At 30.9% G+C, this 72,089-nt stretch overlaps 6 protein-coding genes and 1 pseudogene across 6 annotated transcripts; 6 read left to right on the top strand and 1 right to left on the bottom strand.

Moving 5' to 3' along the window:
• Positions 1-7,835: 7,835 nt before the first annotated feature.
• Positions 7,836-13,548, top strand: LOC123892313 (two-component response regulator ORR26-like). The gene is made up of 11 exons (XM_045942107.1): positions 7,836-7,935; positions 9,530-9,682; positions 10,071-10,121; positions 10,778-11,122; positions 11,468-11,544; positions 12,000-12,293; positions 12,476-12,556; positions 12,644-12,736; positions 13,052-13,150; positions 13,262-13,354; positions 13,477-13,548. Exons 1-11 carry the CDS (start codon positions 7,836-7,838, stop codon positions 13,546-13,548), a joined length of 1,458 nt encoding a protein of 485 aa, XP_045798063.1.
• Positions 13,549-14,316: 768 nt separating this feature from the next.
• On the top strand, positions 14,317-17,231 carry LOC123901758 (annotated as a pseudogene).
• A 1,479-nt stretch (positions 17,232-18,710) lies between these two features.
• Positions 18,711-19,655, top strand: LOC123901774 (3-ketoacyl-CoA synthase 11-like). Its single transcript, XM_045951700.1, has one exon. The coding sequence runs from the start codon at positions 18,728-18,730 to the stop codon at positions 19,460-19,462; it is 735 nt and encodes a 244-aa protein (XP_045807656.1). The 5' UTR covers positions 18,711-18,727; the 3' UTR covers positions 19,463-19,655.
• A 7,427-nt stretch (positions 19,656-27,082) lies between these two features.
• On the top strand, positions 27,083-28,896 carry LOC123881492 (3-ketoacyl-CoA synthase 11-like). The gene is made up of 2 exons (XM_045930193.1): positions 27,083-27,938; positions 28,081-28,896. The coding sequence occupies exons 1-2, from the start codon at positions 27,216-27,218 to the stop codon at positions 28,858-28,860; spliced, it is 1,503 nt and encodes a 500-aa protein (XP_045786149.1). The 5' UTR covers positions 27,083-27,215; the 3' UTR covers positions 28,861-28,896.
• Positions 28,897-30,220: 1,324 nt separating this feature from the next.
• Positions 30,221-33,995, top strand: LOC123892306. The gene is made up of 2 exons (XM_045942101.1): positions 30,221-30,396; positions 33,731-33,995. The coding sequence occupies exons 1-2, from the start codon at positions 30,221-30,223 to the stop codon at positions 33,993-33,995; spliced, it is 441 nt and encodes a 146-aa protein (XP_045798057.1).
• A 6,628-nt stretch (positions 33,996-40,623) lies between these two features.
• On the top strand, positions 40,624-45,175 carry LOC123907227 (3-ketoacyl-CoA synthase 11-like). The gene is made up of 2 exons (XM_045957412.1): positions 40,624-41,610; positions 44,073-45,175. Exons 1-2 carry the CDS (start codon positions 40,831-40,833, stop codon positions 44,856-44,858), a joined length of 1,566 nt encoding a protein of 521 aa, XP_045813368.1. The 5' UTR covers positions 40,624-40,830; the 3' UTR covers positions 44,859-45,175.
• A 3,858-nt stretch (positions 45,176-49,033) lies between these two features.
• LOC123907219 (armadillo repeat-containing protein LFR) lies at positions 49,034-56,929 on the bottom strand. Its single transcript, XM_045957400.1, has 8 exons — positions 56,367-56,929; positions 54,822-54,991; positions 51,829-51,971; positions 51,444-51,700; positions 50,577-50,682; positions 50,344-50,482; positions 49,826-49,953; positions 49,034-49,673 (listed from the first exon to the last, which is right to left on the bottom strand). Exons 1-8 carry the CDS (start codon positions 56,548-56,550, stop codon positions 49,418-49,420), a joined length of 1,383 nt encoding a protein of 460 aa, XP_045813356.1. The 5' UTR covers positions 56,551-56,929; the 3' UTR covers positions 49,034-49,417.
• Positions 56,930-72,089: the final 15,160 nt, after the last annotated feature.

The following is a 72,089-nucleotide window of genomic DNA, read 5'->3' as shown; positions in this document are numbered from 1 at the left end:
AAATCGAATAGAACTTTGCTAAATTTTTAAAAATAGTTTTGTCATTTAAACAGCTTGTCTTTCTCTTATTTGTAATTATCATATCTTTATTCATAATTAAATAGGAAAAGCTCTTCAATTGATAAAGCACATCAACATTACATAAACTATTTTCTCTAATTTTTAAGTAATTTAAAGACTAGAATTTAACTTTTTAAAGATAAACAAATTAAGAATTTTAGGTTCAATTTGATCCTTACATATTATAATTATAATGTCTCTATCGACTAAATTAAGTTTATGAACACTACATATTCATTTTTTTTTACTTTTATCGAAACCCATTACTACTTTTTTCCCCTAAATATAAAATTTGTTTGAGTAAATTGCGGAAATTAAAAAAAATTGACCGTGATATTAAATTTATTGACAATTGATATGAATTTTACAAGTTTGTCCTTCAAAAAAAAAAATTAATATTAATATATTTATTACAAATTGCAAAAAAATGTAAATTAATTAGAAATTTGTTTAAAAAGAAATAATTAATACAATTTCAAACGAAAAAAATATTATAAAAAAGACAAAGAAAAAGGGTGATGCTAACATGCGCTCTAAGAGCACATGGTATGGTATCCAAGTAGCATTAAAAACTTTTAAAAATTTAATTTCCAAATAATTAATTACACAAAATTTAAAAGAATATATTTATATTTGACTCTTTTAAAATTACCATAAAGACACATTTCCCTCCCGTCACTTTTTCAACTTTTTAGATTCATTGAAAAATTAATGTATTTGACCTATATTTTAGACCGGATACATCACTTTTTCAACTTTTTAGATTCATTGAAAAAGTGATGTATTTGACCTATATTTTAGACCGGATACATCACTTTTTCAACTTTTTAGATTCATTGAAAAAGTGATGTATCTGACCTGTATTTTAGACCGAATACATAACTTTTTCAATGAATCTAAAAAATAGTTTTTTAGGCCTCACTGGTTACAACGTAAGAATTTTTCTACCTCTCATTCTCCATCATCTCCTTGGTCCCTTCATTGATGGCCATGTTCTGTGTGCCCTAACCACCGTCATATCTCACTACGAGGATAGTGGATTTGTCTCCTGTGAATCTGTCTCTAGAGTGTTCCTCTAGATCTAGAGTGTAAACAAAATACTGTATTTTGAAAACCAAATGAAAAAATGAAGATGAGATTTTAATGGTGAGATTTGACACTATCCTCTCTCAAGTGAAAACTCACACTAAACAGAATTCTTTCTCCAATACCAACCCTCTAAATATACTATTTTTGTTTCTAGTCCCTCTAAAAATTTCTCTCAAACTTAGGTCATTTTAAATTTCCGGTTGTCAATTTCGGTCTCTTTTTTTACAAAATAAAAAACACGTAACATGTCCAAAATAATTTTTTTATGTCATATCATTATTAAGACCTTAAAACATGCAACTTGGTGACATGGTTTGCTCATGTTTTAATTTCAGCATTTTGCTACTATTCTAAGAGAAGATTTTTAAAATGAATAAAATTTATTTATAATCTTCTATTGCCGAGGATGTCCTTAGTAGACATTTATATGTTAGTACATATATACATATAAATTTCTCTTGTGGATAGTCCTCGGTACCTTATAAGTGCCATAACATGTTCTTTATATTGATGATGTGATGATTTTTTATATAGGTAATATTTCTAATTTGAGAGCTCTTAAAAAAGCTCTTTTTGGACTATAGAAATGTTTCTAGCCAACTTATCAATCAATTAAAGTCTGCCGGCTCTATCACTCACAGAAAGAAGACTATAATTTACGATTTAATTATAATTAGAATTTAATTTTGGCGAGATTCCTTTTATTTATCTTAGCATTCCTATTTTTAAAGATAAATCTAACTGGGTTGTCTCCAATTATTCAGAGACGCAGCTCGAATATTAAAATTGGCCCCTAATAAAAAATGACATAAAAATAATTTAAAAACCGTTCTCTTACATTGTAAATATCATAAAAACACAAAAAATAATTATCATCGTATATAATATCAAAAAGAGACATCATAATCAATTATTAAAATGACTAGAATTAAAACAATGAAAAAACAAAATTATAGGGATTTGAATCAAGCACCTTGTACTCAAAAATATTAGAGGCAATCTAGTAATACATATCTGATATTTTATAAACATTAAAAATACTATAACTATTATTATATGACCTCAAAATTTTTATGCCCGACGCCGCTGCACACTTGACACATGAGTGTGAGCCGGTCTTGCCTAATGCTATTCACCACATGCTTATTGCAGATAAAATTAAATCTAAATTAGCTACTTGAAAGGTTTCTTAATTGTCTATTGCTGGTAGGGTGCAACTCGTATACAACTTTATATATATATATATTCTATTTGGTCAAATATCAGTAGAAAATTGACATCAATAAAGATATTTGTCAATAGTTGCTTGGACAAGTGAACAAAATTAGTATTTGGAATGATTATTGGCTTAACATTTCTATGGTCAATCATCGTGATATTCCAAAAGAAAAACATCATGTACTTCAAGCCACTGTAAATGATTTCCTTAGGAATAAGAATCGTATTTTCCTCATTCTATTTTTTAAATAATCCTGATATTGCTACTGTTTTGCAGGATGTTCTTATTCCTAATTTTAGGATTAAGGACAAGCTTGTTTGGAAACACACCAATAATGGGGAGTTTAGCTTTCAAGAGGCTTATATTTTTCAATAAGTCACTTCTTATTTGTGTGTAAGAGATTGCAATGTTTTTTCTCAATATAACTTGTGTGGCAATTAAGTGGAGACTAGTCAACATCTTTTATAGGATTTTTCTTTTGCAAAAAACTTTGGACCTGAATTGCTTCTATTTTTAACACTATTATTGACGCTTCTTCTAATTTTACTATTCTGAATTTTTGTAACTGATCTTGGTATCCTCAATGCAAAACTATTATTATTGTTGCTATTATCAACTTATAAATTGATGTGATTTGGTTTTGTATAAACAAAAAGAGGCTTAATAACAAGATTACTTCTCAAAAATCGACATCTTTTTTGTGATCTCAATTACTTCTTTTGTCGGGAACCACTTTTTCTCAACTATATATGCACGAATTTGTAATTCTTAAGGTCTTTTATGTTTTAATTCAAGCTCTCAATGCTCCTCGGATTAAGGAGGTTATATATATATGGAATCTTCCCATTGTTTTCTGAATCAAATACAACATAGATGATACAACAAATGTAGTATTTTTAGAGATAACAATGTTAACGGTGTGGGTTATTTTGCTCCAAATTTAAATATGTATACTGCTTTTCATGCAGAGTCGGGGAAATGTATGCAACTAAGATAGCTTTTAAATAGGGTTGACTATCACTTTGGTTGAAAACAGACTCTCAATCTGTTACTCTTGCTTTCAAGAATCATGATCTTGTTCCTCAGAGATTAATAAATATGTGGTTGAATTGTATTGAGTTAACTAAGAACTTGCATTTCATTTTTTTTTTTTTTTTGAAAAGACCAAAATGAGATATATATATATATATATATATATATATATATATATATATATATATATATATATATATATATATATATATATATATATATATATATATATATATATATATATAAGAAAATAAGTCTTCTCAGCACAAGACGTGCCAAGAGAGACTAAAGTAAGTTACAACCAGAGTCAAAAATACAACCAAAAGAAACTATACAAGGCCCAAACAAAGCATAGGACTAGACCACCAACTATGGCAGTTTAAAGCTAAAGTACTACTCGTTGCTTTCAACCACCTGAATGAAAAAGTCTTGATCTTGTCCAACATGCAATGTAAAGAATTCGCCGAGCCTCTAAACAAACGATGGTTTCTTTCGGTCCACACAACCCACACACAAGCAACCCAAATGAGTTGCATGAAAGAATGTCGTGCTCGAAGACCACCTGCTGAACCAGTGAACTGAACAAAATGATCTGAAAGAGTCTGAGCAGTCACCAAAGAAGAGCCAATCCAGGAACTGACAAGAGACCAAAGTGCACCAAAAGTACTGCAAGAAAGGAACAAGTGCTGAGCTGTCTCGACCTCTCCGCAACCAGAAACACATAGATGAGCCTTCGAAGATAAAATCGCTCGAGTAACCAGGTTTGCTTTGGTAGGTAACCTGTCCCGCAAGAGTCGCCATGCTAAGATAGAAACCTTCAAAGGAACCTGAGGGTGCCAAATAAGCCCTGCCGCTGCATCCAAAGTAACTGCAGCCTGTGCTATCAGAAGCTGATATGCGCCACGCACAGTATAACCATCGTCCGGGTCGGGCTGCCACTGCCACCGATCTGAAACATGATCCTGCAAAGATATGGTAAGAAGTAAAGACTGACACTCCCCCAACAGCTCCTCCTCCCACGCCCTCAACTGACGCCGCCACACCCAAGCCTCCCCTCCAGTCGCCCACCCCCGCACAAACATCTCAGCCACTGAAGCCGATTTGTTTTCTGCCAGGTCAAACAACCGCCCAAATCTCTCCCTCAACGTGGTCCCATCCACCCAAGGGTCAGTCCAGAAGAAAGTGTCAGACCCATCTCCCACCTTTCTAGAAATGTGCCCTCCAAACCAGCCTCCCTCTAACGCACCACCACCATCTCGTAACCTCGCCAACTCCCTCCACCACGTAGACCCACGCGTCCCTCCCACACGCAACCGTCCTCTCTCCACCCCGTAACGACCAGCCAGTACTCGAAACCACAAACCCTCTTTATCCACTAGCATCCTCCAACACCACTTGCCTAAAAGGGCCAAATTAAATTCCTTCAACTGCCTAACCCCCAGACCCCCATACTCCTTACGCAAGCATATTGTTTTCCAGTTGATCCACGAAATTTTCCTAAGATCCTCACATCCCCCCCCAAAAAAATTTAATCAAAATAGCTTCAATAGAAGAGATAGTACCTGAGGGAGCTTTAAAGAAGGAAAGAGAATAGACAGGCAGAGAGGTCAACACAGATTTTAGCAGAACCAAGCGACCACCATAAGAAAGAAAACGACTCCTCCATCCTGATAAACGATTCTTTAAACGATTCACGACCGGTTCCCAAAAACTCAAACGCCGCGGATCACCCCCGATAGGTAGGCCCAGATAAAGGAAAGGTATTTTCCCCACTTTACAACACAAAACTGACGCCGCCTCAACAAGCCAAGAATCAGGGATATTAACCCCTACCAGCAAGCTTTTGTTAAAGTTAACCCGCAGACCCGACATAGACTCGAACAACACAAGGACGGCCCGCAAAGCGCGGACATTTGCCCAACTTTTGGACCCCAACAGCAACGTATCATCAGCGAACTGAAGATGTGACACCGATACCGGGGTTATATCACCAACACTGTACCCCGTAAAAAGGTTGCGCTCCACCATGGCTTCCATCAAAACATGTAAACCCTCAGCAGCCAGCAAAAAGAGGAAAGGGGATAACGGATCCCCCTGTCTTAAACCTCTCTCAAGAGGAAACTCATCAGTCGGACTTCCATTGACTAAAACCGAAGCTGTAGCCGTGCACACACATTCCTTAATCCAATTCCTCCATAGTGTTGGGAAACCCATTTTCTCCATAACAGCATCCAAGTAACCCCAGTCGACAGAATCATAAGCCTTCTCAAAATCGACCTTAAAGAGCAGCAACTCCTTCTTGGACCTCCGAGCCTCATCCACCTCCTCGTTTGCAATAAGAATTCCATCGAGAATTTGCCGACCCTTAACAAAAGCAGTTTGAGACTCAGAAATCACGCTGCCCATCACAAGACGCAACCGGTTTGCTAACACCTTAGCCAATATTTTATAGAGACTACCCACAAGAGAGATAGGCCGAAAATCATTCAACCTTTGAGGACTATCAACTTTGGGGATCAAAGCAATAAAGGTAGCATTCAAACCCTTGGTCAATCTACCATTACGGTGAAACTCTGAACAAAAACGCACGACATCTCCTTTAATATCTGCCCAAAAATCCTTTACAAAGCCAAAATTAATCCCATCAGGGCCCGGACTTTTGTAACTATCACAGTCCCAAACAGCTTCCTTTATCTCGTCCAACGAGAAAGGCTTAATTAAGCTACTGACTTCCGCCACCTGCAACCGTTTAAAAGCTAAATTATCCACCCCAGGCCTCTCCATAGTTACAGCCTTAAAATGAGCAGCAAAATGAGATACAACCGCATTTCATTGTTTCACATATCTTTAGAGAAAGCAACCTTTGTGCAGACAAAATTGCTTCCATTGGACTTCATAGTAATGATTTTGTTTGGTGAGATTATATTCCCTCGCGTGTTTCCGATTTATTTAACTTCAATAAGTTTGGGCTTTGTTAAGAGTCTCACATCAGCTGCGAGATGACCTGAATGTGCGTTTATAAGCAAGAGGCAATCCTCACCTTACAAGCCGGTTTTGTAAAGACGAGTTAGGCACAATACTCAATTCTAAGAGGCTCCTTGATAATAGTTTCAGCTGATGTATTTCAAGGCTTCATTCTATTGTTTCGTCTACACTATTTTTTCCTTCACCGTGATTTTATCCCTTTAAGTTTTCCTGGTAAGATTTTTGACAAGGCATAAGCTGTCTATCTTGGTTGTTTATATTTGGTTTTGGCCTAGTCGGTTTATAATTTTTCTTATTTTTCCTTCAATTAATTTTAAATAGGCATCTTTTTCTTTTATTTATAAAACATATCGTAAGTATATAGACGAAATGGTAAATTCATCATAAACTCACAACCACAAGTGAGGTAGTCGGGGTTCAAACTCCGATCATAGTGCACAACCTAACGATTTTAGCCTATTGTAAATTTTTTTTTTTATACTATTTTCAAAAGATGGATAATCACAATTTGATCTCTATTAAATGAAATTCTTATAACTTTAATAAAGAATAAAATAATCATTATTATTTTCCAAACAAAAAAAAAAAAAAAAATAATCATTATTTTATTGAAAATAAAACAAGGAAACTAATATTTAAATGGTATTGTCAAAATAATAATGATATTTAAATGTGTAAAAAAAGGGAATATTATAGGCAGCGTATATGAAAATAAATATAATAAACAATGAGATTTTTTTTTATCAATGGATTTTTTGAACAAGCCAAAATGAGATATATTAACTAAATCAGTCTCCCTGACACAAGACATACCGAGATAGACTACAAAAATTTACAAGAAGAGACAAACAATCAAAAACATATACAAAAGTCATATAAGGCCCGAACAAAGTAAATGTAAATATAATTAATAAAACCATCATCAAAACTCACTTGGATTGGTCTAGTGGGTGTAGTGATGACTTGGGTCCTTGAATTATGCTTCTCTCAAGGTCTCAAGTTCGATTATATTTTGTGCAAATTTCGATGGGCTAGTCTATACAGAGCAAAAAAAAACTCTAGCTTTAAATGGGATCCCCTCAAATTAGTCGGTATTAAGTCCAGATACAGAGTTTTCAAAAATAAAAATAAAACCATCATCCAATATTCAAATATTTTATTTTCTGCTCATTTTCAAAGAATTGATTAAAAGTGTCAAGAATAAAGAGATTTGAATGATTTGTTACATCTTCTATATAAGGAACACGCCCATAGTTAATTAGAAAAAATTAATAAATGACAATTTACCTTATAATCCTTTTACTTTTCATTTAATAATTTCAAATGAATTTCACCCTTAATCCAATGTGCCTATATATGCTCTCTACTCACACTTCTTAGAGTGCCTAGATAAAAAAAAATCACTATTTTATCACAATTTTGAAAGATCTAATATCACAATTTTGAGAAAATGGATTGTGAAAGATCTAATATCACAATTTTGGTTGTGGACCATGATGAAGAGTCTTTGGCATTTGTTGCTAAGACACTCATGGAACGACAATACAAAGGTACGTGTCTCTTGTTTATTTAACCATTGTATAATTGAAGTGTTTATTTTTTTTTTGACTAAATAATTGAAGTGTTTTTTTTATAGGGATTTTATGAATTTGGACCTTTACTTTTCAATTATAATTTGGTCAAAATTCAAAAATAAAAACCAAAAAAATGTATATCACTGCTTATTGATCGATTATCCTTTGTGTAGGCATTCAAATTCTCGAAAGTTATTCAATATGCATGTTTGTTGAGTAAATGTAGCTATAATAATTATGAGTATTCGTGCAAATAATTGTTTTATTTTCTTTCTCAATTGTGTTATTTTTAATTGTTTTTATTTTAACACTATAATCCTAAGAGAATAGATCTATGATAATTTAAAATTTGATGTGGAGTCAAGTAAATTCTGATCAAAAGTAAGAATTTCAACAAAAGATTGAGTTAGAGTTTTTACTAGATCGATTTCAATGTATATTATGATGCTCAATATTTTTACAAATATTGTGTTAATAATGACACAATTTTATGTTTGATCCTCGTATATGAATTCATTCGATTCATATTAATGTAAATACATACGTAGAATATTTACATAGTTTTATTATTATTTTTTAAAGACTATATATGAATTGAAAAAATTATATATGTTTGATGGGAATTCATAGAAAAATTTTGTGTACATTGTATTTAAGAAAAACATGTTTTTTTCATAAAAAAAATATTTTTCTAATTCATTTTCATTAATCTAGCAGTTGACTCAACCTTTTCGTTGTATTGGTCCTTAATTTTATCTTTTGCCTTATAATTAAATATTTAAATATATTGTCTTCTAATATAATAGTGCGCATCTTTTGCTATAGTACTTTGTTTGAATACATTTTGAGTCAAACAATTTCTAATCCATCATTGACATTTTATTTATTATTACTCCCGCTGTCTTAAAATGAATGTCGCAATTTGACTTTATACACTATTCACATTATATATTTTGACTATATTTATTTTACTATGACAAATATTACCATATAAGATATTATTATATTTGTCGCAATAATTATTTTCTAAATATCAATTTTTTATAGTTTTAATATTATATAATTAAATATATTAACGGTCAAAGTTGTACAGTGGTCGATTGTGACTCTTATTTTGAGACGGAGTGGGTATTTTTTTTATTTAATTGATATGCACCGACGGTGTAAAATAATTTTACACTGTCAACCAATACCAACCATGTTTTCTGCCACATCACCCCACTTTCTTGACATGATGACATGGCAAAACGATGATTATTTATTGGACGATTGTGTAAAACTATTTTACACCGTTAGTGCATATCAATTAATTTTTTTTTTTGAATGGCAATGATTTTATTATATATATAAGATGAGAAAGTACAAGAGGTAGATACTCTACCCACACTGGTAGGAGAAGTACATATAATACTCTATCAAAACAAAAAATCGATCCAATCAACCACAAAACCATAGATCGGATAAAATCACCGATACCCACCCAAAATATATATTTCATATTGGCTAAACATTTAATTGAATTTTACAAATTTCAGTGACCTAATTTCTTCTATTTGGTTTTAAATTTCAGTTGAAACTGCCAAAAATGCTCATGATGCTTTGGTCACTCTTCGAAATAATGAAGGCTTGTTTGACATCATCGTTACAGAGTTCCATGTATTAGGAATGGATGGCTTTGGTTTTCAAAGGCACATTCAAGATCAATTTCAAATTCCTGTAATAAGTAAGTTTCATTCTAACCTATTTAATTAATTAAGCGTAGTTTAGTTATGATTATACTATATAAGTGCTTATGCACGTATAACCTATTTCTATGATAAAAAAAATAAAAAATCAAACTATTTTTATATTAATTATGAAAAAATTTTAACATCTATTTTAAAAAAGCTTATGAATATATGCTGAAAATGGTTATGTACATTATATAAATTATTTTCAATTTATTTTTAAGCAATCTTACAAATATTTATGTCATAAATAAGTTACAACAAATAAATCTAAACAATTCCTTAAGGTTTTGATCAAGATATGATAACTTTTTTTGAATGGCAATCAAGATATCAAAACTATATTTATCATAAATACTATTGACATTGATCACTAAATTGTAGTTTGGCATCAAAAGTTTCCCATTATTCGTCCCCGTGAGCTTAGCTCAATTGGTATGTAGGAGTCGGGGTTGAAAGCTCAGACACTCCACTTATTCACATTTAAAGTGGAATTTTTAGCCATTAGACTACTAGACCAATAAAAAAAAAGTTTCTCATTACTCAATTGCATAAAATTTTACTCAGAGCCGTCCTTGAGATTTTGAGTGCCCTGTACAAGTTATAATTGGGGTGCCCTATTTATTTTATTTTTTTGGTACATTGTGCCCTATTTATTTTATAAGTCATAAAAATAAATAATGTGAAAGAAAAGTTAAAGATTATACTTTCAATTTATTAAAATCTCTCTGATAACTTTTAATTCTTTAATTAGACTTTATTATCAAGATCATAAGAGTCTAAGTTTATTTTAAAATTTAATTTAATATTTATTTATTTTAACACATGCACGCACACACGATTGTACGCACGTACACACATAAACACACTAAGTGGAACAAAAATTGATGCCCCTAAAATTGTAGTGCCCTGTACAATTGCTCCTCTTGAACACCTTCCGGAACCCTTCTGATTTTACTAGTGAACATCTTGGATAAATATTTGTTAAAAATAATTCTTATGCATTAGTTTTTTTGACGAAATTCTTATGCATTAGTTAGAAAGTATAAGTTATAATAATATATTGAATTCTCTCTCTTTGTTTCAAACAGTGATGTCTAAGGATAATCGGCAACACTTAATATCTATGACATTAGAAAAAGGAGCAACACATTTTATTGTGAAACCTGTCTGTGCTGAAGATTTCAAAGACATATCGATGTATGTTGTTGAAGCAAAGAAACATAAATTATTTATTGATAATTTATTTGTACAAAGTGAAGAACAAGAGTCAAGTGAGCAGGCCAAGACAAAGAAAGAAGATTCCAAGAGAAAAAATATTGATGAGTCTCAAGGAGAAGCAAAATGTAAACTTGTTAAGAAATCATCAAGACTTGTTTGGACAGATGATCTTCACAATTTATTTCTTGATGCTATTAAAAAAGTTGGATTGAAAAGTAAGTATTATAATTTTCAAATATTTTCTAAACATAGTTTTTTTTTTTTTCAATCAAATTATTTATAAATGTGTTTTAGTATATATGTACTTCTTCCGATTTAATATATGTTGCACCATTTTTTAAGGTATTATCCGATTTAAATTTTATGTGAGTGAATAACACTTTTGAGTACATACCACTTTAAATAATAATCATAATTGTTTCCCTCTTCCACATATTATTCACAATTTAATCTTAATACACAAATAATGCAAAATGTTCTAGATGTATGATTTTCTGACTTCAAGTTCTTATTTATAGCTAATTACTGATTTTACTTGTTATTTTTTTTTTCTCATTCAGAGGCTGTTCCAGGAAAAATTCTAGAACTCATGAACATACCTAACTTGACAAGGGATAATGTAGCAAGTCACCTGCAGGTTTTTTTCTTCTCAATTTACTTGATATATTTTTATAATATTGTAGAATTTTAACAATTCTCTAACATATATGCTTTTTTTTAATAATCATATTATTATAATTATTGAAAGATATGTTCTGAATTATTAATTATTTATCTTATACCCTTCTTCCCAATCTTTATATATTATATAACTATAAACCATTATATGTTTAATTTTATGGAGCATAAGTCCTCTTCTTTGTCATTGCTTAAAATTGATTCTTTTTAAGAAATCGCACTAACATTTCCTTGGTAATTAGTCCAATAGAATCCTTTTAAGAAAAATAAAACAAAATATTTGTTTTGGTTTTAATATCTCTTTGTATTGTATTTTTTATGAAATATATCTTAGAAGTATAATCCTATAAATGTTAGGGTCGTCAAATTTGGTGACCAAATTCATTTGTTTATAACTTTATAAAATAATTGCAGAAATATCGCCTTTTTTTGGATAAAGTTGCCGAGAAAGAATTGGTTGGAAATGCATCTCAGAGAGCTTTCAGGTCAAGATTTGCATCAAATATTCCAACATCGATAATCGAAGAAATAAAAGAAATGAGAACAAATATATTTGATGTACCAACATTATATCAAATTGGAAATTGTTATTTTAATCATATGAATCATGGTGAGAAAAATTGGAACTGTAAATATTTGAACAGCTCTAATATTGGATCATGTGTGCTGAATGAGTCACCTTTAAGTGTAAATCAAAACTCCATGCAGGTAAGTCTCATTGATTGTCACACACTTTGGCTGAAGCATATTTTTATTTTGTTTCTACCCCTAAAAATTGTTGTGTCAAAAAATGATTTTATCACCAAAAAAAAATATTAAAAAAATTGAACAAATAGATAATATACAATTGTTTTCAATATTACTAACATTTTTTTTTTGTCTTAAATCAGATGAATGAGAACAATGATGCAAGTGCATTTTTGAAATCTGATCTTATTAATTCAATTCAAGATGTGCAATCCCTTGATCAGGTAATGTTGTCTATGTCATTAAAGACCTTACATATATATGTGTACCTTTTTTACAAGTATTTGACTCAAACTTTTTCACTTCACCAGTTATATAAAGGTGGTGATGATACATCTCTAGTTGGAAACACATCATGTGTGCTGAATGAGTCACCTTTAAGTGTAAACCAAACCTCCATGCAGGTAAGTCTCATTGATTGTCACGTACTTTGGTTGAAGTATATTTTTATTTTGTTTCTACCCCTAAAAATTGATAAATTGTCCAAAAAAAATTATGTACAAAATTTGTTTTTAATATTTTATAAATTTAGAGCTAGCTTTATAAAAAAAAAAAAAAAAAGAGAGTATTTTTTATTACTTTTCTACAAGTTATTATAGGAAAAGAATAGATTTATGATTAAGTTTTTTTTTTTTTTTTGAATGCCAAATATAAATTTATGATTAAGTATCTTCTATTATATAACAAGTATTTTGACTAAAACATTATCATTTCAACAGTTTTATAAAGGTGGTGATGTAATAGCTTCTTCTTCTGCTGAAATCAATTCATGTATGTTGAATGAGTCACCAATAAGCTTGGACCAAAATTCTAATCAGGTAAGTCCCATTTTATCATACTTGTTGAAACATGTTTTAATATACTCCAATTTCTTATTATTTACAATTGAAGATAAAATGTTTCTAAAGTGTTTATTATGTGATTTCTAGTTGCAAGGATATGAACAATATTCAAATGAAGAACTATATGATATGTTTGTGGGAGACAAAATGTCTGAAGCAAGTACCTCAGCTACTAATCCGGTAAGTTAATTTGTTAAGATTAATGTTGATTTATTTAAATTAACTTTGGAAATTTTGTCAAAAAAAAAAAAAAATTAACTTTGGAAATATTTCTAATATGAGGTTTTTTAATATTAATGCAGATATCGGATATGGATCTTTTTGAAGCCGTGTTTGGTACTACCAGTCAAAACAATAATTTTAAGTTTATTTAGATCAACTTTTGCTAGAATTGTTTATTTACATTAAGGTTTATTTTAGATTTGCAAAGATTTTGAGATTTTGGTGATTTGCTAAGAAAGACGTGTAAGACCCATATTTTGGTGATTTTGTTGTGTATTAGTCACTTTATTGAATCTAAGTTGAGCGATGACGATATCAATAGGGAATATTATTTTCTTTTGTATTAAATCTTTTATTTTAATTAGAATTTGGTTAATTATCGTGTGGCTTATAAACATGTTATGATTTTGTGCACATGATAAGTATGCTAATAGGTTTTTTTGTTTTGCTATGAAAAAAATTCTTAGAACCTGTATAATCAACATTTTAAGCATTAAACTTTTTGTAACATTTTTAGCATGACCAAAAAATACACTAGTAAAAAATTCTCTGTGTGACTAGCACCCCTTGTGCTGGCCCCACTTTATCAATATAATTTAGCAATTTCAAAAAAAAAAAAAAAAGGTTAATTATATAATCAAAGTCAAACTGTAACATTATCGTAGGAATTTGTATAACCAACTTTTTTAAAATATAAAAAATATTATTTTTCCTTTAAAATAAAATGTTATTTTTAATACAATTTTTTTTTTTTATTTTCTAAGTTTTTTTTTGAAACGCACAATTTACCCGGTTGGCAAAATTATTGAATTAATGTCACAGTATGTGATGAATTAAATGTTCATATGGGTAGTTGCATCAACACCCCTTTAAATTCCTTTTCAAATCTTCCAAAATTTTCACAACTCAATCATATTCTTTCTCCCTTTGTTTCTTTCCTCTTTCATGGAAGAACAAAAAAATCAAAACCATTACCCTTATAGTAGAAGCATTTCTTTTGATAGAAAAAAACTTCCAAATTTTTTAATATCCGTGAAACTTAAATATGTTAAACTTGGTTACCACTATTTAATTTCTAATGCTATGTACCTTATTTTAATACCACTTTTTGGAGTATCTTTAACTCATTTATCAACATTTTCAATCAATGATTTAATCCAATTACATGAAAATCTTAAATTCAACTTTGTATTAATGACACTATGTTCAAGTTTAATAGTATTTCTTGCTACCCTTTTTTTCATGTCACGTCCAAGAGATGTATACTTAATTGATTTTGCATGCTATAAACCACCACAAGAATTATCATGCACAAAAGAAACTTTTGTGGAAAGGTCAATTATAACAAAAGCTTTTACTGAGGAAAATATTTTGTTTCAAAAGAAAATACTTGAAAGGTCAGGTTTAGGACAAAAGACATATTTTCCTCCATCAATTAGGAGGTTCCCACCAAATCCTTGTATGGATGAAGCAAGAAAAGAAGCTGAAGAGGTTATGTTTGGTGCAATTGATGAGGCTTTGGAGAAAACTGGTGTGAAGGCTAAGGATATTGGGATTTTGATTGTCAATTGTAGTTTGTTTAATCCAACACCTTCTCTTTCAGCTATGATTGTGAATCATTATAAATTGAGAGGGAATGTGTTGAGTTATAATCTTGGTGGTATGGGTTGTAGTGCTGGTGTTATCTCTATTGATCTTGCCAAACAGCTTCTACAGGTTCGTATACAAGTCTTTACTTATATAACATTTTCTATTTGACGGTTAAAATTTCAGCTAACGGTTAAAACTGGATTGAATCTGTTTTAAACCGCATATATAATATTAAATTTACATCATCTACAATACAATAGGTAAAAACCTAAAAAACAACAAAAGTGAGTATTTTGAAGTACTTGAAAAAAACAACAAATGCACACCGCTACAAACACCAAAAAAGACTACCACACTACAAGTGTGAAAACGATCAAATGCACCTCGCTACCAAACTTTTGGTAGCCGAGTTTTGGTTTTTGTGGAACATTGTATTTATTTAATCAATTATTTTTGTTTTTTTTTAGTACTTCCTATACTTATTTCGGTGGCATTTGGTTTCTACTTTTTGTATTTTACTCTTGTTGCCCTTTCTATATTAATAATTGTATGTCATTAAAAAAAAAACTACCAAACTTGCACCACAAACATCTGGCCACGGAAAAGTTAAGACAAAAGAAGAAGAAAGACATGGATCAGACGATTCATCAATCAAAGTCAATGGAATCCAACACCAGTCCCCCACCAACCTCTGTCGGCTCTAGCACAAGATAGGTTGCACCTTTCACTCATAGAAGAGTAGAAAGTACCACATGATTTTTTGTACTACTTCCAAGATGAAAGTTTCATATTTTCAACCAAAGAGTCGACGGGAACAATTATCCTAAAAAAATTAAATAATTATGAGAATTCGAAATAACCACACAACATGTCAAACTAACGTTCACCCTAACTTATTCAAAGCTGGTACGTGCATCTGAATTTTTAGATAGCTTCCACTCGTTGGGCAGGTTGTCATGGTTTTAGCTTGTTTTTTTGTTGGCTTCCAAGTTCCAAGTACCAAGCATCACGGTTTCCAATAGTTATGGGCCTTTTTTATGTTGACATGTGGCATTGATATGGAGTCACACATTCCTGTGCAATCAATTACTCTCTCCATTTCAAATTACTTCCTCCGATTTTATATATAAAAAAAAAATTATTTTTAAATTTATTATAAAATTGTATCTAAGATGTACAAAATTGCAGTCTAGTTATATCAATTCTAGAATGAATTTAAAAAGTAAATTATTTCTTTTATATATATAGTTAATAATCATAAGTCATTGACAAGCTTTTCCAATTATATAGGTGCATCCAAACTCATACGCCTTAGTAGTGAGCATGGAGAATATAACACTCAATTGGTATATGGGCAACAACAAATCAATGCTAGTATCGAATTGTCTGTTCAGAATGGGAGGAGCAGCAATCCTTCTCTCCAACAAATCCGCCGACCGCCGTCGAGCTAAATACCAATTAGTCCATACTGTCCGAACACACAAAGGTGCAGATGACAAATCCTATCATTGCGCCTTTCAAGAAGAAGACAACACAAAGATAATTGGTGTCTCACTCTCAAAAGATCTAATGGCTGTCGCCGGAGAAGCACTCAAAACAAACATCACAACATTAGGTCCATTAGTTCTTCCAATGTCAGAACAATTCATATTTTTCGCCACATTGATTGCGCGAAAAATCTTCAAGATGAAAATAAAACCGTACATACCTAATTTTAAATTAGCTTTTGAACATTTTTGTATTCATTCCGGAGGCAAGGCAGTTTTGGATGAAATAGAAAAAAATCTTGAGTTGAGTGAATGGTATATGGAACCATCAAGGATGACACTTTATAGATTTGGCAACCTTTCTAGTAGTTCTTTGTGGTATGAATTGGCTTATACAGAAGCTAAAGGAAGGATTAAAAAAGGTGATAGAACTTGGCAAATTGCATTTGGTTCTGGTTTTAAGTGTAATAGTGCTGTTTGGAAAGCTTTAAAGACTATTAATCCTGCTAAGGAGAAAAATCCTTGGATCGATGAGATTCATGAGTTTCCAATTTCATGTGCCTAAAGTGGAAAAAGTTATTAATTCTTAAATATTAATCTTTTCATATTTCATTTTAATTAATTTATTTATTTTTAAAGAAGGTGTTTGTTTAAATGGAACAAGCTTGTCAATGGTGGGTGTTTGTATTTCTTAGGAAATGTGGAAGAATAACTTTGCCAATTATTTGTATTATGTTCTTGCTATTAATTAGTGTGCATATATTTGTATTATTTGTATTATTTATTGTTTTTACTTGATAAATGTATGCCAATTAATTTTCAAAATTGCTTTACATTTTCAAGCGTATATATAAGTGTATTTCTTCCAAAGCAAATGTATAATGAATGCATTACAAAGATTTTTGTTCAAAATATAAATTTTTTTTAGTAAATTAAGAGCCTTGTAGACATCATAGTGACTTGTAGACATCAGAAAGATATCTAGTAGTACTAATCTTATATCTTCTTGCTCATATATATATATATATAATATAAAAAAAGAGAAACTATACAAAGGGTCCAAACCTTACCCAGATAAAAAGCAAAAGAAAGAGAAATAAAAGAACAAAAATAAGAAAAACAAAAATAATAAGGATCCTATAACTCTATCATGGAGACATAGGCACTTGCTACTATGCATATACTAGAAATTTTTACTTGAGAAACCATATTTTTACTAGAATTTTTTTTTTTTTTGCAATTTAGCAAACGTGTTCAAAGCTATTACGTGCATGTAAGATTTTAGTTAGCTTCCACTTGTGGATATAGTTTAATATGCCACCTAAGGGGAAGAATTATTTTTTATAGCATCTATTTATTGGATGCTACATAAAAGTGATTAGACAACTGATCCAATTCACAGTACTATATTGGTTGTCAAGGTTGTTGGCAGATTTTTGTTAGCTCTGCCAACCTAATTAATACCCTTCCTAATCCCATGCATCCATATGTATCCCATAGTTAAGTTATGGACCTTTTTTTTTTTTTGGAGAATGCTAATTTGTGCCCTTAAGGCACATGTTAAGGAAACAAAAATAGAAATTATTAAATGTTAATTTGTGCATTTTAACTTTTGAAGCATTCAATTTCTTTATATCATTAAATGTTAAATTTCTATTTTGATATATCTTAACATGTGCCCTAAGGGCACATGTTAACAAGACCCTTTTTTTTTTTAAGTTGATTTGTGACCTTCACTTTCACTCCACACAATAGGAGGAATCAGATGGTACAAGTTCAAACTTTAATGATAAATCTTCTTTAAAATATGACTAGGGAGGACAAGTCATATGATGACTGCAGATTCAATAGTAATCACCCAATACAAGTCAACATACAAATCCATTTTATTAATATATATTCAATCATACTCTTCTACTATATGTGATCCATTTAGTAATTATTAGATCATAAGTTTTTAATTTATAGTATTTTTCTTCGTCTAGTCTCATATACAAGTAAAAATTCATTTTTTAAGTTTATTGAATAATTCATATATTTTTTAATTATTCAATAAATTTGAAAAATGAATTTTTATTTATATATGAGACTGCAGGAACTACATGACAAGTGATTAATTTATATATATATATATATATATATATATATATATATATATATATATAAATAAATAAAATTTCTCTACATCAAAATTCAAAAACTAAGATAATCAATTATATAGGTACACCCAAACTCATATGCCTTGGTAGTAAGCATGGAGAACATAACACTCATCTGGTATTTCGGCAACAACAGATCAATGCTTGTCTCAAATTGTCTCTTCAGAATGGGAGGAGCGGCAATCCTCCTCTCGAACAAATCTCGCGACCGTCGTCGAGCCAAATATCAACTAGTCCACACCGTCCGTACACACAAAGGTGCGGATGACAAATCCTACGGTTGCGTCTTTCAAGAAGATGATGACACAAAGAGAATCGGCGTATTACTCTCAAAAGACCTAATGGCTGTCGCCGGAGAAGCACTCAAAACAAACATCACAACATTAGGACTATTAGTCCTTCCTATGTCAGAACAACTCTTATTTTTCGCCACATTGGTTGCGCGAAAAATCTTCAAGATGAAAATGAAAATAAAACCCTACATTCCTGATTTTAAATTAGCTTTTGAGCATTTTTGTATTCATGCTGGAGGAAGGGCAGTTTTGGATGAACTAGAAAAAAATCTTGACTTAAGTGATTGGCATATGGAACCATCAAGGATGACACTTTATAGATTTGGCAACACTTCTAGTAGTTCATTATGGTATGAATTGGCTTATACAGAAGCTAAAGGAAGGATTAAAAAAGGTGATAGAACTTGGCAAATTGCATTTGGTTCTGGTTTTAAGTGTAATAGTGCTGTTTGGAAAGCTTTAAAGACTATTAATCCTGCTAAGGAGAAAAATCCTTGGATCGATGAGATTCATGAGTTTCCATTTTCATGTGCCTAAAGTGGAAAAGGTTATTAATTCTTAAATATTAATCTTTTCATATTTCATTTTAATTAATTTATTTATTTTTAAAGAAGGTGTTTGTTTAAATGGAACAAGCTTGTCAATGGTGGGTGTTTGTATTTCTTAGGAAATGTGGAAGAATAACTTTGCCAATTATTTGTATTATGTTCTTGCTATTAATTAGTGTGCATATATTTGTATTATTTGTATTATTTATTGTTTTTACTTGATAAATGTATGCCAATTAATTTTCAAAATTGCTTTACATTTTCAAGCGTATATATAAGTGTATTTCTTCCAAAGCAAATGTATAATGAATGCATTACAAAGATTTTTGTTCAAAATATATTTTTTTTAGTAAGTTAAGAGCCTCGTAGAAATCATAGTGACTAGTAGACATCAGAAAGATATCTAGTAGCACTAATCTTATATTTTTTTGCTCATATATATATATATATATAATATAAAAAAGAGAAACTATACAAAGTGGGGGTCCAAACCTTACCCAGATAAAAAGAAAAAGAAAGAGAAATAAAAGAACAAAAATAACAAAAACAAAAACAAAAAGGAACAAAAACAAATCCAAAATTGGGGAGATTATCCCTAAACTAGTCATCCATGAGGACATGAGGCAGATTTCCAACAAAAGAAAACCTCTAGATTAATCCACTACAAGAAAACATGATATATTGTTGACCAAATATATTGAGGGCTAAAAGCCCTCAGTAATGTATTTTTACGTTATTGAAGGCTCAAATTCGTCAGTAATGCATTTATCCTTTCTTGAAGAACGAAAAAAGTCTGACTGGACATTAGTGGCGGCTAGGGGCCGCCAGTAATGCAAGAAAGCGTGTTAGACATTACTGACGGCTACAGGCCGTCAGTATTGCAGTTGACCGTTGTGCGTTTATGGCGAGCATGGGCCGTCAGTAATGCAAAGAATTTACGACGGCTACATGCCGTCAGTAATTCTTGACCGTTGTGCGTTTATGGCGAGCATGGGCCGTCAGTAATGCATGTTCGAAATTTAAAATGAAAGCAACGGTCACTTACACTTAATAATTAATTCACTTCTCCTACTTCTCCTATATATAACTCTTCAACAAATACATTCTACTTCACTTCATTTTTACATTTCCATTCTCTCTCTAAATTTTCTCTAACTTCTCTCTTAAATTTCATACTTTCAACTTTCATATCTCCATCCAAAAAGTGGTAAGTGTTTGTGTTTTACTTTTACAAAGTTAAAATTTTTGCTTTGTTATTTAAATGTATATGTTCTAATATTTGTTGTTTACCATTTTTATTAGCAAGTCTTATTCTCGTGGTCGTCGGAGGTCGTGGGTTAGGAGCGGAGTTCGTGGGTTAGGAGCGCGCCAAGTAAGAATCTACTTGGCACCCAAGTAAGTAATGTAATTTTAATTTATAATACTTAGTGATAGTTTTTTTTTTGACCGTATACTTAGTAATAGTTATTAATTAGTACTTTGTAATTTGTTACTAAGATTTTATTATCACTATGTATAAAAATTATTGTTTTTGTAAAAAAAAAATAAAAAAAGTATATTTAAATTTGAAAATTTCGAAAACAATAATTTTTTTTTAATTTTTTTTTTCTTTTCAAAAAAACAGTATATTTATATTCTTTTTTTTTAAAACCGAAATTCTTAAAAAATTCTTTTTTTAAAAAAAAACTTAACAGTTTGTGTATTTTTAAAAAAGTAATGTAATTTTCGTATCTCCATCCAAAAAGTGATAAGTGTTTGTGTTTTACTTTTACAAAGTTAAAATTTTTGCTTTGTTATTTAATTGTATATGTTCTAATATTTGTTGTTTACCATTTTTATTAGCAAATTCTCGTGGTCATCGGAGGTCGTGGGTTAGGAGCGGAGTTCGTGGGTTAGGAGTGCGCCAAGTAAGAATCTACTCGGCACCCAAGTAAGTAATGTAATTTTAATTTATAATACTTAGTGATAGTTTTTTTTGACCGTATACTTAGTAATAGTTATTAATTAGTACTTTGTAATTTGTTACTAAGATTTTATTATCACTATGTATAAAAATTATTGTTTTTGTAAAAAAAAATAAAAAAAGTATATTTAAATTTGAAAATTTCGAAAACAATAATTTTTTTTTAAATTTTTTTTTCTTTTCACAAAAACAGTATATTTATATTCTTTTTTTTAAAACCGAAATTTTTAAAAAATTCTTTTTTTTAAAAAAAAACTTAACAGTTTGTGTATTTTTAAAAAAGTAATGTAATTTTCGTATCTCCATCCAAAAAGTGATAAGTGTTTGTGTTTTACTTTTACAAAGTTAAAATTTTTGCTTTGTTATTTAATTGTATATGTTCTAATATTTGTTGTTTACCATTTTTATTAGCAAATTCTCGTGGTCATCGGAGGTCGTGGGTTAGGAGCGGAGTTTGTGGTTAGGAGCGCGCCAAGTAAGACTCTACACGGCACCCAAGTAAGTAATATATGTAATTTTAATTTATAATACTTAGTGATAGTTTTTTTTTACCGTATTCTTAGTAATAGTTATTAATTAGTACTTGGTAATTTATTACTAACATTTTATTATTACTATGTATAAAAATTATTGTTTTTGTAAAAAAAAATAAAAAAAGTATATTTAAATTTGAAAATTTCGAAAACAGTAAATATTTTTTTAAAAAAAAGATTTTTTTTTCTTTCAAAAAAATAGTATTTTGTGAAATAATAATCCATAAAAGAAAAATATTATATTTAAAAAAAGATAATATTATAAAAGTCGGTAGTTTTGTCAACTAAAAAAACTTAGTATTTTTTAGATTTAATAAACCATAAACATTAAAAATAAAATGTTAAAAGTTTATATTTGCGTCAAAAAATAAAAATAAAAAGTTAGTATTCTTTGAAATAATAAACAACACAACGATAAATATGTAATATGTTATTGTTGAGTAGACATATATATGTCCAAAATACTTTTGAAAAATAAAGTAAATTTAATACATTGATCTAATTATATATTAATTAAACTACGTAGATATGGATTTTACCAATCGTAATTGGATGTACGATAGACATAATCCTGGAAAGAGAGGACGAGTTAAAGAGGAATTTAAAATAGGGGTCGAAATATTTATCAATATAGTAAAATATAATGACATTGTGATACGTGAAGGGGGAATTAGATGTACGTGTGTATTTTGTCAATATACAAGAATACGTAGCGAAGATGAAATTAGGTCTCATTTATATAAAAAGGGATTTCAACCTAATTATTGGGTTTGGTCAAGTCATGGCGAGGGACGTTCCACGAGTGTTCCCGTGAATCAAAATCGTGCTTCAAGCAGTGAACAAGATCAAAATCACGGTTGGACTGGATCATCATCTCAGGGATCGGCACAACAAAATCAAAATGCCGGTGAACAACAATATCGACCGGATTTGAATAACATGGTCAATTTGAATCAGCTGTCGGAGTACCGAGAGGGTGATCCAATACTGAGTATGAGCATAGAGGATATGAGTCAAATGCTTAATGATCTAGTTCATTTGCAATTTTTTGATTCTGTTGGGCAAACAAGTGGAAGCAGTAGTGGCGGAAGCGGTAGAAATAATCAACAAACTGCTTTCACCGAATACCATCGACAGAGATCATCAAATCTAAATCAACAATACTTCATAATCCCACATGACAACCCCAATCAACCCCAAGACAATTTCTTCCCGAATCAAGCCAACTTTCCCAATCAAGGCAGAAACTTCGTTCATAGGCCTGTGGCACGACCTCCTTTGGTGCGACCGATTCCACTCCCCCCAGTAAGAATAATTGAGGGAGGTAGAGGTCGAGGCCAAGGAAGGCCGCGTGAGCCAACATACAGTGGCAAGGGGAAACAACCACTATATCAGCCTGACCGACCTTGATGTAATTTTAATTATCTGTTGATTTAATTAGTTGTAACATAACGACAATTTATTATGTTTAATTTTTTTTTTTGTGATGGTATGTTTAATTATGCTTGGTTGTAATGACAATATTATTGTTATGTTTAATTATGCTTATGTTAAGTATTTATATTATGTTTTTAATTAAATTTTAATATTTTTTTGTCAAAATAAAATTATATTTAATATTTTTTTATTATTTATTATGTAGTATATTTTTTTTAAAAAAATTAAATTATTAAAACTCGAATTTTAAAAAATAATTTAATTATTTAAAAATCAATATTATTGATTTTTAAATAATTAAATTATTAAATTATTTTTGTAAAATCGTTAGACATTACTGACGGCCACAGTCCGCCAGGAATTCACCCTTGAATTCCGTTATTGGCGGCTGCAGGCCGTCACAAATGCAAGTGCTTTTCGATTTGACTATTATGCATTATTGGCGGCTCTAGGCCGTCAGTAACGTTATTGACGGTCCTGGGCCGCCAGTAAACATTACCGTCGAGTAAATTGCAGAGGGCCCTTGGCCGTCAGTAATGCATGCAATTTTGACGAAATTTGTGCATATTGAGGGTTTTTGGCCGCCAGTAATACCTTGTTTTCTTGTAGTGATCGAACCTAAGAGAAGTCGTGGAGGTGGACGCCTAGATCGGGTAGGATAACTCCCAAGGCTGCGCGCAAATATATAGATCAATTCATTTCTATAAAATTCACAAATCATAAAAACATTTTCACACTTAATCAATTTTTAGAGGTGAGGTTTACTCTACCCCTAATAATTTGGGAGTATTTATGCAACAACCAATTAGAATAAGCCACATAAGTATACTTGCATGTGGTGCCCACAACTAACTTGTGACTAACTTTAATTTATTTCTCATGCATATAGTTTGTTCTTATTAATAATTGATGGATGAATACCCCAAATTATCAATGAATAATAAATAGAGACAAGTTAGATAGATGAAATAGATGTTAGACTTACATGACATTATTTTGAACTTCTTAACATGTACAAATTTACACATAATAAAATAACTAATAATAATAGAACAAACTCTAATGGTCAGTCCGTTTGATATACAAGATGTCAGTACATGACAAAACAACACAAGATAAATGTTTAATAATGTGGAAAAAAAATTGTAATATATGTACAATTTTTATTGAACAAAATATTATTTTAGTAAGACAACTTACGGAGAGGAAAAAAAAAGTTGTTCCATAGTTTAGTGAAAAACAAAAATTTCAATTTTTATCAAATCTCTCGACTCTCAGTTTAAAAGTTCAAAGAACAATTTTTTTATTCAAAAACAAAAATATTCATTCATTCAAATTTATAAGAAATACATCAATTGAAATTATTATATATTCAATTTCGCAAAAAACTAATAACGATGAATCTGCAAATAGGCTCACAACATCCGAGTTAATAGCATAAAACGAACTAATGTCTATGACAAAGCCTACAATAAATATGACAAACTTCAAATGTCTAAAATAATCATGTATCCGGATCTGCAACGTTGATGATACTAAAGTCATTGAATTTGTACTGAATTTGGATCGAAGCAAACTTGCAAATCTAAACAATAAAATAAAGACCGTACCAAAACGGAACAAACATCGTACTAAGACGGGAAATCAAAACAAAAACTCTACCCTAAGATGGAATTAAAAACTGCAGGGGAAAACGAAGCAAACTGCACCCGACTTAAAACAAAAACCTCCTCACTAGAACCTCAATATGCCTAGAAAGTCAGAATGCTGACCCGGCCATAGACAAAGGTTTTAATTAAGGCACCGCCAACAACAAATGCGATACGAAGAAGAAGCTGAAAACAGAAAACATGCAGGCCTGCTGCCAAACCAATAGAAACAGCTCATCAGAGTAACCTCACAATGAAGAAAGAAAGATATGTCTCAAATCTATTTAACTAGCGGAAATCCTATTTGAACTCTGTTAAACACTAAATATAAATATCTTTTACGATAAGAAATCAAATCTTGATTCGCCACATTGTAAGAGGCTAGCCTTTTCCCCTAGCTAGACACAATCTCCGTTTGTAAAAAAAAAAAGAAATAAACAATAGCTGTATAAGTTTATTTGTATAGGTTAAAATATGATTTTCGTCCTTGTGAATATATCTTATTTTGATTTTGATCGCTGTAATAAAAAATTGATTTTAGTCCCTTCAAAATCTCAAAACTTTTACTCTCTCCAATCCTTAATATAAAAAAGAATTTACTTTTTAGATACATTGAAAGATTGATGTATCTAATCTATAAAATAGTCTGAATACATCAATATTTCAATGTATCTAAAAAGTGAACTTTTTCTTATATTTAAGATCAGAGGGAGTAAAAAGGTTCTTGAGCTGGATTTTTTTATGACATGTCAAATTACTGATGATTTATCAGATGTTGTGTAGGATTTTTTGTTGACATGAACATTATAATTACATTTTCATTTAACTTTTCAATTGAAAATTACTTTTCCTTTTTCATAAAAACAAAATAAATTAAAAATTAGAAGATATTGGTTCTTACACGAAACCGAACACGAAATCACGGAAAAGATTTTAGATTTATAATTATCATACTCAAAAATTAAGAAAGTAAATTTTAAATGAAAACAGAAATTTAAATAATTTTACAAAATTATCCTTTATTAATAATATTGGAAAGAGGAATTCAAAGAATTGAAAAACGAGTAATAAGTAGTAAACCGTATAATGAGAAAAATTCATCAATACTTCATTGATATTATAAAGTGATATATAATTCATCCACTATTTTTAATATATATGTATAAACGAATAATTTTTTGGCCAGATTTTACTTACCTCGCGGCCGAACTCTGGACTACTAGGACCCCTTTCCCTTATGAACCAGAGGTTATAAACAAAAAAAAAAAAAGAAGCGGATTTAGTGTAATTTCTAAGATGCAGTCAGTACATCATAGCCGTCCGATTAAAATTAAATGATCCAAATTATGCCGTTAGTACATCATAGTATTCGGATTAAAATTAAATGATCCAAATTTCAAATATAGTTTTAATATTTTAAAATATAAAAATTATGGTCGTTGAATATAAATCTGATGTCGATAGAACGGTCTATTGTTTATTGACTACATGTGCAGTCATGGATTGTTGAGAGCACCCAATCCAAGTCATGACACTTAACAAGGACACGAACGGCGTATAAATGAGATAAATTCCCTTGACCAGAGTGACGTAGTAATTTGATGGAGGTAGTATAGGCATAATGGGATATGTAGCTCATAAATTTATCCATCTAAAAATTCTAAGATTGTTGGCAACATATTTATCAGAAAACACGTCACAAAATCAACTGGCATAAAGGCATTAAATTAAGAGATATGGCCAATGTTCAATTGTTCAAGAATATAACCTTTCCTAGTCAAAAATAAAATAAAAAAATAAGTTTTCAAAATAAAATATACGCACCAAAAATAGATAAAACAAAAAAAAAATTTGATCGGCAAAAATATACAATCATTCTCACAATATCTAATGATTATTTTTTGAATGGGAAAAAAATATATAATATCTCATGAATTAAATGTTCAGTATGGGGTAGTTGCATTGGCACCCCTTTAAATTCCTTTTCCCATCTTACAAAATTTTCACAACTCAATATGCATCATATATCTTCTCCCATTCATAATTAAAAGATAATCTACGCACACACTATAAACATTTTGTGCCTTTTTTTTTGCATTATATAATCAAAACCATTATTAAACTAAGCCTATACTAGTTAGTATTCATTTTGTGCCCTTCATGGAAGAGCAAAAAAAACTTCCCAATTTTTTAATATCCGTGAAACTTAAATATGTGAAACTTGGTTACCACTATTTAATTTCTAATGCTATGTACCTTATTTTAATACCACTTCTTGGAGTATCTTTAGCTCATTTATCAACATTTTCAATCAATGATTTAATCCAATTATATGAAAATCACAAATTCAACTATGTGTCAATGATACTATGTCCAAGTTTAATTGTATTTCTTGCTACCCTTTTTTTTATGTCACGTCCAAGAGATGTATACTTAGTTGATTTGGCATGCTATAAACCGCCACAAAATTTGTCAGCCACAAAAGAAGCTTTTGTGGAAGGGTCAAAGTTAACAAAAGCATTTACAGAAGAAAATATTTTGTTTCAAAAGAAAATACTTGAGAGGTCAGGTTTAGGACAAAAGACATATTTTCCTCCATCAGTTAGATTTTTCCCACCAAATCCTTGTATGGATGAAGCAAGGAAAGAAGCTGAAGAGGTTATGTTTGGCGCTATTGATGAGGTTCTTGAGAAAACTGGTGTGAATGCTAAGGATATTGGGATTTTGGTTGTGAATTGTGGTATGTTTAGTCCAACACCTTCATTATCTGCTATGATTGTGAATCATTATAAATTGAGAGAGAATGTCTTGAGTTATAATCTTGGTGGTATGGGTTGCAGTGCTGGTGTTATCTCTATTGATCAAGTCAAACATCTTCTGCAGGTTTGCACCTTTTACTTGAATTCGCAACAACATGGTTTAGTCCAATCTCAGCCGCTGGTTGAGATTTAACTAAACCTGTTATATATATATATAGTAATATATAATTGCTAATTTGACAGAAAATATATATATATATATATAGGTACATCCAAACTCATACGCCTTAGTAGTGACTACAGAGAACATAACACTAAATTGGTATATGGGAAACAACAAATCAATGCTTGTCACAAATTGTCTATTTAGAATGGGAGGAGCTGCAATCCTTCTCTCTAACAAACCCAGCGACCGTCGTCGAGCCAAATATCAACTAGTCCACACCGTCCGTACACACAAAGGTGCGGATGACAAATCATACGGCTGTGTCTTTCAAGAAGAAGATGACACAAAGAGAATAGGCGTATCACTCTCAAAAGACCTAATGGCTGTCGCCGGAGAAGCACTAAAAACAAACATCACAACATTAGGACCTTTAGTCCTTCCTATGTCAGAACAACTCTTATTTTTCGCCACATTGATTGCACGGAAAATCTTCAAGATGAAAATAAAACCATACATTCCTAATTTTAAATTAGCTTTTGAACATTTTTGTATTCATTCCGGAGGCAAGGCAGTTTTGGATGAAATAGAAAAAAATCTTGAGTTGAATGAATGGTATATGGAACCATCAAGGATGACACTTTATAGATTTGGAAACACTTCTAGTAGTTCATTGTGGTATGAATTGACTTATACAGAAGCTAAAGGAAGGATTAAAAAAGGTGATAGAATTTGGCAAATTGCATTTGGTTCTGGTTTTAAGTGCAATAGTGCTGTTTGGAAAGCTTTGAAGACTATTAATCCTTCTAAAGAGAAGAATCCTTGGATTGATGAGATTCATGACTTTCCTGTTCATGTGCCTAAAGTTGCAAAATTGAATTGATTCTTCAATATCAATCTTTTCATGTTTCTAAATGCTAACATGTGCACTATGGACATGTGATAAGCAACTTAATTAGAAATATTTATTTCAAAAGTTGTGTATTCAACTTTTCAAACACTTTAATATAGTCATATTCGTAGGTTTATGTAATTTGCCGTTTTATGCTACTAATTAACAAGAATGTTGTGAGTTTGTTCGCAAATTCATCCTTTTAATTATTTTTAGCGAATTTGAATTTGTATTGCATCGATGTACTCTATCAATTTGAATAAATGAATATCATTTATTTTAGTCGAAAAAACTTTTCAAAAGTCAAATTATTGTTATAGCAAATTATATTTAGTGAAGGTATGTGTTTGTTTAAAGAGTACAAATGAAAAACATAAAATTATATACATAGTTCAAATGAAAAACATAGAGGGGGGACAATAGTTTGCTAAAAATGAAAAACATTTTACATTGAGAAAGAATGAAAAGATGCAATGCAGATGAGACTGCATAAGTGCACAATAGAGGGGGGATCCTAGAGGGTTAGGGTGGTTACTCCAGAAATGACTACATATTCTTTGTCCTCTTGACTATAGAAGTTTCCGCTTCAGAGCGCCCTTCGTCATCGAAGCTTTCAACATTACTAGAACCATTTGTGTCAACAAGCTTAGTGTCCCAAGAAAGGTAGATTTTGCCAATGATTTGTAACAAAAAAAAAGCGCTGCCAAAAATCAAATTTCTTATGATGACCCATGAATGTATCTCAAAGTCATTCATCATTCTCCAGAACAGACGCATTTACCTAGAAATCTTTGAACAGACGCATTTACCCAGAAATCTTTGACAAGATTATAGTAAATAGATAGCCCATATGGAGAATATCAAAGTAGTTTCCCCATTTCTAATAGGAGACGATTGGTTGAAGATTAATGCATATTACCCAATTCAAACTCTCCTTTCTTGTATTTCTTGAACCTTCAGTTGTTTGGTAATAGTCTATATCAAAATACTACAGTAGAAACTCTATAAATTAATAATGTCGGGACCGGAGAAATTTATTAATTTACAGAGTTATTAATTTATCGATAAATTAATAATTATTAATTTAAAGAGTTTTTAAGTAATTATATTGTACATACCAAACAAAAAGGCAAATTAGTCTATGTCTCTTAGAATTACGTTGCAGCAAATCTTGGGACTCAATGTAAATTAATAAATATTGTATTCATATCCATTGGAAATATGACTTTTGACTTTTGAAGTGTATAGTAAATGTAAACAAGTGGAATGTTCAATGTATTCTTAAGCAAGTTTGGCATATATAAATTATATGAATGTGTTAAAAGTATTCAAACCATATCTCACTCACGAGATGGCTTCTCATCTAAAAGGTGTTGCAAAATCAACTATGTCAGATCAAATACGTAAGGAGTTGTGCGAGTACAAGAGAGATGATCCTGCAAGCACACAAAAAGTTAGAGATGAGCTCCAAACAGACTTGAACTTTAAAGGAAAACAAACAACTATTGAATCATATTTCAACAAAGTGTAATATATTTTTTTTTCAGTTTCTATGAATTATTAATTTATGATTTTCTTGGGACCGAAAATTATAAAGGGATCTCCCAAAAAATTATTATCTTATTATTTTATCGAATCATTCAATTTTTTACACTGGCCCAAGTCGGGACCGGACAAATTTATTATTTTAGAGAATTTATTAATTTATCGAGTATTAATTTAAAGAGTTTCTACTGTAATTAACTTGCTAAAAGTGTGTTTTGATTGTCTGATTCAAGCATGTCTTTCTTTCTCGCATAAACAACACAAAAAATACCTTAGTAGCATCGCGCAATGAAAAATAATAAAATATGAACGTTTTTTTTTTAATATTTGACTGAAAATAATAACTCTTTATTTTTTATTTCATTGTCAATATAAAATTGTAGTAAATAAAAGTGATATTAATAATAAGGCTTAACTACACATTTGGTCATTTACGTTTAATTTAGGTTTCAATTTGGTCACTTACGTTTAAAAAGTCTCAATTTGGTCTCTTACGTTTATTTTAGGTTTCAAGTTAGTCATTTCCGTCAATTTTGTCAAATGTGGCAGCCAATTTGCATATGTGGATTGACACGTGTCACTTGGACACACTGACACATGTACTGTTCAGACGGTGTTAGTGACAAAACTAACGGAAATGACTAATTTGAAACCAAAAATAAATGTAAGGGACCAAATTGATACTTTTTAAACGTAAGGGATCAAATTGAAATCTAAAATAAACATAAGGGACCAAATGTGTAGTTAAGCTTAATGCTAATAATAATAATAATAATAATAATAATAATAATAATAATAATAATAATAATAATAATAATAATAATAATAATAATAATAATAATAATAATAATAATAATAATAATAATAATAATAATAACAATAACAATAATAATAATAATAATAATAATAATAATAATAATAATAATAATAAATTTTACGTATATATCAAATCATTTTTCATGTGATTAAACTAATTCAGGAACCTATTTACAAAATGTAAACTAATTTAGGGACCTTTTTACAAACTAGAAATAAGTTAATTATTGATCAACGATTGACCAACCAACACTCTATTAACGGATAAATATAGAAATCTATTTAATAATTACTATGAAATGATAAATATATAATAATATTTTAATTAGTTACTATTTAATCTTAAAAGCATTTAAAATCAGATGGAAAATTCAAAATAGACCAAACAAATTTAGAAAAAGGATAAATATATAATAATTTTTAAAAGTCAAAAAAATAGACCAAACAAATTATAAGAAAAAAATAAACATGTAATAATTTTAAAAAGTCAAAAAGATAGTCAAAAATAAAAAAGTAAAATAGGAGAAATTTTTAATACTTACCACCTATGAAGCACGGACACCGGAAACGACACGAGCACTGACACGTCGACACCGATAAAAATTTAAAAAAATGACATAATTTACTGTATCATAAGTGTCGGTGCTTCCTAGCTTACCACACAACATTGTTGCAATTTATATATAAGATTTTTACCAATAGATAGCACTTTTATCGTATTGTATGAAACTATTATAGTTTCAAAACTGTTGAATTGATGGATAGGAATTTGACATCACCAATCTCTAAAAGAATGGTGACTAGTTCTGGTGATAATCGTGAGTCTCTTTTTTTTCATAGTTTAATATTGTTGCTGGTTTATTATTTTTCATCACATTGTGTTTTTATCATTGTTTTGTCTTTATTGCTCCATTTTTGGTTTGGATGATATTGCAAATTTTATGTTGATTACTTTTTATTCTAAATGATTTTGATGTTTTTTTTCTCAATACAAAATCGAATTTCGGATTTTTAAGATTCTCACATCTAGATATGATAAGATCTGCACATGGGTTTATAAGTAGAGATTGTCTTTAACTTACAAGTCGCTGAGTTAGATTTCACCAAAATTATAAGATGACATCAGTGTGTATCCAAGTTCCACTTAGATCATGCTCCAGATGTCCGGTGTTGGGAATAAAAGGTATGTGTTAAAATTCTCACATTTGATGAGATATGGTCTAGAGGCAATATTCTTCACATTTGAGTTAGACCTAACTCATAATTCTATGTAATTTATATTTGATTTGGTGAAGTTAGAAAACAAATTGTTTGATCTTCATGCGATGTAATCACGTGACAGTAAAATGGCAAACAACTTATATTTTGATATGTATTTTTTTTTTTTTTGAATGAATATTTTGATATGTATTTGAAACTAGATTTGGTGAAGTTAAATTAAGAGTTGTTTGATCGTAATCAAATGTGATCTCTTGACCGCGTGAATGCATGTTTTCTATAATCGGAAGGAATTTAGGTTCATATCTAGAATAAACACATGATAGTTTTATCATGCAAAATTTTGTGATTTATCTTTCATGAATATTCACAAATTAAATGGATAAAATCTTATAAGAGATTTTGGATGTACCGATCAAATTAAACTAACTTAAAAGTGTTAAGTTTAAATTCTACATTTTGTCCTCTTTTTATGCAATTTCTTAGAGTTTTCTTTTCATCAATTTATTCATAATTTTTTGTTTAAGCTGGAGTTGCAATCAATATGGGCATGGGAGGGAAATATCAAGAATGGTAAGTGGATTGGTTTCAACACTCACTTTCTATTTACCATAATTTTTGTATCATATTGTAATCTTGTTATCCAATCAGTATTTGCCATAATATTTGTATCATATTTGAAACTTAGGCAATTTTTAAAAAATTGTTTACATATTTTATTTGGTTGGTCAATGGTTCTGTTAGTAATGACACTATAGCTTATAATCGATGTACTATTACAAACTACTCTGTAACTCTTATATTGAAAACAATTTATTTGTGTTTTTTACCCTATATCATTGAAAATCCTAGGAATTTTAGTACCATTAGAAGAAAAATGTAGGTTAACGATGACTCTAGTTATAGTAAAAAGAATGATATCCATGTGATGGCTCAAAATGGCATGAGCAATTGATTAAAAATATTTCTAAAGTGTTTCAAGTGTAACCACCTCATTGTAGTGTTGTGCTTCACAAACAAAAATATCATCAATAGGGTGTTTTTTAGATTCAACCACCACGTTTTTGTGATTTGTGTCGGATGAAACCACCTCATAATTGTGTCGTGTTTCATATGCAACCATCTCATCTTTGAGTTGCGTTTCGAATGCAACCATTGCCTCATTGATGTGGTGCGCTTCGAATAAAACTACCACTTCATCATTGTGTTGCAATTCAAATACAATCTTAGTTTTTTTTTGTTTCAGAAACAATCACAGCCTCATTGCTTTGTTGTGTTTCAGATACAATCACAACATTAGTTATATGCATATAGCTAATGTTGTGGTTATATCTGAAACACAACAAAACAATGAGACTATGATTGTTTCTGAAACAAATAAAAACAACGAGGAGGAGGTTGTATTTGAAGTGCAACAAAATGATAAAGTAGAAGTTTTATCTGAAGCGCAACACGTCAATGAGGGAATTGTTGCATTTGAAACACAACTCAGAGATGAGATGGTTGCATCTAAAACACGACACAACTATAGAGTGGTTTCATCTTAAACACATCACAAAGATAAAGTCGTTGAATTTGAAAAACATCTAATTGATGATATTATTGTTTGTGAAGCACAACACATCAATGAAGTGGTTGCATTTGAAACACCTGAGTAAGATCTTTAATCAATTTCTCATGTGATTATTAGCCATCACATGAATATCATTCTTTTTATTATTATATTTCACTGTATTCCTAAAAATCAGCCTTACAGCCTCCATTTCACGGTACTAAAAGTTTAGGCTTTTCAACAATCCACATTTAAACTATATTATAGTCTTGATTTACATAGTCGAAATGATGATTGGTCTGATGGTCCTGATCTTATGGCTGCTTTAAATGTGTTATTCTCTTCTTGCATGAAATCACATTCCGAGTTTTACGAAACAGAACTGCTATATATCACGAAGAATTTTTTAACGAGAATCACGAACATAGCTATTTGGATCAGTTTCTTCTTTTTTTTTTAATAAAAAAATTATATAACTGGTTGTTTGACAGAAATCATGAGTGGTTGGTAACATGGTCGTGGTTTTCGTTGTTCAATGTTTCGTAGTAATAAGTATTTCTGTTTATGAAAACTAGTCACCCTTTAGTTTGTTCTTCAAAATACACAACAGATTATTCGTTGTGGATTTCCTTTTGGTCATGTTATGGAATATTATGTATTGTTCTATTGTTGTACAATATAAATATTTTAAAAATTGAACCTGGAGGTCGAACCGGTGTGACCTCTAGGTCATGGTTCAATCGGTTGGACTGGTTCAACCGTTATTAAATCTATTAGACCGTAATAATAAATAATTAATATAAATATATTAATTAGTTAAAGTGCATGATCCAAATTTCCAACGGTCTCCAGATATTGTGATCCTTGACCTTGATTGTAAAACTCCAAATAAATATCTAGAATATTAATTAAAGCATTAATAATTAACACTGGATAAATTAAAATTAAAACACACAATTTAATTTTAAGTATAACATACAATTGTTGATTGTAAAAAAAAAAACACAATTGTTTGATACATAAACAAAAACACATATTTTATCATTCTAATCAAATACATGCATATTTTGTCCCTAAATCATATAGTCACACTCACATAATATTTTATTATTTAAGAAATAATACAAGGGATAAAATAAAAAAATTAAATTAAATTTTGTGAGTGTGACCATAAACTTATATTTGATCATGAGACCATATAAGAATAATTTTTTCCCCAACCACTAAAGAAATAATATAAAATAATTATAATAATAAAACACCACTTTTTACTCTTGTGAGATTCTCTGACGCATTCAATATGTTACTTCTCTCTCTCGTTCTTGACTCTCTCAGATTTAGCCCTTCAATATGTTGTTTTTCTCAACAAAGAAGCATCTCACCCACCGCAAGTCAACAAACACCCAAAGATACACAAAATCCTATAGCCCAAAATACACACAGTGGTAAATAGGGGTGGACAACGGGCCGGTTTGGGTCGGTATGGGTCCAAAAACTCAAACCGGCCCAATCCACGGGTGAGATCAACTGGCCCATATTGAACTGGATTTGGGGTTCGGGTTAAGCGGGTAACGGGTCAGACGGGTAGTTTATTACGGGTTGGACCATATCTGGCCCAAAAGTTTTTTTTATTTTTGTTTTTATAATGGGCCACTTTTTTAAAAAAATTAGGCTGCTTTGTCTCATCCATTCTACTAATTGGGCCCTTATCTCATTTTTGAATCATTTTTCTGCCTCATTTTAATTTCAGTCAAATTAAATTAACACATTATAAAATACATTCGTAACCAATATATACTCAACAAAACACTATTAAGAAATATTACAACACTTTATAACAAAAAAAATAATTACAACACTTATAATCCATAAACGCTATCTAAATGACATGATTTCTTCCTTCAATCCTCCAAAACCTTTGAGTTCCTGGGAGAAAAAAAAAACAAAGCAAAAATTAATAATGAATGCTTCCATATATAAGTCACCGAATAAAACAAATTAATAATGAAATCAAATCACTTTCATATGTATCCCATCTGATATCTTGGAGCATTGTACTCAAAACGCTACTATGCATAAAAATTTTACTTTACATTTGCCTTAAATTAAAATATACATACATATTTTATTTTACAAGTAATTCAGTAAAAAAAAAAAAAGGTTATTAATATGTTGCTTCATCGCATCTGCAATTCAGTAAAGAAAAAAAAAATCAGTAAAAAAAAAACAAGCAGATCTACTTTGGTATGTTGTTCATCACAGATCTGAAAAATTCAAACAGAAATTGAAGATTCTCAAAGCCAAACTCACAAATTAACAAAATAATTAGTTGAATAGTAACATGAAAAAACCAAACTTGAAAAATAGAAACTGAAATAACAAATCCTAAAAAAACCTAAATTATTGTTCTTCAATACAGAGTGATAAAAAAAAACCAAAACATTACCTTTGATTGAAAAGCTTAAACCATGAGTGAGTAGAACAACATCAAAAAACAAAAAAAAATAAAATTGTGAAGGATGTATAACAAACAAAAATCGAATAGAGAGGGTGAAAATGAAGAAAGTATTAACAATACCAGCGACGAAAACTAATGAATGAAAACAAAGAAGACGGAAACAGAGGATGAATAATACTGTGAAGGAAAGATGAGAAGATGACAGCGGCGAAAAGGCAGAAACGACCGTGAAGGTGATTGTGAGAGAGGGGCGGCAGATCTCACTTTCAATATTCTAAGGTTTGGTTTGTAGCTTTATGTGTGTGTGAACATAAGTGAGTGAGGGACTGAACAAAGTGGAAAAAGTTGCAACAAACGTTGTTGTTTAAGAGTATTATGGTAGGTGAAAAATATAATTAAAATATTAACACGGGTCGGTTCGGTTATCCGTGGTTCAAATTATGTGAACCGAACCCGGCCATTCAAAACCACTTGAAACCGCAAAGTTGGACCCGCGAACCCGTTCACTGTACAAAACCGACCCGTTTCGGGTTTTTTCCCCGGGTATAGCGGGCTGGGCTGGATGTGCGGGTCTTGTCCACCCCTAGTGGTAAATTAACCAAACCTAGAAACCAAACTTCCAAACAAAATCCAAAAAGCCAGAAACCAATGCAAGAACAGAACAACATGAATGAAAATTCAGTGTTTCCTCTTCTTTATGTCTTTAAATGTTCAACTAGAGTGAAGGGAAGAGTAGTTAACTTACCTTGACAGAGAGCATATCACAACGATTGAATAGAGGAAAGAAAGAGACAATGAAAAATATTTAGAGGAAACAATAAATTGAAGTCACTGCAAGTCTGCAACTCTTCACAACAACAGCTCAACGATTTAAAGGACAAAGATATTCTAAAATGAATGGACATAAAGGAAAGATAAAAGTAAGTTTCTTTGAACTTTTGCATAAAATTTTGATTCTCTGGAAAGTTTTTGCTTTTTTTTTTTTTTTTTCTTTTTCTGTTTTCTGAAATTGAATTTGAGATTCTTTGTTTTTTGTTTTACTCTTTTTCCTTGATTTGAGACATAAATGACGGTTTGCGTTGCGGAAAAACGTCGTTGCATTGTGGTTGCGTTGTGGCATCACGTGTGATGGGTTGATCCTTTCATCTCTCTTTTTGATGGGTATTCTTCTTCTCGTTGTGGTGCCTTTGATGGGTTCTAGTTTGTTGGTGGTGTGTCTCCTTATTTATTTGTAGTTTTATATGTCTGTTTGTTTTCTTGTCTTACCTTAGACATTGTTTGGATTCTGGTGGAGTATACTTCTAGTACCTCTATTATTTTAAACCATCTCTTGTACTTTTACATTTTTATATTAATATATAATATATTTGTCATTAAAAAAAAAACATTCTTCTAGATAGTTTATAAAAACAGCTTATAGCTTATACGAAAAATTTATTTTATCTTTTGATATAGGAATAGTTTATACATGGACATATTATGATAAACGCTTGTGCTATAAATTGTTTAATCCAAACACGGCATAAAACACTACATCTATGGTCTGTTTGAATTAACTTATTTTTGAGCTTTTGAAAAATAGTTTATATAAATATATAATTTTTTTTTTATAAGTTCTCACTAGCAAAAATTGTATCTTCATGGACTTTTTTTTCATAAACTATTTTGAAAAACTTATAAATAATACATAAAAATTTATTTATATTCATAAATTGTTTTGCATAAACTCAAAAATAACTCGATTCAAATGACTAGTGCATGTGGGGCTTAAAGTAAAACATAGAATAGATTATTTTTGTTATTGACAAATAGAATATACGGATCAAGCAAAACTTTAATGTTGGATTTTTTTGATCCACTAGGGTCACTTGGTTTTTGAAATTTTTTACTTCCCAACTGATGAGAGAATTGGTTTGGTGGAAAGTTTTGGAAAAAGTAGTTTTGGTTTCCCCACCAACCTTAATATTGAGAAACATCTCCTCTCCTTTGTTAATTCATAAGGAGGAAGTTTTGAAACACTATTAGCAATCATATCAATTTTGTGCAACAAGATTTCCACTTTTGTGCTCAAAATAGCTAGAGGTTTCATCATACCTCTTCTTTTTCATAGGGACAGCTAGAGTTGTTAATCGGGCTACTCAACTCATTTAGGGCCGGCCCTAACGTGCTTCTATAGTTTTATTGGGTCGGGTTAAAAATTTATATTAAAATATGAGCTCTAAAATTGAAGCTTGACCTGTTGCAGGCTTAACGGGTCGGCCTATATTTATATTATTTTTTTGAATTAATTGATATAAAAAAATTAAAATATTTGTTGTCAATGTATTTCTTTTCTAAATGCTTTATTTTATATGTGAATAACAAATTACTCTAATAGATAATTATATTGTTCGATATAATTTTAAAATTAAGATGAAGCAAAAATGTAATATAAGAAAGAAAGGAAACTAGAATTTGTTGTGATATTGAGAATTAGTATCCAATGCAAAGAAAACAATAAATAAATAAATGGATTTTAACCTAGTCTAATAGTGTGGAAATAAAGTGTGTCAATAGAAATCTTGGAATTACTTCCAAATATTTTTGTTTTTAGTGTGTCAATCAGATGGTTTGACTTTAAAGTTGTGTTGTTGACCACTAGATGCCATAATAATCCATTTCGTTTTTAGAATGAATTTTTTTTTGTGTGTTTTAGTGACGGAATACCATTTTGTTACTACCATTCAACTGTACTTTTAAATACTTTGAACTAATAGATTTGTCATTAAGCTTTATGGTGAAAACTTCTTTAATGTTGATACCAAATGATGAGTTGAACAACTTTGTTACCATCAAAACGTCGATCCCAAAGAATTGTTTAGAACATTAAGCAACACCTGACACTAAGAACTTTGTAGCGTTCGTTTTTTTGCCAATTAGTCCAACATCTCGGAGCAATTTTATTATAAAAAACACATGTTAACATGACCTTAATTAAATATTGCTCCATGATAAGCAAAATACTCTATCAGAATAAATCCTACCGATGTACCAGAAAAAAAAAAAAAAAAACTTCTAGTAAACCAAAGCTTGTGGTTTTGACTCAGTCAAAAAAGAAACTTGTGGTTTTGACCCAAAAAAACGTTGGTCATACCAATCTATCTATCTGTCAATCATGCATTTGCTCGTTTACTTACTAGAACTAGAATGGGAATTGATACACCAACAATAACAATTAAAAAGAAAGATAGCTTAACATAGTCAAATTAATTAACTCTTTTTTCTATTATTAGGAATCAAATTTGATAGATCAAGTAGTTGACTTAAGTAGTTGATAAATTTCAATCAATAATAAATTTTTCGAAAAAATTTGGGTGTACATTTAATTTAAATAAAAAAAATATTTGGTAAATTTTTTTTATCAAATTTCATAATATCAAACTATGTTCTCCGAAAGTCATTAAATTTGGTCCACAGAAACTTATATACTATAATAAAGATAGTAGGTTTAATCCTCAACTACATCGTAAGCAAACATAAAAAACTATATTCTCCAAAAAAAACTAGATAGTTAGACAAAAATCGAGATCTTGTTAGGGTATGTCAGTATATCTATTATTCTCAAAATAAACATAAAAACAAAATACTTACATATGTACTGCGCACCAACCTTCAATAAATAAATAATTAAATTGTTGAATGTACATAAAGAAAAATTAATAAATACATTGACCAAAAAGAAAACAAAATTTAATAAATACAAAAAAAATAGGAAACCTCTATATCAAAAAACTAGCAGCCAGACAGGCGAGGTTCCGCATCTGTCTGTGTGATCCATATTTTCTATTATGTAAACTTATGTTAAAAAAAAAAACATGTTTTATGTTACGGTGAGTTTGGTAATAAAAGATTTTTGTTGTTAAAAAAATCAAAAATATTATTGGTATTATGAAAAATCGACATTAGAAAAATTTGTATTCTCTTTATTCGTATACATAAGTACAGAATCCAGTAATACATAGATAAAATAAAAATAAGAAACTCGCAATTTTTTCGGTTGGCAAAAATTTTCAATGAATGTTACAACATTGTTATGAATTAATTAAATTTAATGTTCGTTGGGGTAGTTGTATCCACTACCCAATCTCCTCCAACTTTCACCTCTTTATAATCCTTTTCTCATCTTAACAAAATTTTCACAACTCAATGATCTTCTCTTCTCCCTTTTGTTTCCAAACTCCACTTCTTTACCTTAAACTTTTTCCCTTTTTATAACCCCAAAAAATAATCCCCACAAACACACTTTAAGTACTTTTGTGTCCTTTTTGTTTTATTTTGCATAATATCCCAAAACCAATAAATAAGTGTATAATTAGTAGTACTCATTTTGTGCATGCCCTTCATGGAAGAACAAAATAATCAAAAACAAAATCTTTATTCTAGAAGCATTTCTTTTGATAGAAACAAACTTCCAAATTTTTTAATATCCGTGAAACTTAAATATGTTAAACTTGGTTACCACTATTTAATTTCTAATGCTATGTACCTTATTTTAATACCACTTCTTGGAGTAGCATCAGCTCATTTATCAACATTTTCAATCAATGATTTAATCCAATTATATGAAAGTCTCAAATTCAACTTTGTGTCAATGACACTAGGATCAAGTTTAATAGTATTTCTTGCTACCCTTTATTTCATGTCACGTCCAAGAGGCATTTACTTGGTTGATTTTGCATGCTATAAACCACCAAAAGATTTGACATGCACAAGGGAAATTTTTGTGGAAAGGTCAAATTTGACAAAAGCATTTACAGAAGAAAATCTTTTGTTTCAAAAGAAGATACTTGAGAGGTCAGGTTTAGGACAAAAGACATATTTGCCAGAAGCAATATTGAGGGTACCACCAAATCCATGTATGGCTGAAGCAAGGAAAGAAGCTGAAGAGGTTATGTTTGGTGCTATTGATCAGGTTTTGGAGAAAACTGGTGTGAAGGCTAAGGACATTGGGATTTTGGTTGTGAATTGTAGTTTGTTTAATCCAACACCTTCATTATCTGCCATGATTGTGAATCATTATAATTTGAGAGGGAATGTGTTGAGTTATAATCTTGGTGGTATGGGTTGTAGTGCCGGTCTTATCTCTATTGACCTTGCCAAACAGCTCCTACAGGTTTGCACTTTGCACACACTTGTTTTTACCAGTTATCTCTTCCGAATTTTAAAACTTTAAAATTGATTACTATTTAGTGTTTAACTTGAGTCTTTCGTATCACAACAACTAGGTGTAATCTAATCTCAATCATCAGCTAAGATTGGACTAAATGTGTTTTTGATGGTAGAATTTACTTAAATCCTCTATAGTACAACAATTCAGTTTAATCCAATAATAGCCACCTGCAATTGGATTAAATCTATTCTAGACCGCAAATGATTCTTTGACATGAATCCTCTTTAATATGCAGCTATTTGATTTAATTCAATCACACCCAACGAAAGCAATTGGACTAAACCTAATTCATACTGCATAGGATTCTTTGACATGAATCATGTGCATCACAATAACTTGTTTTAATCTAGTCACAAACCCACAACTGTAGAGGATTATTTGACATAAATCATCTGCATCACAATAACTAGATTTAATTTAAACATAACCCACAACTATATAGAATACTTTAACATGAATCGTCTGCATCATAATAACTAGGTTTAATCTAATGATAACCCACAATTGCGATCAGACTAAACCTATTTTCGAGTTCATAGACTCTTCGAGTTCATATATACCTTCTTGGTTTATAAATGATTACATATATGACTAATTATTTTCAGCCTCACCACATAAAAAATAATAAGGATGCTATAACTCTATCATGGAGACATAGGCACTTGCTACTATGCATATACTAGAAATTTTTACTAGAGAAACCATATTTTTACTAGAATTTTTTTTTTTTTGCAATTTAGCAAACGTGTTCAAAGCTATTACGTGTAGGGGTGTACGTGGGCCGGATTGGGTTGGGTTTGGTCAGAACCAAAACCCAAACCACATATGGTACTCCGGGTTGGGTTTAGTAAAATAACCACCCGTTATAACATTGGGCCGGGTTGGGTAAATCCACTAATTTCCGGGTTGGATTGGGTTGGGTTGTGGGTTACCCAAATTATTTTTCTATTTTTTTTTATTAAATATCTAAATATTGAATCATCATATTTTCTCATAAAAAATAACTCAATCAATGTATCTTGTTGAAAAATAGGGTAACTTTTTTTCACTATAAAAAATAAGAGTTTAATTGTTGTGCACCGTCAGTGTAATTTTTTTTACACATACATCCAATGACGCGTTGCCACATCATTTCATGAATGTGACACATCATATGTTTTTAATTACCATACATGATGTGTCGATATATTATTGGACGTATGTGCAAAATAACTTTAGACTGACGGTGCATATAAATTAAATTCAAAAAATAATCACCCATTTTTTTTGTGTAAATCTACTAATTTACGGGCTGGATAGCGTGTTATCCAAATGATTTTTTTTGTTTTTTTAATATCAAATGACTAAACCATGAATCACTATATTTGTTTATGAAAATTATTCAATTTTTTAAAATTTTAAAAAAATAATGCGAAAAGTTATCATATTTGTTTATAAAAATTATTCAATCTTTTTTATTTTCGTAAAAAATAGTATAACTCATTTTTAATATAAAAATATTTAATAATCAAATGAAAAAATCTTTAGTATTTTCATAAAAAAATTTCAAGAAACATAGCACTAGTGGGTTTTTTGGGTTGGGTCCGGTTTTACCCGAAACCCGATTTTTTTATGGGTTTTTCATTTTTGAAATCCATATCCACCCAATTGCCTGACCCAACCCACTTTTTTGGGTTGGATTGGGTGGGTTTGACCGGGTCGACCGGATTTGCCCAACCCATGTACACCCCTAATTACGTGCATGTAAGATTTTAGTTAGCTTCCACTTGTGGATATATAGTTTAATATGCCACCTAAGGGGAAGAATTATTTTTTATAGCATCTATTTATTGGATGCTACTTAAAAGTGATTAGACAACTGATCCAATTCACAGTACTATATTGGTTGTCAAGGTTGTTGGCAGATTTTTGTTGGCTCTGCCAACCTAATTAATACCCTTCCTAATCCCATGCATCCGTATGTATCCCATAGTTAAGTTATGGACCCTTTTTTTTAAGTTGATTGTGACCTTCATTCCACACAATAGGAGGAATCAGATGGTACAAGTTCAAACTTTAATGATAAATCTTCTTTAAAATATGACTAGGGAGGACAAGTCATATGATGACTGCAGATTCAATAGTAATCACCCAATAAAAGTCAACATACAAATCCATTTTATTAATATATATTCAATCATACTTTTCTACTATATATGATCCATTTAGTAATTATTAGATCATAAGTTTTTAATTTATAGTATTTCTCTTCGTCTAGTCTCATATACAAGTAAAAATTCATTTTTTAAGTTTATTGAACAATTCTTGTATTTTTTAGTTATTCAATGAACCTGAAAAATAAATTTTTATTTATATATTTCTCTACATCAAAATTCAAAAACTAACTAAGATAATCAATTATATAGGTCCACCCAAACTCATATGCCTTGGTAGTAAGCATGGAGAACATAACACTCAACTGGTATTTCGGCAACAACAGATCAATGCTTGTCTCAAATTGTCTCTTCAGAATGGGAGGAGCAGCAATCATCCTCTCAAACAAATCTCGCGACCGTCGTCGAGCCAAATATCAACTAGTCCACACCGTCCGTACACACAAAGGTGCGGATGACAAATCCTACGGTTGCGTCTTTCAAGAAGAAGATGACACAAAGAGAATCGGTGTATCACTCTCAAAAGACCTAATGGCTGTCGCCGGAGAAGCACTCAAAACAAACATCACAACATTAGGACCATTAGTCCTTCCTATGTCAGAACAACTCTTATTTTTCGCCACATTGGTTGCGCGAAAAATCTTCAAGATGAAAATAAAACCCTACATTCCTGATTTTAAATTAGCTTTTGAGCATTTTTGTATTCATGCTGGAGGAAGGGCAGTTTTGGATGAACTAGAAAAAAATCTTGACTTAAGTGATTGGCATATGGAACCATCAAGGATGACACTTTATAGATTTGGCAACACTTCTAGTAGTTCATTGTGGTATGAATTGGCTTATACAGAAGCTAAAGGAAGGATTAAAAAAGGTGATAGAACTTGGCAAATTGCATTTGGTTCTGGTTTTAAGTGCAATAGTGCTGTTTGGAAAGCTTTGAAGACTATTAATCCTGCTAAGGAGAAGAATCCTTGGATTGATGAGATTCATGAGTTTCCTGTTCATGTGCCTAAAGTGTCAAAAGTAATTGATTCTTAATTGTCAAACTTTTCATGTTTTTTTTATGTATACTAAGGATTAAGGAAGGTGTTTGTTTAAATGGATGAAATTATCTATTGTGTTGTTTTTATTTCTTAGGAGTTGTGCAAGAATAGAAAAGTATAACTTAGCCAATTTGTACTATGTTCTTGCTGTGTGCATACAATTATTGTTCATGTTGGTCATTTGTTTTTGTTTGTAACAATTGACTTGTTAAATGGTAATGTAATTAATTTTCAAAGTTTGCTTCTCAAGCTTAATATGTATTCCTTTCTATCTTGAGTATCAAATCAAATAAAATATATATATTGATGTCTCATAGGTTTTTTATATCGGATATAATCATATTTAAGACGTGTCAGACATTAAATATAAATAATTGTTTCAACCATAATTTAAAATTTAGTTTATCGCGTAGGAGTAGGAGTTTAACGTTTTCTACTAAACCCGACTCTCATTGTTATATATTCATAATTTTAATACATCTACTTAAAGTTTTAAATATCAATGCACTTTTTTGTTTGGTATAGAACTTCATGCTCTTTGAGCATTTCCAAATCATTCCGCAAAGAACACACGGTAAATTTCATACACTATTAATAAGTGATCTCTACAATATTATGATATACAATTATATGACTAGTTCATATTTTACTTTAATGAAAAAATAAAATTCATTAGAAGTTGATCAACCTCATTTTTTTCCACGCGAAGAAATATATGTTGGTTATGATTTTACTAAAAGAAAACATGAAAAGATTGACAATTAAGAATCAATAAAAAACTTGTTCTTCATATGGAAAAAATAAGGTTGATCAACTTTTATTGAATTTTATTTTTTCATTGAAGCAAAATATAAACCAGTCGCATAATAACATCATTATATTTTTTTTGAAGCAATAACATCATTACATGAAAGTATGAAACTCATCTAAATATTTCTATTGGAGATATTCTAACAATAAATATTATCTCGATCAACTTTATGTGGTTGAATATTTTGTAACAGGTTCTGGAACTTTGTAGGTGATAGTGCCAGCAATGCATTATGTACTGCAGAGTTTATATTCTCTAACACCTTTTGTATTATAGTAAAAGATATTGTGAATATTTAATATTTTAATTTTAATATATATTTTGTTTACTCTTTATATTTTGTCCCCTTGTGAAAATTGAGGTTTGTCACTATACTCACTTGATCTAAAACTCTATTATTAAAATTTGAATCATATATATCAGTCCAAAAAAAATATCATAAAAGATGTTTTCCACCTTTTATTGTTTTCATTTATTACCAAACCCAACTTCATATAATGTTTGGACAATTCCAAATTCCTACCATCATTCACCTGACTTTGGTTTGAATGACAAAAAATATTAAGTACAATATATAATAGTAATAGACTAATAGCTAACTTTTCTTTCCATTAAATTATTAGATCAGTTAACTGGCAATGGTTGGTTAGAGTGGACCATCTTGATTTGAAGGTGCAGTGTAAATAAACCCTTCCGAAATGACTAATTGACCCTTTGGACATCTTGATCAATGGTGGTGATTTGGTAGGATGAGTGTAATATTGGTGGGAGAGTTTTAACATTGTTATATGTATAAGTCAAGAATTGAATTCAAGATCTTGATTAAGTTAAAACAAAAAACCATGTGGACCAGTGGCGGATCTTGAGTTATTTTATGGGTGCCAATTTTTTTTCAAGTTAGATTAGAAAAAGAAAGAAGAAAAATAAATCATCTCAAATAATAAAAATAAATCAAAACAGAAGTTACTAAGATTTGAGAATGTGACATTATGTTCAAAAAAACAATTTCTTATACATTACATATACAAATATCATGTTAATTACAGTATATATAGATATCTAAGGAGTTGCAAATATTGTGTCGGTATACATCTAATATAGTATATATAAGATATTTGAGGGGTGTCGTGACTCCTACCAACCAGGGACGGAGGCACATACATCATCATGGGGGGCCATGCCTGCACTAATTTTTCAGATTTTTTTTTTATAGTATATATGATATATGTATACTTTTTTTTTACGGTATGATATATTGTATACTTGACTAGCTAGGCTCAAATCAATTTATCATTAGAAATCATTAGAAAGTTACTATGAATCTAAAACTTGTACTCCATTGTAACCACTACACACTAGTTTTGTTGTACACACGTGACAATACTCTTTTTGATTAAAACAAAAAACACTTTAACAAATTTACACAAAGAAACCTACGAAACAAAACCTACATTCATTTCACTTGTTTCTAATTTACATTACTTTCAAGTTCAATTGTCCTATTGAGTGATTGATCGATAAACAACTTCAAAAGTAAAGAGAAGTTGCTTCATTTTGCTCAATTGTATCCTTCAGATTTATCTCATATTCAACTATTGGCTCTAGATTCTCAGTTTGGAAATTATTTCATAGATATATGCTCTCCAAATGCATTTTTAGTATTAGAGAGATTAGTGATCTTAGTTTAAAGTTGGTGGAAACAAGAAAATATATTGTTTATCCGTTGGTATATTTGGTTTTAGAGTTGTCTTTTATACTACATATGGCAACTCCATCAGTTGAAAGAGTTTTCTCTGCTATGAAAATTATCAATAATGAGTTGCGAAATCGCATGGGAAATCAATGGTTAAATGATTGTTTAGTTACTTATATAGAGAGATGTTTTTATTGAGATTGAAAATGAAAAAATCATTCAATATTTTCAAAATATGCAAGGTCGTCGAGAACATCTCTGATGTATATTTATGATCTAAAAATGAAATGTAAAAATATATTTAATGCTATAAATTTAAATATAGTGTCCCCTCTATTTGAAATTTATGGCTCCGTCACTGCTACCAACCACCATAAAGATCCGCCCCTGCCCGCACGATCTCATCAAAGTGTTCTCGGATAAATAGTAGTAATTTTAAATAAATAATAAAATTGTGTAGGACTTCAATAGTTGATAAAGTTATCCTTCAAAAGATTTAAGATTTATTTTGATTTTACAAAAGTAAAATTTCAATCTTTAAATTTGAAGTAGTATCGGAGGGTTGTAAATGTGTGACTGTGCGATTCCACACGGTCAGCAGAGGATCAAGATATATTTTTATCCGTGTAGATAGGGATAACATGCAGCACTACAATCGTGGTGGCCTTTTGCCAAACCCCACCTCCCCTATATTCCTCCCACCCTCTCTAGTGCCCTACCCCCTTGCCCCCACCCTCTCTAGTGTCCTACCCCATTCCTTTATCACCACCTCTTTCTCCCAACCACAAACCACTTCACGCAAACTATGGACTATGTGATATCTGTGTAGTTTACTGCCTTCTGACAACAACACAAATTAAGAATAATAGTAATTTTGTTGTTAAAAAAAGAAGTTATTATAAGCTAATATAAAACGCAAAAGAGCTGAAAAAAATTGACAAGTACTAAATTTTAAGTTAATGTTAACAAACAAATCTTTTATAGTCATATGAGCTTATAAGTCATTAACTAGCTTATTGTGCTAGTCAAAATATGGCTTTGTTGAGCTAGACAACAGTTTTCCAAAAGAATATCTAAATATTTATTAAAAAATATAAATAAAAAGTTAATAATTAATATATTAAAGATACATTTTTGTCAAAATGGTTATTTTATTATCAGTATATTAACATGGGAGCTTTTAGGGTACATTAAAAAATTCAAATGTATTGATACATTAAATCATTAAATTAATAAATTAACAATTATGCTAATTATTTTTATGAATAAAACATTTATTTCCAATTATTATATTCAAGAGATAATAATATCATTAAAAGGAAGAAAAAAAAAACCACTTTTTCTTCATTTCATATATGACTTGAATTTTGAATTGTTTTCGGATTCATATATGATATCTTAGCTTCAAATTTTGTTATGTCACTTATTTTTTTACTCAAAGGTCATTGTTTTGGCAATGTATTACACGATTCCTAATAACGATTTTGATTCACTATTCAAAAAATAAAATCTTCTAATTCATGATTTGAATCTCAATTTGATAAACATGTCATAAAGTATCAATTACCATAAGAAAATACACGGAATGATTTGCTGTGAACGATTCGCTTATATGTCAGCTACTAGCTTAAATATCAGCACAAAATAAAACAAACAGGAAGAAAAGTGCAGGTAGATATTTCATATTATCTTCGAAGATGTGAAGCACGAAATTCAGTTTTGCTAAAGAAAAATGAACAATACTCGTTCAACGCATAGGGTAATCGCCCTTCAGAAGGTGCAACCACACTTTCTATCAACACAACTAATAACTTAAGCTTCTAATCTTCACGTCACTTTGCGTCAGTTGCAGTGTGTAAGTGAAAAGCTTGTCATCATACAACTTGATTACACTCAATATGGTACAATCATAGACATAGAATAGCATAAATATACATTTTGAAACTTCAAATGAATCAGTTATTAAAGAGCTATCCAAGTTGCCAAACCTAGAGCTATTTCTATCACTAAACGAAACCACATCAAAGATCGACAATTACAGAGTTAGGAGTTACATACCCCAGATGCCACGTGCTGATGCCACTTTGTTACCTGGTCGAGATGTTAGTTCGTACAATATCCTCGCAAACGTATCAGAATATCTGTTATCTGTGAAAAGTATATCTGCAAAAGCATTCTCATAGGCAAGCAACAAAATTCTGTTCTGTGGCTCAGAAACAAGACTCTCCAATATCATGGCAGCTTTCCGGCAAACTTCTGGAACAGGATGCGGTGCCTTTATCACTTTGAGCAATCGATCTATTGCCCTGAAATTTGGGGAATTCTAATCAATTAGAATTACGATTTCTTGGCACAATTTAAAGGAAACTATCCTACCATGATTTTATCTTTTCACAGTGCCACAAATATATACATATATATTGGAAGACAAAAAAAACAAACAAAATTAGTAGATTACCATCGTTCACTGGCAATCTTCAACCTGCAGTCCATATTAACTTCGGCAAGGTTATAGAGTGCACCTATAGCAGCTGCCTGTGCATCGGATGCGGGTAAGCTGATAAGGTCGATCAAACGTTTGTGTATCTGCATTAACCAAATCGATGATCATTATTTTTGCAGCATAAATATATTTTTCGTCCAAATAAATATACCACTTTTATTTTTGCAGCATAAAAATTGCTATTTATACATACAAATATATCACATGTACCAAAATACTTCAATTTGTCAATGTAATGTAGAATCTCCCTTTTTCCATATATTTATGATTCATATTTCAGTAAATGCAATATGGGCCAAAATTTACAGGAAATAAAACAAAATTACAAGAACCAAAAGCAAAACTATAAATTGTTCAAGTAAAAACAATAAAAATGTATAGGGACTACAAAAAAATGATGGTTATTTGCAGACAGAGAATATATTAAAACCAAAAAATTAACAAGGTAAAACATGCATAAATAGAAGTTTTACCTGTGGAAAAAACGGAATCAAGAAAGGTTCGTTGTCAGGATTAATGATCAAACGCCCAAGTAATTCAGCAGCAGCACAATGCCAGGCTTTGACAGGAGAATTCAATATCCCCATGATGGCCTGAACTGCACGTTTCTCTCTGTAATTAATACAGCCATTCAACCAGTTACAGAGAATTACAATGGCATCATTGGCATGCAAGAAGAACAATTGAAGGTGGATTAGTCACTTACGTTATTTTAATAAATGAAGGCTTGGATGAGCTGAATATTCGAAGATCCAGTAATGGAGCCAAGTTAACAATTGTCTCTAGAGCATTTGTGACAAGTTCTTCATCCTCTATCAATACAAAATAAAATATAAACTTCTAATGATGTGCCAATACATAATTGGATGATAATGTTAAGAGAAATAAAAACTTCATACTTAAATAAGATATTTAGAAAGTTTAAGGCAGCTACCAGAAACTAGAAATTTCGCTACAATGGGGTTATTTAAATTTAAGATGCTCGATAAACAATTAAATTTTCAAATGATGGCAACTATGTAAACAGAATCTGGGATGAAACTGGTCCTAAAAAAAGTTGAACTCAAAGTTGGTTTTTGTCCGCCATACCAAATTATCTCTAGGATATAAAAAATAAACCGAATGGGTTTTCGTTAGTTTGTTTTGTTCATCAAATGGATTAGTTCAACTGTTCAAATTTTGAAAAGGTTCAGAAGGCTAGCGAGAAAGATAATATAGTACGAGCATTTTTCTCCAACCAATAAATGCACCAAATGTAAATTATTATGGAGATTCTATGGTACATTGACAAATTAAAGGGTTTCAACTTTCAATACAGTTTTTTTTAACTAATAAATTAATTCTCATTTTTGTGAATCAAAGAGATATTTGCAAAATCTTGTACTTTAAGGAAAATCATTTCATTAAAAAACATAATTTCAGTTGATGTGGCAACTGTAAAACCTAAGACTGTAAACTAAAACAGATTATAACAAATCTATGTAGGGATTATTACCATTATAATTTATAATCAACAATAATTTGTGCAAAACTGAAAATGAACAGGTTAGATTCGACCAGCAATAATTCTCACCTACAGTGTGATCTTCAATGCATTGGAAGGCTGTTTCCATACAATGACGATTTTGGGCCATTATAACTTCATTATCTGGCATGAAAGAGAAGTTCCTAATGACATTTGAAGCACCAACAGCACATAGCTGTTTTTCTGCTCGCCCTTCATCGTCTAAATTAAATAGACCATCTTCATCAAACCGCAACTCTGAAAAACGAGGTTTTGTCGTGCCATTCTGCTGTGTTGATTCTGTACTAGCAGAGCCAGATCCTAGGCTGCATTAAGAGCAATATCCTACAATGTGACTCATTCTCTCTGCCGGATACAACATTTTTGGAATGAAATTGAAACATATAACCCATGCAAATTTGGAAACTAAAAAGACATTTAAGAACATGTTTACCTAGAACGGTGGAGAGTACCAGTAGAGCCCAATCCCTGATACTCATTTCCAAATCCAGTTGCAACAGAATTTGAACCTAACGACCTGACCCTCGAGACTCTGACTAGTTCCTTTGGAAGTGCTATGTCACGCCAGTCATCTATCTGTTTTGTTTTATAACATGACAGAGTATCAAATATGGTAAGAATTTTGACAATAAATGCAGAAAGAACTTCAGCATGAAGCAACTTAAACAAATCTTCTTTGAAAATTTTCAGGCCCTGCTAAAGTAAGAAAATATTTAATAATGTCTTTGATATTATATTTCAGAATATATTAGTTTAGTTCTTAGGATCAACTTATAATCTTAGATTATTTATATTACTTATTAGGCTTAATTGCAGTTTTGCCCCTACCCCCAAAAAAGTTTCTCAATTGTGCGATTTTGGCCCCCTAGTTTGTTTTGAGCAATTTTACCCCCTCACATTCACTCCCTTTCTGATTTTTTAGTTCCCCATCCAATGTTGTGCTGACTTGGCCACTTTCATCCTTGTCATATTCCAAAGTGGACATTAGTAATAAAAATTAAAAAAATCACAAAATAGGATCCCCCGCATGCTCTCTGATTTTTTCCTTCTTTCCTCAGTACCGAAAACCTAGTCTCAATCCATCTCTACCCATATCAGAAGTTGAAACCCGTTTCGATCCAAACCTCAACGGCTTCAGTTTCAATGCATGCTCCTTCCTTAGCTTTTTATGTTTTCCAACAGTTTCTTATTCTCGCTTTGCAGCCTGTTAACCAATAGGATGATCACCAACCCATTATCAATGACAAGAAGGAAAAGCCATGCTAAACCAACCTTTTTTTTAAATGGCTAAAGTTGGTAATTAGTTGTTAGTGTTGGTTTTTTTTACCTCGCTAGGACTTGAACCCTGGACCTTTACTCCTTTCGCCCATAGCTCAAACCAGTTGAGCTACCCACCCCACCCCATGCTAAACCAACCTTGAATCCAACTTATTCTAAGTCAGACGAAGAGCAGGGGAAAGTAGTGCAAGTGGTGACAAGGATAAACGACCCAAAAAACTGTTCTAAGATAGTATCATTTTGTGAATGATACTATCTTAGAAAAAGATAGTATCATTTTGTGTTTCAAAAAAAAAAAGATAGTATCATTTTGTGGAACCTCCACCACATTCTTCTTAACCATATGATTCCTCTTCTTTTCATCAACTGCCACCGTTTTCAACATTAACAATTTCAGATGAGACCCTTCATTAACAATTGTCTTGCATTCTCCGTAACAATAAACGCAATTCATCTTGTGCAAGCAAACAGTACAGAATCTCTTATGCAAAAGGCCTTTGGAATTGGATGGGTTGTGGAGGATGTTGAGCTTTATAAAACGAGAAATGGTGGTTTATATATGATGGGGGTTGATATGGCATATGAATAGATAAAAACTTAAATTAGCATTTAACGTTTGAGACTCTCCAGCTATGGTGCTGATTTCTCTTGCTATTGGGTTCGTGAGATTAAAGGAGAAATGAAGAAGGGGAAAATAGAGCACAGAGGGAACTTGTTTTTTTTTTGTTTTTTTTTTAATACTAATATCCAATCTGGAATGTTACAACTTACAAAGCTGACAGATAATAAAAGTGGCCAAGTCAGTGCAAAATTGGATGGAGGCCTAAAAGATCAGTGAAAGGGTTAAAGATGAGGGGCCAAAATTGCTCAAAATAAACTAGGGGGCCAAAATCGCACAGTTGAAAAACTTGGGGGAGCTAAAGCTGCAATTAAGTCATTTATATCTATGTATACCTATAAATAGGTATTATTATTTAGTCATTTATATCAAATTATAATTTATCTTCTCTAATTAGAAGAGTTGCAAAAAAAAGTGATCAGTCTCACTATTTTTCACTTCTCTCTCTCTTCTAAACCAATCAAGAGAACTTCATTCTTTCTTTCCAACTTCTCTCTTACCTCACTCTCTCTTCCCTATTCTCTTCAATCAATTAGGCACTCGCACCCTAAGTGATTCAGAGAAGATATTCATTAGCTGGTCATTAATTAGAGTTCACAAAAGATGTAATGACCTCGCCAAAAACAACATTTGCATGAATAAAGCAGAAGAAACCTTCATTTACTACAAACACGACCTCCGTGTTCGACTAGAAAAGTCAAAGATTCTAAACCTGGTTGAGAGTAATTCCTAACATAACCTCTGGATGAAGGACTCAAAATAGACATACCTTGAACAATCCATGTAGTTCTTTCTATGAGTTTCTCTGATGTGATAGAGGGCTTTGCCCAAGAACTGATGACTTCAGAAATTTGCCATTAAAGACAAGAATAACCATAAACAGACAAAGATAAAAACCAGATGTGACACAGAAATAAGGCCTAAAAGTTGAGCACAAGCCATAAGTGCACAGAAACATAACCAACAAAATGAGGCGAACGGACAAGACATGCCTGATAATCAATGACACTGAAAGTGAGTTGGGCGGTTGACCAAATAAGGAAAAAGGATGAACTACATGAGCTGGCATAGCTCCAATACTACTTGCGTGCACTATAACACATGGATGTTTCAATAGCGGCAAGGTCTAATGTATAGCAGAGTGGCAGCCTCTGAATCTAGTGTAAGTGGCCAAACCATGAATGTGGCCAGTTTACAACACGAGTACATGGTTAGGGTTTCTTATTTGGGACTTTCGAGCTTGGGTTCTTTTTTATATCAGCCCCGAGTATGTGAGCTTTGATACTAACTTGATACTGCAAAAAGAATTCATTTGAATTACTTGAGAGATTGACTCAATAATTTTTATGTTTATTTATACTAAAATGTACAGCCTAAGATAGATAAAAACAATCTCTAATCTGATCTAAACCTATCCTATTTTGTTACAACAAAATATCTGTACGAAAAATATCATCACATAAATATCTCAACATACACAACAAAGATAAATGCAAGTCGTGGAGTAAAACAAGATTGGTAGCACATACAACTTGAAGAAGTGCATCAAGCAAACCGGGGATTTTTGTTAGAGGAGTTGCATCCTTGCGCATGTCATCCTTTTCTTTAAAAGAGAGAATTGTAAGAGTATTCAATGCCCAGAACAGCTCACTCTTCAGACCACTTTGAAGAGCCAAAACAATTCTTTTATTGTTTTGATCTGCAAAAATTTAAAAATGACCATTTAGAGCCAGTTTGGACAAGCTTTTTCACAAGCACTTCTAGAAAATAAACTTTAAAATGGTCTTGAAACAACTATAAGTATTCTAAAGAATATCATAAGTTGAAATTGAAAGCAACTCTGCATCCCAAATTTTTACCAAGCTGTCACATTTAGTGTCTCTATAAATAACTCTAAGCTTATAATGGTTTTTTTTATTTTTTAAATCAATATAAGGGTTTTTATGAGTTAGAAACTAAATACTTTACAGATAAGAAACTCCTCTAAGCTAGAAGCTAATCCAAACCAAGCTTTAATCAGTTATTCTAAAACAATAATCCACCAGAGACTAATTATAAATCAATATTATCCATACAAAAATAAATAAATAGCATACACTAGCCAAAAGACACCCTCTTCCTTTGTTCTATTAAGTTTGCATTAATGAAGCTAATACTAATACACCTCGAGCCTCTTGCAACATAAAATTAAGTGGTCCATCATGAACAACCGAACTAACTACTAGCTTGCCAAAATTGATCCCTTTTTGGGGTCAGATTTAATTGGCTTATTTGAATGTATCTACAGACATAAGCACTTGTGAGACTATTTGGGCGAAATTATAAAAATTGGAAAAAAGTTATAGCTTATATGAAAATAGTTTCTTTTATTATATATTTTGTTATAAAAATACTTTATGCATAAAAAAAGCACTTATGCTATAAACACTTAATTAAGTTGTTAATCCAAATAAGATCTTGGCCTCTACTTGGCAATGCAAAATTTTGAGCTTATAGAATTATAGCTTATACGCTCATATGACAAAAAAGACCCATTTGGTAACATTTTTTTCTCACGAGCTTAGAGCTTATTTTTACTAGCTTATAGCTTATTTTTTCGCTCAATTTTACCCCTATCATCTTACTAGAAAGAAAATTAGATATTAAGTTAACATACCCTTTTTATGTCATTTCATATTTATACCATAGTTTGCCCGCTAATTTTACCAAATGCTACAAATTCAATCAGCTACCTTGTCAATTATAAGCTAGCTTAGAAGCTAATACCTATAAGTTCATCGGCGCTATAAACTAGCTTATCAGTTATCCCTGTTTTTTACCAAACAGAGCCTAGTCATAGTCTGTAAGATTAACTCTCAGGCCAGTTACTGCTCAAAGTTTACTCCTACTAAAACTACATCAAATTACTGTTACAAAAATTGATCACCTAAGTTTCAGTAATGAAAAGAATAACATTCTATAAAAAATAAAAAATAAATAAATAACATTGTTAAGCAGAAAATTCAGTGCAAAAAGGAAGACTAAACAATTTCAAAAAATCAAAACAATAGGAAAAGAAGAAGCTGTGAACTAACCGGCAAAGGCACTATGAACGTGAAGAGAAGGGCCAAGAAGGGTCGATGGAGCAGCCGAATCAGCCGCGGCGGCTGCGGCAGCTGCACTGTTGTTGCCGCTTCCAAAAGGACGGCCTCTCTTTGCCGGTGTTGCTGATCCACCGCCGGTGGCGCCACCGACCTTGCTTTGGTCTCTCTTCTGCATATTCTCTTTTTAGGGATTTGAATTTGATTTTCGAGTTTTTTATGCAATTGCGATTTTGATTTCTTTGGGTCTTAGTTGGGCTTCGTTTTGGGTTAGTGACCCATAAGACATTGATTCGGATCAGGCCCAAGTAATTTTGTCAACACTTTGTACTTGAAATATTCTTATTAGAAAAGAACGGATTTTTGGAGAACCCGGGTTCGATTCCTGGATGTAACAATTTTTTTGTCAGACTTTACTTACCTCACGGCCGAACTCTAGACTATTATGGTCCCATTTCCCTAGGAACCAGAGGATTCTAAAAAAAAAAAAAATTGTTAAAACCTTGAGAGGAGTATAATGACTCAAGCCAAAACCACTTAACCAATTCTTTTACTGTTGTTGTCTCATATTGAGAATGGATTTTCTTACGTATTTATATATGCGACATGCGATATTAAAGTGTGATCTGTCAATATTTAAACTAATTTTATTTAAATTCTTCATGTGTTTTTCTTTCTTGATAAATGTTGATAGATCATACTTTATTCTCTAAGTGTGAATTTTACACCTCAATGCTTATGTTTTTCATTTTTCTAATGAAAACTAAAATTGAGTGTTTAATTTTTTTAGCCTAGTATTTTAATGGCTAGTCTCACATTTTTAAATGTGAAAGAGTGTGAAATCTTGAATTCTACTTGGACCGCTGCAAATCAATGTCTTTACGGCTTATATAACTGAGTTGTAATTACGGATAATTTATTTTAATGTGAGTAATTAGTTAATTTTTTTATAATAATATATTTATGGTTTATTTTGGCAAAATAATTTACTTTTTTTATTATTATTACTCTACTAATTAAAATGGGGTTGAGATCCTCTCTATTTTCTATCATTTCCATTTCTTCCATTACCAAAGTTTATAAATGTTTTTGGGTGTATAAAAAATATTTGGACCCACTTAATATCACATTTTTGCATTTATATTCCCAAAACTATTTAATAATGATATGACTTAAAATGGATTTTTTTTTTTTACACATAAAATGGTATGGCTTAAAATTTCACTTTAGCCCTAAAAATATGTTTGGCCTAACTTGAAAAATATATGATGTTTTCTCTCCCGACCCCCCGCCTTTCTTTTCTATCCCTAAATTTCCATTTTTGCCCTTGGGGATACTTCGGTTTGTACAAACCGAATTTTTTTGTCATGCTCAAAAATTTCAGTTAATAGAAACCAAAATTTTGTGTTCCAAATTTTTTTCTGGATTTCCTGCATAAATTCAGCATCAGACCCTCAACTTCCAAAATTTATTTGAAATACTAAACGATGTCCGATTTGAGTAAACGACCACTCGTTGAAAAGTTTAGGGTGTCAAGATTACAAATATAATTTTTCTTTTGAGGGTTAAATATCCAATTGGTTCAGTTTGACTAGATAATGGGTATTGGTACAGAAACAGAGCAGAAACTTTTCTCAAACTTGTAGGTAGATTTTCGCATACTATACTTAATGAAATTTAACAATTCATGTGTCAATCCCGTAGTAAATTTTGTCTTCTTTACACTAGATTAAAAATCATTAGCATACGACTTATATTCAGAGAGATATGCTAAATTTACCACAGGTAGCTCTATACGAATTTTCACATAAATCTTTCTTCTTTTCTTTACATTTATGTTATTTCGGTTTATATAAACCGAAATTTTTTTTCCATGTTTAAAAATTTTGATTTGTATAAACCGAAATAAGTTGGCCAATTTTTTTCAAAATACAAGGGCCAAAATGGGATTTTATGGGGTATAAAGAAAACCCTTGAATCCGGAGAAAAAACATCAAAATATATTCAGCCTCCAATCCCTCATGATCCACTTCTTTTAAACAATGAAAATTCAAGACTAGACTAGACTAGATGATTTATCTTACCAGACTATTTATTTATGGAATAATCCTACCATACTAATAATGAAGTGGGATCATGGATGTGGACCTTATGTTTCCTCAACTGTTTGATTGATTATAATTGAATTGAATAAGATATCATTATTTTTCCAATTGAAGTTGAATCATGGATGTGGACACCTTTTGTCTATAAGCATACTTTTTTGAGAATACCGACCTTTAAAATCATATACTCCACATCTATATTTATAAATAAAAAAAATAAACAACATAAATCATATAGTATATGTGATAAAAAATCATTTTTAATATAAGATATTTAATTTCTATGGTGTCCTAGATGTTTTCATTATTTGTCAAAAGAATGGACAACCAAGTCATAAAAAATTTCACCTATTAAATTTCATGTTTAAAATAATATATACAATTAAACAATTTGTTAGTATAATATAATGTATGTTTGGTATAACGTTTAGTATCTCCTACATAAGTTACCTAGTGTAGTTTGAAATATCCACCATAATACTAAACATAAAATTAAGTAGTTTGGTTTGAGTTTCCATGAAAAAAAGAAAAAGGGAAAATGGACATTTACAACTAACTTTATGGCTACATAGCCAAACCAACAAACTTGTGGTTCAAAAAATTCAAGAAATCCCCACCTAGAAATCTAAGGTTTTTGCTAAGAACTTGATCATAGAGGACCTACGTCTTGTGTTACTTTTTCCTTAATAAATTGATTAAGTGGTGTTAGTTTGGATCATTGGAGGGTGTTTCTCTCAAGTTTTCAAGTTCGGTGTCAATTTTGGTAGTTTAATTCATATAGACCAAAAAAATTGACTTTAAATGGGACACTGTAAGTGGACGGTGAGATTGGTCCCCTCTAATTAGTCGATCCTATGACTGGATACCGATTAAAAAAAATGATTTTAGCATGTTTTAAGGTAATACTAGGTTTTATAGTATAAATTAAACTTAGCACAATTTCCTTTAGTTTATCATCTAGTTGCTTCCATTTGTATTTTATCATTAATTGTTAATATGGCAAACTTTGTTTAATGATGTTATACTTTACTATATTGTACCTCTGATTAAAAGGGTTAGTAAAATTACTACTACTATGTATTTGAATTGTTTTGGACTATGCATTCTGAAATATTCTCTAGTAAATGATTGAGGTTAAAGCAGACACCACGTCTATAGTTACTCACTAAATGACAAAATAGATAGCCAACTAGGCATTGTAGAGCCAGTGTGTAAGGTAGAGTTCTATGAGTTCAAAGACCACAAAATTAGGATGAAAATGGGTAGGGTATGGGTAGGGTACTATAGTACCCATTCTTATATTTGCGGATTGAAAAAATACTTGTATCTATCCTCATATCCGTGTGGGTAACAATTTTTGCCCCCGTCCTCATACCTTATGGGTACCTAGATACTCATACTCGTACCCGTTACTCGCATTTTTACTAAAAAATCAATTGATCAATTATAAAATATCATATAATTTTAATAAGGCTTAAATATGTTAATAGTCCCTCTAATTGTAACAAATTTTGGTATTAGTCCCTGCAATTATTTTTGTTTGGTTCAAGTCCCTGCAGTTTGTAAAAAATTTGCTTTAAGTCCCTGCCGTGAGTGTGTCGTTAAAAAAAAGTTAAAACTATTAGAGTGCCACGTGTCCCAATTATTTCATGCCACATGGCACAGTAAAAGTTAATTTTTTTTGCTATTTCCTTTTTTCAAAATTTGTTTTATTATTGTGTAAAAAAAAATGGAAATGAAGAAAAACAAATATCAATATCTTCTTCATTCCTGAACCTTCAACCTTCATCTTCTTTCCAAAACATTCACCCTCCATCTTCTTCTCTCCAAAACCTTCATCATCCCCACCCCGCAATGTCTTCCTCATCGTTGATCCAAATTCCCGACGGGTTCTTCTGCAGCGAATGGAACGCGACGGCGAAGTCGCCAGCAGGAGGTTTTATAACGGTGGCACTAGCTATAATTCAGGACTCATCTGATACTAATTGGATCTCTTAACTAAATTCATTTTGTGAGAACTAGAATTATAAATTCAAGCAAGCTCCTCCTAAAGTCATAATTCAAGCAAGCTTCTCTTATGCTTCTTCTGTTGCGTCGCCGTATTCCCGGTCAGGAAAAAGGGGAATAGCAAAAAAATATTAACTTTTACTGTGCCACGTGGCGTGAAATAATTGGGCCACGTGCACTCCATTAATTTTAACGTTTTTTTTAACGTCACACTCAAAGCAGGGACTTAAAGCAAATTTTTTACAAACTGCAGGGACTTGAACCAAACAAAAATAATTGCAGGGATTAATACCAAAATTTGTTACAATTACAGGAACTATTAACATATTTAAGCCTTTTAATAAAATAAATTGAGCAATGTGACAAAATGTTACCACACCACTCTGGCTCCTTAGGCTTTCTCTTATATGGCCATAAATTTGCAATTCATCATATTTATTCCTCTAAATTTTTATGGTAGGTCCTTAGTTTTTCAACCTTATTAATGCATTTTTTTCAACCTTACAATCAATATTTTTACTGAGTGAAATTATACTCTCAAAACTATTAATGCATTCTCTTAGTAACCAGAATTTTAGAATTTAGGTGCTATTATGATTAAGAGAAGATTGAAATCATTTTATGTTAGAACTAACTCTCAAACAAATTAACCAGATTAAATTGGTGGAGGGAAAAAATTTCTACAATTCATGAGGAGAATTACCTTTATAATTATCTTGTGTTCGATAAAGTTACAATAGTTCGATAACTCGTTGAAATTTTAAAATATAATTTTTGTTAAAATTCCAGTACAAATACACAATTAATTAATTTTTTGAATTATTACCTATGTAAATGTCAATGTCATAATACACATTGCTTTAAAGGGTCTATGGGGTCTTAAAATTCACATAATAGAAATTTCTTGTTGCTATCCATCATTTTCTTAGGATAACTGTCCTGACAGCTACTAATTTGGAGAATTAATGAGAGAAACATAAGAAATAACTTTTTTGCAATGGGCCAATAATTAGCATTTGCTAATCTTTATATTGCTAAATACAATGTCTTCAAATCATACAATATATTAGCTATTTTTCTTATGGGTTATGCTAACCAGTGTTCCCGGGGCACTAGTTAAGGATATTAAAAGGAGTAATTTTTGCATTGAAAAGAGCATTTTTTATACTTATAAAAAGTAGATTACACAATTTCCAATATATTCATACTTTATTTAGCTCCTTAACCAGTATCCCAGGAGCACTAGTTAGCATTTTCCTTTTCTTATTAATCATGATATATGATCCACCCTTATCAACTACTAGCTTCTATTATGGGCCCTCTAGTTATACTAATATAATATAATAACTTGTGTTTTTTCAAGCATGTAGTGTTGATTGCTATTTTTGCAAAAGGCACTTTCCTTGACCCTCCTTGTCGATCTTGTGACACATTAGTTGTTACTAACTTTCAATGTTTCTTCATACATATCCCTAAATTTTTGTTGTTAATAATTCCTCATAATGAGTTTTGCCTATTATAAAAGGAGATGTGAGTTTTTTTTATTTGGCGAAAACTGAATACTTCATCTGATCCTTAATATATGGTCTAGATACATCAATGTTTCAATGCATCTAAAAAGTAAAAGTTTTCTTATATTAAGGACCGAAGGAAGTATCTTCTATGCTTAAAAACTAATCATTTGAATTTTATGAGACTAAAATGAATGTCAAATTCTCTTTTAAGAGTTTTAATACTACTACGTGCTCAAACCAGAAATTAAATTCAAAATTTTGATTAGGTTAGAAAAGACCCGCGCCAAGATATGAATTTCTTTGTTCTCATCTATACTTGTTATTTAGACTTTGTAAGTGTGATGGTATGGTAGGGTATTAATTGTAGTAAAGATAATAATCTTATAATTAAAAAAAAAATTGAAGTTAAAATTGAAGCCGATGTTTTAAAAATTGGTGTTGAACCAACTAGTTGGTCAATTAAATGAAGAGATTAATTTGGGTTGAACTTTATTGAATCGCAATTGAACTATAGTTGAATTATGGTTGAACTTTGGTTTAAACTATTGAACCAATTAAATTATGACTCAAATGTTTATTAAACTCTATCCTTGACTCCATGATTTGAAAGAAACAAAATCCGGAAATTCTTTTCTACAAGATAATCAACTACAAAAATTCATCTTAAATTGCTAGGGATCAAAACATGGGAATTTTTTTCCATATTTCCAAATTTATTTTATTATCCCATGAAACTATAAAGTGTATGAATTAGCTTCTCAATTTTACAACCCAATATCTTAGTTTTTTTGTTGGTATTACATACCAATATTGTTCTTACATAATTAAAGTGCTAGCTAGGAAATAAAATAATATAAGATTGTGGGGCTTTATTTTGTTATTATTTTATTTTACTAAATGAATGTGAGGAGGAGGTTCAACCACACATATATGGAAGGATAAAATAATAATAATAAAAATAATTAATTTAAATTTCAATCTCCACCTGTTCAACAACGATGAGAACATATTATAAAGGGTTGATTCCAATGTCTTTGTAAAAATCCCTTTCAATCTCTTATAAAAAAAATAAAAAAAATCCCCTTCAATCAAATAAATAAATAAAATAAGTTAGAAATTTCTTCTCACCCAATTAGTGGTCTTTTTAAGGAAATTCAAATCCATCTAGAACTTTACTTCAATGTCAGTTTAATGTTGAATAATTGGCTCAACCAACTCACATAACATAGCGTTATCTGATAGAGATAACTGAACCAATACCTTTTAAGCATAGTTTCAACCATATTTCATCTCAAGAGATAGTAGTAGTAATTTCATGTACAATTAGTCAATTATTAATTGGTCTAAGCCTTAAGGTCATAGTCAATTTTCTTACCCTAAGCTTCCCTCTAAGTAGATATATTTTCCACTTCACTTTTTTTCTTTTCTTATTTACATTGTAGAATAAATTACAAATTTAGAGTCTGATTGGATGCCTTTAAATTTTATCTTTATAAATAGTTTTTTTTGTAAACTACCTTGACAAACTTTGGACCGATTCATACCACTCAAGGGCCAATATATATTGAGGTCCAATATGATTCATTCATATTCATTTAGAGACTCATCACTCCCTATATTGTATCATCCTTAACGGATAAATGACATTTGCATGGATGTATTGTCCTCAATTCCACTCACGTAAAGGGGCCTACAAGACTGTTGAGCATATTTTCATGCCCACGCCTACATATATATGCCTAAATACTCACTCTCAAGGTACACATATTTTACTCAATTCATACACACTTATATTGAGTCGTTACTGACTTAAGCATTAGAATGTTAACATTTTTGTATGTATCATTTCCCGCTGTGTTTACAGCTCGCAACCACCATCAAGACTGGAAGAGCAGCCTAGTTCGAATAATGTTTCTTTTTTACGTAAGCTCGAATATAAATTAATTCAATCAGACAATTGGTCTCTTTTATTAAGCTTATCAATTTAGTCTTTGAATTTGTAGAAAATTGTCATTTTGATCTTTATGGTATCTATCTAAATTTTATAATAAAATCCAAAATTCAGTTGTTTCTTTTAAGACCTGAATTTCAACATTATTAATCACATTAGTTTATTTTTTTCCCAAGATAATCACATTAGTTTATATTTGGTCTATATTATTGACTAAATACATTATTTTTTCAATGAACCTAAAAAATGAATTTTGCTTATAATTGTATCCGGAGGGAGTAACAAACAATTTTTTAGACTAATCAATTAGAAGATTTATAGATCGACTACTAATATTACTAAAGATTTTTAATATGTGGACAATTTTAAAGTATTAATAATCTAAGAGATTTTATGTAATAAATTATATTTTATTATTTATCTACGAGATCTTCACATCGATAATGAAATTCAAACTCATATTTTTATAGAATACGAGCAGAATAATTATTAACGAGATCAACTTATATCTGCCAATTTTTATCTCTTTATCATTTCAAGAGTTGCACGATTTTTTATTTTTATGCAAATCAAGGGTTGTATAATGTTAATTAATAGAAAACAAATTAAAGAATATCCATTTTATAAGATAAGGTCTAACTTGTGACAAATTAGAAGCTTAACAAATTGAGAATTATTAATTAAATATGGTTTAATTTAATTAATATTTGAATGTGTGGGGCACTTAACCTTTGTAAACAATGAAATCCCATTAGCACTGGCTACACTGCCAGTGTGCCTGAAAAGGCAACTAAACAACATAAACATAATAAGAGCTGGAGAGTAATTCTGTACCAAAAAAAAAAAGTGACATGACTCCTTCTTTGGCATATTCTTTGTAGCTGAAAATAGATTCTATATAATCACAATGGATTCAAAAAAGGAAAATGGTCCTAAACTATGAAAATGATAATATCAAGATAGTGCTTATTTCATTATGGCAAACATGTTTAAAGGCATTGAGACAATTACTAGGGTTGCACTACCACTATAGCACACAGAAAGAGACTCTTGTACAAAATGTGTAAAGGAATCAAAATTCAAAAGTGAAAAACCTTTTATTTTCTAAGACTTTTTTAAAAAAATATATGACCTCTTTGATTAAATCATGAAAATTACAAAAGTTGATTTGAAATGTGATCTTAAATTTGTTAATAAAGATAATATTTTACAAGTATGTTTTATCTTAATTATCCAATTTTTAGAGAATGATACTCTGATAATATATTAAAGTTTGATAAAAGATTGTTCTAACTTGAATTTGAGCTCCGGTTATCCTTAATAATTTGTTTTTAAGTTGAAGGTCATTAGTTATTTAAGTTCAATCGCTTAATTTATGTTCTTGTTATAGTATTTATTGTTGGTAGCATAAATATGTAAAATAATTATACAAAAAAAAAAAGTAAAATAATTAAAGATAGGCAGATAATAAAACAACTAATACATTTTAAAAAAACTAATTAATGGAAGTCAAATTAAAGTGGTCGAGTGTGTGGGCTGCTAGTTGGCATTTCATGTGGAAGCGAAGAAATAAAGCGAGTTTTAGTGACGATTGTTGGTAGACCTTAGCATCTGTGGCGGCCTGAGGAGAGATGGGTTTGTCTGGTATGAATTGTGCTAACAAAGGCGAGCATAAGGCGAAGTGTGATCGTTTAATCTAACATTTGGATGGTAACTAGTTTGGTGGTTTTCTAAGAATCTAGGGTGGTGCAACGGTTACATTGCGAAGTTGTGGATTGTTTTAGAGGGGTTGCATCTTGCTAGTGAGACGGATTTTGGGAGAACGGATAGTATATTAATTGTTTTGTATTCTTAACACTTTGAAAACCGACATAGGGAGTGTTATTGGTTGGAGATTAACTCAAAATATTCAAAGACGGATCATTATTGATTGGAAGGTCAATGTGTGTCATGTTTACCGTGAAACCAATTTTTTGTTGATGCTCTTGTAAACACTGGGTGCGATCAGAAGCACCTACTTTAATTATCAATGAACAATGTCCTATATCTGCCTCAGTCATTTCATTTTAGTTAATGTTATGAAGATAATTATTAGTTTTTTCTTTTTCAGAATTCAGCCCTCTTTACATCCGAAAATCCGAAAATTAACACAGTTGAAAAAATCTCCGATACTTACATTTACAATATTCAGTCTAAAAAAAAATTACTACTATATTATAGGATCATACTAGTATCAAACAACTGGTTTCTAGGAATCCTATAGCTGTAGCAGCAGAACATTGAAGGCAAGCATTATATGTAGAAGCAGAGCTTCATGATCCTAATCCTAAGGTTAATTTAATTTTTGTAACAAATTTCTCTGCCTATTTCTGATTCCATTCATATAAATAAATATTTTCCCAAAGAAGTGATGCAAGCTGTCCTATATTCATTAAATTAATGAATTTTATGCCTTTTTTTTTTATTGATGTTGATTGTATTGTTTCCCCACACTAACTCCACATAACAATACCTAGCTCATGACCCAATAGTATGAAAGATAAACTTAAAGTATTGAATTTCCTAATAGGGGTAACATTAAGTGATACTAGTATGTAAAATTTTACAGTGTCCATTTTTGTCTAATCATCAATTATTTATTTATTTATTTAAATGAAAACAACATTTTACTTTCTTTCTTTTTTTTATCTTTATATGCTTATATTTTAGATAGCAACATTTAACCAAATTTTCACCTCATTGGTTTAGTGGTTTTGTCAATTGTGATTTTCCGCATAAAACTTTTTTTGTTCTCTTTTTACCATTTCGAATGGTGTTTTGGCTTATTATATGATGGAAGAACAATCTATATATAATAAGAGAGAAATTAAAATAATAACAATAATAAATTAATAATAATATAAACTATTTGTAAGACCTAACTCAACCGACAAATATCAATGATCAGGTATGACACTTTCACTCAAATTTGAATGTAAAACTTCGTAATTATATCTGAGCTTATTTCTGCAGACATAATATTAATATAATATAAGTTTTTTTTTGTTTTCACTATCAGTATCCGACTCATTGGACTATTTAATCTGATTTGGGGGTGAGTACTGACGTCAAGTAATTTCAACCCCCTCTCGAGGATCGAACCATGGTCCTTGCGGCCAAGTTCAACATCAATTACCATTGGACTAAGCTAATATAACAGTTTTTTGGTTCACAATATAATATGTTAGCATTAATTTACGTTAGAGGTGGGGTGGAATAACATTAATATGATCGTCCTTGATAATGAATATTCAATTCATGGAAGAAGTCTCTTTCTCCAATTTGTCATCAATTTTGTCACATTATCACATACAATTCAATGAGTCAGTTCTGGGTAACCAGTAACATTCATTAGTAAAATGGGTTTGCATCTTGTGGTCTTAATAACACAAGAGTGGACCAATCATAAATTATTCACCCCACAAGAATCAAATTATATGAATAATAATAATCTTAACAAATAAGAGAGGTGATAAGATAAGAACAAAAAATAATAGTAACAAAAAGAGAGGTTATTTTCAACCCAAAATAATTAATGAAGTGACATTTGTAATTTTATACTATAGTACTAATATATTAGACATTGATTAGAACATTTTGCTTGCGTAGGGTCACACTAATTAAGTTGATTTTTTAACTTAATATTTTTCTTACAAGATTATTGAACTTGATTGCGAGAGTTTATATTTTGAATGCCTTTTCTTTTGGAATATGAAAACTTAGAGACCAAGTCAACAATATTTTAAGTATTATGGTTGATTTTTCTTTTTCAACTTCATTAATGAAACTTTTAACTATAATTAAAAGTTAGCTAGTATGGTTTATCCTCTCCAAAAAAAAAGGTTACTACGGTTTATTGTACCTAGCTATGTGCTTGGTGCATGTATTTTCACTTATTAGAAATAAGTGGCTTGTTTTGTTACATGTTATATAGCCTATATATGGGTTTGGAGTTTTCGTCGCGGTTTAGTGATAACTAATTTGCATCGGAAAATATGTGAGATGTACAGTTTTCTAGTTTCAATTGAATTTTCTATATGTATAGAAGTTGAAATTTTGACAACTTGTTTATAACGCATTCAAATCTTCTTTTTTTTTTTATTAATCCTTTGGTTTTTTGGAGAAAGGGCTCTCAACAATCTAGATTCTCGAGTTCGGGTGCGAAATAAGTAAAATCTACTGAAAAATTGTATCGGCCAAAAATAAACTCAGTTTTTCTCAAACGATTCGTCCTAAAAATAACTCATTAAAATCTTTTACATGTTACTTAAGTCACACAAATTTATTGTTGGTAATAAAGCGGTATATCCTAATTCATGGAAAAGTCAACAATATGTTGATTTTGCTTTTATAAGACAGATGAAAATTACACTATATTCTATTAACAAATTCCTACTAAGAAAGAACTATAGCCTACAATCTTGTAAAAAAAAAAAATCCTCATAGGATAACAACAATTTGTCGCTAACATTAATAAATGTACAAAATATATATAGCAAGATGAGTGGTCATAAAGTTTGGAACCTAGATCCTAAAATGATCTTAACAATATATACATAAACAAGTGCGTGACCAACAATTAAGCTGCGGTATTATATTTCTTGATGCAAGCAACTTATTGACATATCAATCACCCCAATTTTATAAGATTAGATCGTACATGGTTGGATATAAATATTACTAATATGTTTGCTTGACGCAATAAATGTACAAGAATTCATTTTTTAAAATTGTATACTAATAATGTAAAAGAATTGAATTAGAAGAATTATATTGTTACAAGTCCTAATAATAGGAAAATGTCTTGTAGTTTAATTTGTGCAACTAGCAAGTGGCACGATAACTCCAAAATTTAGTTTTGCATGATCATGAACTTTGAACAACACATTTTGTGCACTTGCTTATTTACATATATAATGGAAATGATTGTTTGATTCAAAAAAAGATAAAGAAAAAATGGAAATCATTGCTAAGAATACAATTATAAATAAAAGAAAATTAAATACAAATAAATATTTATAATATGTGAATGATCTAATATTCTACAAATTAATTATATTAGGTATAAAGTTATTTCCTTTCTTTTGCTTTATACTTTGGAGAAACCATAATAGTGGGAACTAATTGAAGCAATCCAAAGATAACCCTTGAGATGAACACCTCGGATTTCAACTTGAGAAAGTCTTCTAATTTTTTTCTAATAAGAGAAAGAGTCTTCTATTATATAATGTCCAATAGTCATTGCCACATTAACACGTAAACCAAATGTAAAAGCAAGCTGATGGGCTATTAAAAATTGGTTATCTATTTAAAAACTAATTTTACTTACCCGTGATATGTTCCAATGATATTTTCAAAATAATTTAATAATTAAGTAACATTGGACTAATTGTAGTATTTTTTGTTCTAAAAATAAGAGATGTCATATTTATGAATTATGTTGGAAACAATTCCAATAGAAATTCTCAGTTATAACCTAATAGAATGTTTAACCGATGTCATTAGGTATTATTTCTCTAATTGAATTCATGCTTAAAAAAATTATTTGAGGTGAGAGTGAGTAATCGCGAAAATTTTATCGGATAAAATGGGAGAGAGTGTGTACACCAAAAGAATCGGGGGGCTTGGGGCTAAGAGACCTAAAAAAACTATTTAACCTAGCTTTGTTAGAAAAATGAGGATGGCGTCTTAAACTAGAAACAAACTCTTTGTGGCATTCCATTTTATTTCATGGATATGAAGTTAGGTTGGATGGGCTCAACAAAAAAAAAACTCATTGTACTAGAGGGACCTGAATATGGTGATGAGGGTCTCAAAGATAGGAGGTGAAGGGTGGTTTGCAAAGAACCTTAGAAAGTTGTAGGGGACGAAAGAAACACAAACTTTTGGTCGGAACCATAGGTGGATGGAGATAATCTAAGATCTCAGTTCAGTCATCTTTTTTATATATCTTTATATAAGAATGCATCGATTATATATCTTTATATCGGACGTAGATGGGGTAAATAAGATTTTATGAAGCTGGAGGAGAAGCCTATTTAGGTGGGAAGAGGAGTTAGTTGAAGTATGTAATGGAGTGGTGTTAGTAGTTGAGAGAAGGGCCGGAGAGAGTGGCAAGTGCCAGTGGGGAGATTCGAGTTATATGGTTAAAGAAGTGTATGTACGATTAACCGAGGAAGACAACATTGAAGTAGAGTGGGCCAATAAAGTGTGGAACATCCTTTAATTCCCGCTAAAATGTTTATCTTAGCTTGGTGTCTGATCTATGCATAAACTTCCAACTAAGGATAATCTTAGGAGAAGAGGAATTCAATCAAATTCTTCCTCTCTTTTCGTAGGTGGTTGTGGATGCGAGGAGAATGCTAATAATATATTCTGTAACTGTCCGATGTTAGCGGGTGTATGGCAAGAGATCTTGAAATGACTGGGGGTCTCTATTGCATTTTTGGAAGCGGGTTTTGGAGGCCTAAAAATGTTGAAAGGCTTAATGGTAGGTAGCAAGAAAGCAAAAGACATGTTAGGGGTGATTTGGTTCACAAATGTCTTTGTTATTTGGAAAGCAAGAAACGCAGTGGTCTTTAGGCAAGAAGGATTTGTTGGGGGAAAGGTAGCAGAAGAGGCGAAGGTTATGTCTTGGAGAATTCTGAAAAATCGGTATAAACACTTCAATTTTCCTCTCTTTATGTGGATTAGTGACGGTGGTTCTGCAAGTTTACATAATCGCTACCAAGTAATAAAGTGATAAGTTTATCGTTCTCCACAGGGATTGTGCCAAAATTACTAGTTTCGCTTAGGAATGAATTTGCATTCGCTTTGGTGTTTGAAGATAGTTGTGCGGGTAAAAGTAAATTGCAATAATTAAAGAGCAGGAAAGTAAATTGCAGGAAAGTAAATGACTGTAAAAGTAAATGGTGCGTGTGTGTCTACGCGGAGTGGTTAAGTGTGGTCGGGTCCCTCCCTTACTCCTGCTTGGTGGTTATTCCCTTGTTTCCCTCTATCAGGAATTAGACTATTAAAAATAGGTTCAGAAGCACTCGTTCCATATTTATATTACAAACTGTTCAGAGCCTAGTTAGTGGTTACCCTTACTCTGTTTAAATATCCTTGCCACAGGTTCCACTTTTTTGTTACAAACGTTGGTATCATTACCTTAGTGGCTCCATGTGTCACAAGCTGTCACGTGTGCCTCTAACTAGTCCTAACTCTGCCTCAGGTAGAAATTATCGTTCTTTCTAATCATATATTAAGACCTCATATACTGAATTTAATGGTTTCATCTTGGACATAGCACATTGTCCTTCGTTCGGGATTACTAGATTCGTTTCCTATGTGATATCCACTAGGTCCTTAGATTTTATTCTAATGTGATCAGTATTAAAAGAAATATAAAACCAGATGATAAAAGAGTTTGAAAGTAGAAACAATTGAATTTATACCTAAATTATACAAAACCAAGCATTCGTAAGGGAGTTCCTCGACTCCACCTAACCTATGAAAATAAATTACAAAGACAGAAAGAAAAGAACCTTATTGGCCTTGGAGTTCCTTGGCCTCCTTGCCTCGTCCTTAGAGTTCTCCTAACTCTAGAGTGAATATTCAATGTTCTAAATATTTTTGAATATTTTGGAATGAATAATAGTGGAGGGGGAATGCTCTATTTATAGTTTTTCAACTGGGTTTTGGGCTTTTCTGCGCGTCCATCGCACCCATCGTGGCCACGATGACGTGTAATTTTGCCTTATCGTGGCCACGATGGATCATATCGTGGTACGATGGAAAATTTCCTCAAGATTTTCTGCGTGCTTTTGTCGTCATCATCGTGTCACGATGACAAGTCATCGTGGTACGATGGGAAAGAATTGTTGCAGATTTTCTTCAATTTAAACTGTCTTCTCATCGCACCACGCCAGATCTCATCTTGGGTACGATGGTGCGCGCTGTTTATTGCGTTTTTGCTGCTTTTTCCACTTTTCTTGCTTCTAGGCCAAGTAACTTCACTTTTTCAGGTATTTGCTTGCTTTTTGGCTTTAACTGATATTAAAACTACCCTAAATTACTACTAAAAACATTATATAATTGACTGTCATCAATTAGTAATCCC

The sequence above is a fragment of the Trifolium pratense genome, linkage group LG1 (assembly GCF_020283565.1).
Source record: "Trifolium pratense cultivar HEN17-A07 linkage group LG1, ARS_RC_1.1, whole genome shotgun sequence".
Taxonomy (NCBI): Eukaryota; Viridiplantae; Streptophyta; class Magnoliopsida; order Fabales; family Fabaceae; genus Trifolium; species Trifolium pratense.
This window is presented reverse-complemented; position numbering and strand designations above follow the sequence as displayed.

What these genes read in the sequence shown, in the direction of transcription:
- LOC123892306 (XM_045942101.1), top strand. Translation starts at nt 30,221, where the DNA reads ATGGCTTCTCATCTAAAAGGTGTTGCAAAATCAACTATGTCAGATCAA. An exon ending in GAATCATATTTCAACAAAGT is followed by an intron (nt 30,397 to 33,730) that starts GTAATATATTTT and finishes GTTGTGTTTCAG; the next exon opens with ATACAATCACAACATTAGTT.
- LOC123907227 (XM_045957412.1), top strand. Translation starts at nt 40,831, where the DNA reads ATGCCCTTCATGGAAGAACAAAATAATCAAAAACAAAATCTTTATTCT. An exon ending in TTGCCAAACAGCTCCTACAG is followed by an intron (nt 41,611 to 44,072) that starts GTTTGCACTTTG and finishes TCAATTATATAG; the next exon opens with GTCCACCCAAACTCATATGC.
- LOC123881492 (XM_045930193.1), top strand. Translation starts at nt 27,216, where the DNA reads ATGGAAGAGCAAAAAAAACTTCCCAATTTTTTAATATCCGTGAAACTT. An exon ending in AAGTCAAACATCTTCTGCAG is followed by an intron (nt 27,939 to 28,080) that starts GTTTGCACCTTT and finishes ATATATATATAG; the next exon opens with GTACATCCAAACTCATACGC.
- LOC123907219 (XM_045957400.1), bottom strand. Translation starts at nt 56,550, where the DNA reads ATGCAGAAGAGAGACCAAAGCAAGGTCGGTGGCGCCACCGGCGGTGGA. An exon ending in GGTACTCTCCACCGTTCTAG is followed by an intron (nt 51,701 to 51,828) that starts GTAAACATGTTC and finishes CTCTTAATGCAG; the next exon opens with CCTAGGATCTGGCTCTGCTA. An exon ending in CCTTCATTTATTAAAATAAC is followed by an intron (nt 50,483 to 50,576) that starts GTAAGTGACTAA and finishes TATTAATTACAG; the next exon opens with AGAGAAACGTGCAGTTCAGG.
- LOC123901774 (XM_045951700.1), top strand. Translation starts at nt 18,728, where the DNA reads ATGGAGAACATAACACTCATCTGGTATTTCGGCAACAACAGATCAATG.
- LOC123892313 (XM_045942107.1), top strand. Translation starts at nt 7,836, where the DNA reads ATGGATTGTGAAAGATCTAATATCACAATTTTGGTTGTGGACCATGAT. An exon ending in TAAATCAAAACTCCATGCAG is followed by an intron (nt 12,294 to 12,475) that starts GTAAGTCTCATT and finishes GTCTTAAATCAG; the next exon opens with ATGAATGAGAACAATGATGC. An exon ending in TAAACCAAACCTCCATGCAG is followed by an intron (nt 12,737 to 13,051) that starts GTAAGTCTCATT and finishes TCATTTCAACAG; the next exon opens with TTTTATAAAGGTGGTGATGT.